The sequence below is a fragment of the Thunnus maccoyii genome, chromosome 23 (assembly GCF_910596095.1).
Source record: "Thunnus maccoyii chromosome 23, fThuMac1.1, whole genome shotgun sequence".
In the NCBI taxonomy this organism is placed as follows: domain Eukaryota; kingdom Metazoa; phylum Chordata; class Actinopteri; order Scombriformes; family Scombridae; genus Thunnus; species Thunnus maccoyii.
The window spans coordinates 19766906-19838487 of NC_056555.1; the positions used below are offsets into that span (position 1 = coordinate 19766906).

Genomic DNA, 71582 nt, shown 5'->3' on the forward strand with positions numbered 1-71582 from the left:
ATGAAGGCCTGAAGGAAGCCTTGATGTTATTGTCACAAATGCATCTTGAAATAAATGTCAGCTGCTGTTGATTGATCACCAACTGATTCCCAGAAGTGTTTAATTCACACTGACGGGCGTGTCAGGAATTTATATTGCAGACAGAGCAAGTAGTGAGTCCCTGTTCCAGCTGTTTGGTGGGTCATTAATCTTTTATTCCGAGTTGCAGGCTTCAGATTCATTATTCAGACTGTGTTTTGTTACTTTACTCTCCTCCTGCTCTTTGCCCTTCACGCTGCTGTGCTCAGAAAGGCTGGTCGGGTTCAAACATCTGCTAGAGTCCAGTTAATTGACCTAAAAAGCACATATACATATATAATATACTAAACTGTATGTTTGCATGGAACAGAGTAAAACTGAGAGGAGACGGCCCCCTAGCTGTCAACAAGCAGCAGTGCATCCGAACTGCGTCCAATATCTCCCACAAATGTTTGATAAATACTTCAGTGTTTTTAAAAGGTTATTTATAGATGTTGTGCATATAACTCATGTATTGCTTACAGCTCTTCTATTCCTTATTAACGACACACAACTATTTTATTTATGTTTGCACTGTAAACATGAACAAATCCAGGAAAAATCTGCATCGTCATATATTGCTTAATGGTTTGATGAACTACATGTAACTCATACTATTATTCTTATATCAAACATGCATCAATATATAAATAAGTGAGTTTGACAGTTTTCCCTTCAGTAAAAGAATCAAGATTACATTTATTACCACCAAATATATTTTATTTATTTGGTAAAACAATTAACATAACAATAAGTGGAACAACATTTTAAAATAAAGAAATAAACATGATATATGATCTTGTGATGCAAATAAAAAAGTAAAGAGGAAAAAAAGGAACAGGAGCAAAGAAAAAAAATACATTAAACAGAACTAACAACAAGTAGGGCGGAAACGATAAATTGATTATTCGATCATGAGAAAATTAATCAGCAACTATTTTGATCATTGAATAATTATTTCATTTTTACAGCAAGAGTGCAAAACGTTTCACCGTCAGATGTCACTGTTTTATAATTATGTTTGTCATATATGAAAATAAACTGGATATTTTGGGGGGTTTTCACATTCTCAGGTGTGAATGTGACATTTTTTGAACATTTTATAGACAAAAAAGATTAATAGATTTAGCTGAGAAAATAATTGTTAGTTTCAGCCCTAAACAAAAAAGCAGTACCGATAAATAAATAAACAAAACAAATTTTAACCTATCAAAATATTGTCTTGTTTTTCTGAAAGAACTCAACTAAATTAAGCAGAAATTAAAATAATAACAATAAATTAATACTTATTTTTAGACCTCTCGCAGTGTTTAATTTATAAAATATCTTATTAATTTATATGAATAAGTCAATGAGTCAATGAAAATAAAAGCCGGCAGTGCGTCATCCACATCACGTGGTGGCGGTAGTGAGACGTCACTGTTGTTTTGGCGCTAAACAGGAAGTCGTCATAACCGTCCACCTTAAAAAAGTTTAATGTAAATTTAACCTCGTTGCGGAGGCTGGAAGTGCCGCTTAAATATCAACATTATCGATAAGACGTGTCATTAGGGATTTTTAAAATAATTATTTAACATTAACTTAACGAATTAGCATTTTTAATTAGCAGCATTTAAGTAGCAAAGCGCCAAGAAGTCACTCGGGAATGTTGCTATCCTGTTAGCTAGTGCTAGCTAATGGACGTTACTTTCATGAATTTGATTAATTAAATTCATGTTAGAAGTATTTTTTTGTTTCTGGATTAACTGTTGAACCTTAGATGGATGAGCACAAGGAGAACATTCATGGCAAGGACGTCAATGTGAAGATGTCTAACACAAGAGAGGATGAAAAGGTTGGTTTGGGCAGCTAACTTAGCCTCTTGTTTTGCTCTGAAACGCTGCTGATTCGTATTAGATACACCTTAAAAGCAGTTTAACATCTATAAACGTATATGTAAAGATCCAGTAATATAATACAAGTTACTGTGAACTAGTAGTCTGTTTAAAAACATGTTATATGTAAAGCTTGACTTAGCAAACAGCAGGTAGATCAACAAAGACGTGGCAGGAGGAACCAGCTATAAAAGCTAAAATGTTGCCTTTGCCGTTTGATATAATAACTTATATAGTACTTTATGTTATATAAGTTTCCTTTTGGTCAGTCAGTATCTATTGATTTTGTTAAGCAATCAAACAGTCAGTCAACAAAACAAATATACGCACTTTGACCTGCAACCCTTAACATTAACTTACTCTCCTTTTGTCTTAAAACAACAGTCAGTCATTCCTCCTGTTCATACTGGCTATTAAAAGATCCTCTTCAAATGTGCTTTCAATGGAAGTAATGAAGTCCAAAATCCTCAGTATGTCATTTAAAAGTTGATGTGAAGCTGAAATGAGGCTTCAACAGTCTGAGTTAATCATATCAAGTAAATATCTGCCACATTTACAGACTTTGGCATTAAAAAGACTGTAACGTTGAAAGATATCCACTTGATTTTGCTCAATTGGACGACTGAAGCGTCATATTAGCTTCAAATAAGCTTTTAAATATATTTTTGCACAGAAGAACGACTGTGGATTTTGTCCTCCATCATTACATTGTAAGTGCATTATGAAGAGATCTTCTAATTGTCAGTATGAACAGTAGGAATGACTACAGCAAGAAAAATATGTTTCAATGTTTATTTGTGAACTCGTCCTTAAAGGGCAAACCAACTGTTATGTTATAATGAGAAAGGTTTGTTTTAATGAGACATTAATTTTGTGAAATGACTAGAAACTTTGGGATTTAACAAGATAAATATGTTAGTTGTAAGTATGGTACAAGAAAAGTTCCAAGTTATATCATGCAAAGTATCTCATTAAAATGAGAAGAGTATCTCGTCATGTCCAGTAATAATTTTACTTTGGTCATTCAATATGTATTGATTTTGTTAAGAAACCAGCCGTCAGCAAAAAAAAACAAGATGCACACAATGGCTTTTAATCAGACCTGGCAGGTTTTGGGAGTTTAGTCCAGTCAGCAAGCACTTTGTTAATGTAATCCAATACAGCAGCTCTGCCATAAATTCTACTTTTACAAAGTTCATACATTTTAAGTTTTTGTTTACATTGTCAGAAAGGTGATAATTCTCCTTTATGTTTATTATTGAGGTTGTTGTGGGTGGTGGTGGTGTACTGGAGTGCATTATAGTGAAAATATTTTGCCCCCCTCATGTATGTTAATGATGTGGACAAAATATTAGGAACATTTTTCCATATAACCACCATCACCCACTATGACCTCAAGTAAAAGTAGAGTTTATGTAGAGCTGTTTATTCGGTTGCAGTAGATTTCACAGGTGTTCCTAATAAAGTGCTTGTTGAGTGTATTTGAGCTGCAGCTTGTCTGTTTCACGGTTTGTTATCATCTTTTGCTAAATGTGTAGCATCGCATCATTCTGTGACACATACTGACCAGGATTATTTCTCTTCAGGCGAAGCCTTGCAGCAGGATATGTCCTGCCGGAGAACCTGCTCCTCAGGTGTCCCCGTCTCAGGCCAACAGCGACTTCAGTCATCCGGTGTACAAAGAGATCGCTGTGGCCAACGGACACATCAACCGCATGTCCAAGGAGGAGCTTCGGATCAAGTTGGCAGAGCTGAAGCTCGACACAAGGTAACTCAAAGCGATTCAGTAAACTTTCTTATTTTTTCATTGTTTGGTGTAAAGAACATGGAATATTTTTATGATCTTCCACAAGGAAAAGACTTAAATAGTTTCCTAAACACCTTCTGTCTTTGTGTGTAAAGAGGTGTGAAGGATGTGATGAAGAAGAGGTTGAAGAGTCACTATAAGAAGCAGAAGCTGATGCAGTCTGCCGCTGAAGGAGGACCCACGGACACCTACTACGACTACATCTGCGTGGTGGACTTTGAAGCTACGTGTGAAGAGGATAACCCGTCAGACTTCCTTCATGAAATCATTGAGTTCCCCATGGTTCTCATCAGCACACACACCTTAGAAATTGTGAGTAGAGTGTGTGATGAAGGGAGGATTTACCACTTTTTAATCTGCAGAAAAGAGTTTTGTTGAGTATAAATGTTTTCTCCCATTTGTTTTGCAGGTGGACACTTTTCAGGAATATGTAAAACCAGAACTGAACCCGCAGCTTTCAGACTTCTGTGTGAAGTTAACAGGAATAACGCAGGTCGGTTTAAGCTTTCCACAGCATCAGTGTCATATTAATATGTTGAGAAATTTTTCTATGTTCTAATAAAGTGATGTTTTGTTGAGTAGAAAATGGTGGATGAAGCCGACCCGTTCCCAGACGTCCTGCAGCGAGTTGTAGCTTGGCTCCAGGAGAGGGAGCTCGGGACGAAGTATAAATACGCCATCCTGACCGACGGGTACGACGTTTCACTTCAGCAGAGAATTCGTGTCCTGTTCTTAAACCGCTCGGTGACATTTTAACCGACCCGCTTTTTCTTTTCATGTCTTCTGCAGAGCGTGGGACATGAGCAAGTTCCTCAACATCCAGTGTCGCGTCAGCCGGATCAGATATCCTCAGTTTGCAAAGAAATGGATAAACATTCGGAAATCTTACGGGAACTTCTACAAGGTTTCTCTTTTAAATAGTTTTAAGTTACTGAATGTAAACGACATTTGCCACTTCTGCAGATAGAGAATCTTTTTAATCAAGCTAAAAATCACAAATGTTAAATGCAGAAGTTCAGTATTATTTGAGCAATATTTATTGTATTCTTTAAAGGTGCCTTGTGCAGCTTTTGACCACTAGTAGTGCTATCAAGCAATATTTTCACAAGTGTGGTCCCCAATTTTGTATCTCATGCCAACAATGTCACTTTTTGACATTTGGTGGCTGTAACAAGCCAAGAGAGGTAACAAAGCACCAGCAAAAAGCAAAGGAGAAGAAGACTTGGCTGTTTGCAAATGTTTTAAGAGGAGTTTTAAGAGGGGACATAACATGCTTTTAGGGATTTTAAGTCATTTATATACTGTTATAATGTCAGATGACGATGTTAAACATGGTCAAAGTTCCCAAAAATATCTCCCTGCAGACCCAGGTTTCAGCCTGGTATGAACACTCTGTATGCTTGTCCTGCATGTCCATAAATGGCGGCCCTTTTCTCTAATCTTTGATGCCGATGCTGCACTGTTTACTCTCATATTTCAGGTCGGATTTGGGCTTGAACATATATGGATGTGTTTGAGAAGCTGAGGCTGACCTGAGGGGCTGCATAAAGAGACAGTATAAGATAAATAAGGAGGTTTTTTGAGCTGTAAATCATGCAAAGATGTTCCAGTAGAGCCCAAAAATAAAAAATATGGACCTGGAAATGTGCATTTTAGTGACAAACATAACTTCTGTTAGTGAATATTCTGTTGTCCTAATTGAACCAATATTCTTGCAGCTTATTTTAGGAATTACAGTAAAACAGCAGCTGGTTTCTTTTCGTCCTGCAGGTCCCTCGTACACAGACGAAGCTGAGCACCATGTTGGAGAAGCTTGGTCTGAAGTATGAAGGTCGTCCTCACTCCGGCTTGGACGACTCACGCAACATCGCCAGGATAGCTCTGCGCATGCTGCAGGACGGGTGCCAGCTGCGCGTCAACGAGCGCATGCACGCCGGCCAGCTGCTCTCGGTTCCCAGCTCCGCTCCCGTGGAAGGAGCCCCACCTCCTCATAACCCCCGCAGCAGGGACTAGAAACATAAACTGAGTGCTTGTGCAAACAGGAACCCCCGAATCTGTCTCGACTCTTTACCTTCATGAGTTAAAAGGAAGAAAAAAAAAATATCCAAAGCACTTTTACGGTCTTACTGTAAGGTTGTTTATGTTTTGGAGCTGAAACACTGTAGTCGGTGAAGAGTATTTGAGTTAATAAACAGGGACAATATTTTGATTTAAGATTGTGCCGGTGTTTGACCTCATGTGTGGGTTTCCTCCCAATTCCATGACGACTCCATATGTTGTTATCTTTACGCCAGATGTCTTGACCAGAAAGATCATTCCAGTGTGTTAAACTTCAAGCTTCAGTGGTGTTAAACCTGCCTCACTCTGCCTTATCGAGCTGCTAACATTCATGAAGAAATGTCAATCAAATGTCTTCGAGTGTCATCGTCCCCCTTTGAGGGATTTTGAGTGATTTTTTTCTGATTCCAGCTTCTCAAATGTGAATATTTTCTGGTTTCTTGAGTCTTCTATGATAGTAAACTGAATATATTTGGGTTGTGGACTGTTGATCAGGAAAAAGGAAGGGATTTGATTGACATTTCTCACCGTTTTCAGACATTTTTTAAACTTGTTTAATGTATGAAATTAAAGACAGAATAAATATAATCGTTAGTTGCAGCTTTCATCACGTTTTCCTCCTGAAAATACACAGTATTATCTTTTCTTGAGACATCAAAATGAAATATATCCATCATCTGCAGCTTCAGATTAACAATGTCAGTGTTGGCCTTCAAACCCTGTAAATGTCTAATTGTGATAGTAGTATAAAAACACAAAGAGACGACACAAACGATGCTGCTATTGCTCTGCTGTATAATAACAGAGCCGTAACATCACACTGTTTGCCACTTTTACAGCGTGTGTGTTAAAAGTTTGGAAACAGTCCTGTGGACTTTGATTGTCTGTATTTTTTCAGACTGAGATTCATTAAGCACCATAAGTAAAAAAAAATAAAATAAAATAAAAAAACACTTCATCAGTATATAAAATAACAGTACAGGTGTTCATGTATTTGTCAAACCTCTTAACGAACACTGTAAGACATTCAAACGTGTCTGTTGTTGAGTACTGTGATGATTTAATTCTGTGTTGTGGGATTCTGTGATATTTTTTATGGGATTTTTATTTCATGGAGCTTGATCTATTTTAACAGGAATAAATATTCTTCAGAACGCAAATAAACTGTGTTTCTCCTCGTCTTGTATACAGGGTTCAAACTAAACGTTTATAATAATAAAGTCTGAGTAGCTCACAGCTTAGCAGGGCTCATCGAGCTTGTTTAAAACACCTGCTGCTCGTCCCGTTCAGCTGCTTGTAGAGTGTGATTAATGTGCTGTGCTGCCTGGTGCTTTCAGTGAGTTTAGGATTGTTTTTAACTTGTGTAAATCTTCTTGAGTAGCTTGAGAAGGGATCTGTAAATAAAAACATTATCTTCTAAACTGGTGGTCAGCACAAGGAAAAAGCTCTCTGCTGGTTTCAAATCCTCTAAACATGTCTGAAAAAGACTTTTTCTACACACATAAAAGGCTTATTTCTCTCAAATTTTGCTCACAAATTTATTTAAATCGGTGTCAGTGAGCACTTCTCCTTTGCCAAGATAATGGATCCACCTAACAGGTGTTTCATGCCAAGACGCTGATTAAACAGCATGATTATTGCACAGCTGTGACTCGGGCAACTCTAAAATGTGCAGTTTTATCTTGAAAAAAGACATTTATTAGGCACTGAACTATTGATTCCACATGACTAGGGCTACAGTTGTGTTTATATTTTTGTTCAGTATACTTAAAAGTGTATAAAGCCTGATATATCTTATTTCTCTGTGACCTCCATACACCTCCATTATTGTCCAAAAACTACTAAAAACCCATCAGTGAGCCACACTGCTGCACTGGGTGAAATGTTCCTTCATTATGAAGAGTTTTCAGCACAATAGTTTGTTTAAGAAACAACTCCAAAGACTAAAACAGTAACAGTGAATTAAGTTTTCAGTCTCTGGAGAGTAGTTCTGTGTTTTTCACCAGCTTGTTGTGCTACATATCACAACCTCCTGACTTAAACAAAACATTAACATCCAGAATAACAGAGAAGAGGCACAATTTCACTCCATAAAAGCCAAATATTTAATCAGACTACATCTCATAGACTGGAAACCACTAGCCTAAAGAATATTTAAGCTAGTGGTTTCCAGTCCGTGGGATGCATCCTGGCTACAGACTGTTGAATCTGCTGCCAACATATCTCAGGATTGTTTCTGTGATTCAGATTCAGGCGATGCAGGATGATTAACAGGAAAAGACAGCTGGGAAAAAAAAAAGTTTCTCCACACAGACTGAATCATGTTTATTTATTTTTTTGGCCTGTGCTCAAATGTCACAATAAATAATTCTAAGGAGGAAATATTACTCTGTGTACAACTTGTAGACGGCCGCAAACAAACATTTTGAGCCAAAAAGTTTGGACACCTGTGGTTTATAGTCCGTCATCTACCACCAACTAAATGACTAAATGACTAAATGACTAAATGAGATGCGTCTGCTAAACATTTTCTTGCGGGGAAACCTTGAACCTTTAAAATTGTGTAACTGCTCCTGAATCGTATTTAAGCTAGGAGCAGTAAAAGAGGCCTCAAATGTTTTATATTCAGTGCTGCATTTATTGATTTTTAGGGGGCAGAAAACCTTCAAGAACAAGTTGACAGGCAGCTAAAAGCCACCTGGGAGAGAACTGTGAACACTTTAAATCACTGTATTTAGCATTTATAAGCAGTATAAGCAGATAATGAATGACAGTATTGTAAAAATGTCCTTATATCAACTTGTAGCTACATGATAGTGTGTTATAAACAATATTTTAAGTGTTTATATGCTGCTTATAAATGCTAAATAGGAGGTTTTATGAAAATCTGTGTCGAAATGTTTGATTTTGTCATTATTATCGACACTTTTCACATTCATTTGATTCATTAATAACATCAAAAGTATTGATTAAGCAGCTTTAACTTCATGAACTCCTTGTCAAATATTACATACAGCTTTGGAAAAATGAGTCACTCAAAAGAGAAATAAAAAAGTCCAACTGAGATGTTTGTGTATTTTTTTTTTTTGTAATCAAACTTTATTTCTTTGTAGTCGCAGCACCATTAAACTTAACACTTTTTTGGTCCAGACAGTCTGTCATACAGTATCTTTGGGCTTATGAAATACATATAAAACTTTCATATCTGTATCTAATATGTTCAGTCATAGAGTTAAATATGGCAGTAGCTTATACAGCTAAATCGTTTTATATTTCCTACATATTCTTGGTTTTCTAGCACTGAGGTCACGTTGGCTTTTAGTGGTTTCCTTTGGGACTCGTTACTTCAGCTTTAATACTCTCTTATGAAATTGTTTCCATTTGTTAAAAACTCCTTCTTGGCACAGCTGTCCGGTACACTTGGGTGTAAAACAGCTGGCTCGCACACCGTCAAAACATTTGGCTCTGAGTCAGTGATATATATAATGTGTTTGACACTGTCAGAGCCTCTAAAAGTGTCAAACATATTACGATGTTTGGCTCTATTAGCTGTAAAACACTCGGGGGGTGGGGAGGTGGGGATCATCTGGGAGCAGTATTTTGGCACTATTAAGGTCCCAGCCAGTACACTCGAGGGCAGCGAGGAGGTGCAGTGACGTGTGTCGGAGCATCACAGACAGGTGCTGTACAGCGTCACTTTGTAGCTGATCTCTGCCAGGATCTGGCGGACCGTTTGCTCCAGCTCTGCCAGCTCCGCGGCTTTGGCCTCCAGAATGCGCTGGTGTTCCTCGTAGGAGCTCTCCAACTCTGAGAACACAAGACAGACAGAAATAAGAGATAAGTGTGTGTGCTGGCTTAAGAATGAAAAATAATTACTAATAATGGCTTTTAAATTATATGTCTGTGTGGTGTTTAATGGGATTATTGCCTTAAATTCCATTTTATCTTTTAATCATCTGTTTGTGTTTTTAAGTTCTCCGTAAAGTACTTTTATTGTTTCTAATGTAACTTGAATTGAGATTATTTGACTGGTTAAACTGAAACAATTAGCTGATTAATTGATTATTTATTTATTTCTATAGCATGGTTGTCTCTGGTAAAGAATAGAAAAAGAGAAGGTGTTGCTGAACGCAGGAATATTATCATCTATACAGAGAGACTTTGTTATTTATAATTTAAATACTTTAAATACTGAGATGCATGAATGAAACAACTAGAATTATCAGTGTGAGCTCAAAACAAAATGTTGTGAAAATAAGGAACATCTGGTTACCTCCGAGTCTCTGCAGCTTGCTGCTGCCCTGGGCCAGCAGCTCTCTGGCCTCCCGCTGCAGTTCGTCCGCTCTCCTCCTCGCCTGCAGCACCGACTCCCCTTTATCCCCCACCAGGTCCTCCATCTCCTCGAATTTATCTTTCACCTCCGCGTCAAACTCCTTCACACACAGGAAGGAGAGCAACGGCAGATGAAATATCTTGTTAGGCTTGTGGAAAATTATTACCCAGAATTCAAATGAGGGCTAATTAATAAAGGAAAGACTGTGTATGACGTGTGTGTGTGTGTGTGTGTGTGTGTGTGTGTGTGTGTGTGTGTGTGTGTGTGTGAGACCTGCTGCGCCTCCTCCGCGTTCTGTCTGGCCTGGTCTGTGATCCAATCGGCCGCGTCCGCCATACGGTTCACTTCCAGGTCGTTCTGCCTCAGCAGGCCGACGTCCCTCTCCAGCTGAAGCAGACGACCTGTGGTGTTACTCAGCTTCAGCTCCGACTCGGCCGTCTCCGACTCCACCTGACACACACACACACACAAACACACACACACACGTAAATTACAATAAACTACACTGGTGTATCATTTATCAGCCGATCATACTGGGAAAAGTGAGCAGACGCTACAGTATAGAATTAAAAATGAATAAAGAAGAGATAAGAGACGTAAACACTGTGTCCAGATGTTACATAAAAATGAGAATGGTAGTTTTTTAGTAAAATTAAAGATATTGAAAGTCGCTAACTTTTATTGGCTGAGTCCACAATGTTGGGACCTTGATGCCTCTGTTAGAAAATGTGTTTTTTGTAGTTTTAAAGGTGAGAAAAATCCCTTTTTAATGATCTTGATAGCTCATTAAAGCAAATTATTTATTTGAAAATACCAATCATGTCCTTGTTGAAGCTTCTCAGATGTTTCTCACAGACTAAGAAAGTAATTTTCAGACATCAGAGGTATAAACTGTGATGGGAATCAAGTTTTCTGACATTTTACAGACAAAAAACCATCATGTGGTTAAAACAATATAATGATATTCAACATTTCAGAGGCTGAAACAGATCCGATCTTTAATTTAAAAAACCCAAATTGACAAACAGCCACTTTCTGTACTGTAACCTCAGAGGTCAGAGGTCAAACTCACAGAGTTCAGCAGTTCCTTCGTGCCCATAGTGTTGTTCTCGGCCTGTTGGATGGCGTCCATGGCGATGGCCTGAGCGCGCTCAGTCTCCTTCAGGGCCGCCATCACAACGTCTGCTGTCTCCTTCATGTTGGTCGCCTGCTCACTGACCGACAGACGATAAATGTGGAAAATGTCAGACGTTCGACTCTGTGACTCTCAGGAGCGTCAACTTGAAAAAGCAGCCAATGATTTATTAAAGGGACACAGTGAGATCTGTAGATTATCTGAATTATTTTCACAACTCTCAGACGTGGATATCTCAAAATATTGGCACATAAAACCAATTATCTGAATTTACGATCACAAGTAAATGGGGAAATATGTTTTTTTGTGATTTGGATGAACTTTTAAGATTTGCAGGCTCATTTTTTGAATATCAAGACATCTTTTCTCCTTTTTTTGGTAATACACACGACTCTAACTGTGTGTATTATACCTGGCAGCCTTCGCCTGCTTCAGCAGCGTCTCTGCGGCGTGGATGTCATCAGCGCTCTGACTGAGGATGGTCTCCACGCTGGTCAGAGTGCCGACCTTCTCCTTGATCTCCTTCGTCAGCTCCTGCAGCTTCTCTGACGAGGTCGGCATCTCCAGAGCCAACACTTCGTTGGCCACCGCCTCGATCACGGACACGTTGGCTTTGTCATCTGTACGATCAGAGACACATCGTAAATGATCCACTTGTTTCAACAACTGTGAGAGTACGGTAACAGAGCTTTAAAAGGAAGGAAAAGTTTGTTTATGGCTTCAAGTCAGTGAAGAACATCAGCACATTAATCCTTTTTTCTCCTGACTTTAAGTTTTCAAATAAAACAGTAATTATGTTGAACGTTGTGAGCGTTAATCAGAGCTTAAGACCTTTTTATTTAAGACCCATTTATACATTTTACATTTGTAGCAGTCTGCATTGGATGCCAGATTATTAATTTAACTACAACTTGCATATGTATCTATTAAAATTTCACATCTGAATGTGTGCGTCTGTCTCTTTTTTCTCCATAATTTTATCCTAAAAATGACATATTGGGTAAACGTCACTCTTCATGTTGCACCAAGAGTCGAATTCTCCTCCATTAATAAATCTTTCAAGCATAAAAATGTTTAAAAAAATAGTAGTTATTGCTCAGATAGTCTCAGATTTGCAGGAGAGTTTTGCCTGATGAAGACCCTGCAGGTTGAAACTATATTTTATGTATAATAGAAATTGGGAGTTTGAAATTTCTTCTCCTTTTTTCATGTTTTTCTGAGCTACCATGAAACTAGAATTGACTCTGAAAAGTAAAGATATGTCCCTGTGGTGGTGTGTGAACAGATCCAGTGTGTGTGGGTTTGTGATGTACTCACTGGTGAGCAGGTCTCGTATCTCTTTGATGAGGTTGCGGAGCTGCTCGTTGCTCTGCTCCACTCTCTCTTTGCTCCGGTTGGATTTGATCAGCACCTCCTGGGCGTTCGCCTTGGCCTCGTTTGCGCGGGTAGTGGCTTCCCACACCTGAAAACGAGATCGCACACACACACACACATCGTTCCTGACTCATCCTACGCTGCAAATTAAAACAAAAAAAAAAAAAAAAAATTCACTCTCACTCACCATCCTGGAGAGCTTATCCACCTCCTGCATTGCCGCAAGGATCTCCTGGTCCAGATCTTTGGCTGATTTTAAAGCAGTTTGGGAGGTTGTGACGAGGCCTCCGCATCCTTCTCCTCCGCAGTGATGCTCTCCGTCCTCGCCGACGCAGCCCAACCCGCCGCAGGGGGAGCCGGAGCAGCCGTCACCTTCAGCTGCAGCGCCGCATGTCTGGAGGGAACGAATAAACACAAAGATTTAACCAATTTAAGGCTGGATTTTTGTCTTTATAATTTAACTTTTGTGCTGTAGTTTGATAAAAAAAACATCTCTCACCTTCTCGCTAAGAGGCGACAGGTCAAACTTATCCAGCTCATTGCCCAGTTTGTCCAGCTTCTGCGAGTTTCTTTGGTGCTTGCGGTCAAACTCCTTCTGACTGCTGCTCAGTTTGTCCTCCGTGGCTTTCCGTACCGCGGCCGACTGCTCCACCGTGTTGTCGGGATCACTGGTGGAGGCGTTGGCGCTGCGCTCTGCCATCCTGGACTGTGTGTGCGCCGCTGCGATGGTGTCCATGGCACCTGAATAGGGTGATACGGAATATCAGCACCATTACACCATTTACAAACTGGTGACTTAATAGGAATACAGTAGCATGTATTTTCTAATTTCCTGCACGTTTCAACTGCCTTAAATAGTGATTTTTTTCAGTGCAGATTGTTCAGCTCTTCTATAAGGTGAAAAACAACAATGAGAACATTTTTAACCCACCTATAATTCATCAAAAAACCTACAGATCTTCTTTTATCAAGTTAAGTTAATCCCAAACTAAACTTAACACCCAATCACGGCTGCACGGTTCTCTTTATTTGTTATTTCAATGACAGAAAATGTTTAATCTGCATCTAAATGAGGATCTGCAACATATCCTGACATGCGCTGGACACATTTGTCAGATTTTTATGATTGAAATAAGTGCATTTGGCCATGAAAAATTGCAAAAATATTCCTGGATCTGCACCAATCAGTTGTTCCTTCGCCCACGTCCTAACTTCTACCCGAGCTTCACTGAAATCTAAAATCTAAGAGACATCTGCCAGGCATGACGAAGTCTAACAGTAGGAATGTGAAAGCGTTGGGTAAAAAACGCTCAGTCTCTGCCCAACAGTCTAGTTTCTCACCCTGGATGTTGGCGTTCTTGGCGTCAAACACCTGCTGTCTCAGCTCCTTAACGTTCTGATCCAGCTGGTTCGCCTCGTCCGTCAGTTCGTCCAAGTTGGCGTCTGTGGCGTTTGCCTTGCTGTGGAGAAGGTTCAGGTTCTCCTCCGTCGTGTTCAGCTTTCCATTCAGGTATGACATCACACCCCTGAGGACACAAGGAGACTCAAATTAAAACAGCGTCTACTGCTTTTCTATATTTATCTCTTTTTTGTTTGTGTACGTACGTGATCTGATGCATCAGCTCCTGCGTCTGCTCCAGCTTCACCGCCACTGGGTTGCTCTCTACTATTTCTCTCAGAGCTTTGGCGTTTCTCTCCAGGCTGCTGACTAGATCTCTATACGGCGCCGTCACCCCGCTGGTCTGGAGCTCTTTCACTTGGGCCTCCAGACGCTTCGTTTGATTGGTCAGTTCGCCGACCACAGTGTCCCAGATGGCGAAGCACTCGTGGCAAGGTTCACAGGCGGGGAACTCCCCGTGGTAGCCTCGGGCGCACTTGTCGCAGCGCGGGCCGGACGCGCCCTCCACACAGGTACACTGTCCTGTGGCGCGATGGCACTGCTCGCTGGAGATTCCCCGAGGATCGCAGTCACAAGCTGGGAATATGCAGAGAGGAAGGTCAGGGAGGAAAACAGGAAAGTCAAGGAATCCAAATAAATCCTGCAATACGCATCCGCCATATAGAATTACTATCCCCAGGACCGCGGCCAGGATGTTAGAAATAATGATCCACTGCCAGGAAAGTTTGAGTAGAACTGAAAATACTGTAAAATGTTCCACTAATCTGAATCATTTTTCATGTTTAACTGATTTAACAATAAACTGAAAGATGCTAAAATGCTCCGTAGAGCTGAAGGGAGTCTGGTTATAAATCTCTGGATTTGTCGCTACAAACAATCTGACATTACACCCTGTCATTTGTTAAATTGTTAATATAAAAACATTGATTATAGCAGCTTAAATGTTTTTAGACCTAATAATTACCAAATCTCCAGACACTACATACAAACAATAATGTTACGTGCCTTAAAATAAACCCACAATGTGTAACTTTGAATTATAAAATGTAAATTTCACCCAAGTCTACATATTCACAGAAGAAATACAGTGTTCTCAAAGGTTGTTACAGCCTAATTTAAATAAAACCCAACAAAGAAATAAGGTGAACTTAAGTACAACGTATGAAACAATGTATGTGCAAGATATTTTGCTTTATTTCTTTTGTTCTTATGAAGATATTAAGAGGACATTTTGAACTAATATTACATTTAAGGTGACAGTCTGATGAGATAGAAATAATTCTGTGTTGTCAGCCATCACTGATGTCTAGTATAGTGTTTGTCTTTACCCTGATTGACCTGATGTTCTATGACTTGAGAGGTATAATAATTAAAAAAAAAAGGAAAATATGGCTTCTGTTTCCTTGATAAAGGTTGTGTGAAGCCTGTTTGGACTCCATAATCAACATGTGATTTTACAGCTGTTGAGTCTCTTCGGGGGGAAAGAAGCCATTTGAAAACAAAGTTTATTCAACCTCCGTTACATCCAGTAAATAAACACAGTCATGAACATGACCTTGAAGGTCATGCTGACCCCCCCCGAGTGTCGGGACACTCCGCAGGGCCGACCTCCCTCCTTTCCTCGGTGTGAGTCACACAGAAGGAATGCAGCGTTTGGTAGGTTTTCTGTATTTATTTGCACGATTTATAGAGCAAGAGGTGAAGGTTGAGTTTGAAGTTTAGTTTTTGTCACAGTGAAATATTACACCTGTGTTTAACAGCATAGCGTACATGGTGATTATGAGACATTTATGGAGCCACACGACAGCCCGGTTTGGTCCCCTTAAATCACAGCGCGCATACAAAGACGCCGACAAGACAAACATTTTAACCTCTGACATCTAAATCTGTCCATTAGATCGGCGGCGGCATCTTTAGGAGGCTCAGTTATCGACACTCCCACACATATTTCCTCTGTAAGGTGGCCCGAGCGTTCAGATTGCCCGTGAACTGGCGCATTTGTGCATCATCTGTGCGGATCGGAAGAGACGTCCAGCTGTTTTAACAGCTTGAGAGACCGTTCGGGGAATACAGCGGGAATAATTTAGGATTCCTGGGTCCTCTGGGTGTTGGTGCATGACGAAAACCGGGATGCCTGGGAGTTCTGGGGGAACATCTGGTTCTCATGAGCGAGAGGAACAAGAGGTCGTTCCCAGCTCCTCCGCTGCTTCTCCTCCCCTCTCCTCGCCCCTTTTTATCCTCCCTACCTCGCTCTCTCTTCCTCTGAGGGTGAGCCAGCTACTGTGAGTGCAGAGGCGCAGATTTCTTGGATTGCATCGTCTCTCCGGCAGTTTGTTCAGCAGACAATATAAATGTTTCGGGATCAGACAGTGCTGCTCAGCGCCAACTCGCTAAATTCGGTGTGGCTGATATGTCTGACAAAACCGCCAAAAAGAGACGAAAACCACGGAAAAACCATTTAAAGGTCAAGTCCTCCAAAATGAGAGTTTCACCCACGCAGGGAGAAAAAAAAAGGATCAAATATGTTTAAGAGGAGATATAAACATGAGAAGACAGTCAGGAAGTTTTAGGATAGTAATGGTTTTTATTGCTTGGGCTCTCTGCTCCAACACATTGGACTTGAAAGGAAACAATGACATTGAGGTTTAAGGATGCTTGAAAGTGTTCACATCCGTTTTGATCATACAACAAGACAACTGGGGAGTTTTTGGAGCATATTAGTGTGTAGCTAAGTCTAAATCTTAATGATAATATGTTTCACCCACTGAAAACCAGGCTGAAGGAAAAAAAAAGCTCCCAAATAACCATAAAGTGAAGATGGCTGCGGTAAAGTTCAAGTCAAGTTTAAGGTTTACTGTAGGACGAAATTTTATTTCTCTCAAAAAATCTACAAATAGACATTCGGATTAAGAAAAAACACGACACATCGATATAACAAGTCATAGCAAAAGCACACAGTGGTTGTAGGAGACTTTCCGATCACCCTAAGGCTTGCGATTCCAGACAATCAGAAATCTCAGAGGATTTCTAAATGCTCGGTAGTTGCTGGAACGGCCGCTAACAAACCTACGCCCCTCACATTTTGTCAAGGACACGCCTTACTGGCTATGATGCTCCCTCTCATTCTCCTCCGTAGTGAACTGCATGTCAACATTGAAGGGCCGCCCTAAAGACTTGGATTTCCACCCAGTTTTAACAAAACTTCAGTCTCTATGAGTGAAGCGTTTAGAGTCTAGATAACACGTATCACAACAGAAATAACTATAACATAAACCAAAGTCGATCTTGCTCCAGAGAGGCTGCTGCGTCCTACAGCGCCACCATTTGATAGATGTTGATGTGCTGATGAAGATAAATAACTGACTGCAAAAATCATTTGTAACCAAATATTTAAACCTGATATTTTTTTGCCACTTGGGGGCGTTGGAAGCGGTTTGAGTTTATATGGCGAACTTGTTAGCTAGTTGCTTATTTACACATCTAGCAGTTACAGAGTTGTGTTTGTGTCCACCTGGTGAATGTAAGTCCAATATTCACTCTCCTTTAAGGTCTGTTTTTGCTCTCTATCAACTTCTAAAGGAAATATCCGGCTCTTTGGCTGCTAAATGCTTCATCATGTTCACCAGCTAGTCGCTAACTTTGCCTTCATCTTTCTGTCATTTGGTGATAAGCAGGTAACATTCAGTAGTTTTATCAGGTTTTATCAGAGGTTGTTTTTTTGCTGAAAACAACATATGTGAGAGTAAAGTAGCAACAGTAATGTTGCAGGCCAGAAAACCAAAACAATGAGCTATAAAATATCGATTACAGCAACTTTAATATCACTTTAACTTTATTAATAACTTGTCCAATAATTTTTTGTCCCTTAAAATTGGGGGCTACACTGTTCATCTGATGTGAGTGTTATCAGCATGGATTGCTCTCTGCCACAGTGACTTTTGTGATAAAAACCACTTGGTGGCACCAAAGTAAGGAAACTATCAAATTAACCAAATACAGTGTTGACCTTTCTATCATCACTTCATTTCAAATCTAATGTTGTGGAACACAAAGGTAAAAAAACCCTAATATGAGTCACTCTCTTACTACATTTCAATACTTTAATTCCCTTTATAAGTAACATAACTGTTAAATTATGGACTCTGATCTTTCTATGTTTTGTTTGTTTGATTGTTTATTGTTTATGACGTGATGAGTGATGATGACCTACCGTGACATTTGACCTCTGGATCCCCCCAGAAGAGCTCTTTACACTCCCGACACGTCCTGCCACCAAAACCAGGTTTGCAGGTACACTGTCCTGTGACCTACACAAACAGAAAAAACACAAATATAAAGTCAACAAAATATAAATAAATAATAATAAGTAAGATATCACACACTACATGATTGAGGGAGGAAGAAAATGAAAGGAGACTGTGGCTTTTGTGGGTAAAAACATACAATATGCTTTTAAACTTTTCTTTCCCATGAAGAGACAATGGAGCTTTGTAGTTTAATGACTCGTTTCTCTTACGAAATGTGTATTCAGTTATTCCTCAGTGTATTCTCAGACTTCCTTCCTCTGATGGAGCGCAGCCAGTAAACACAGAAACCCTGATGTTTGTGTGAGCGTGCAAAAATGCTTGCGGCTGAGTTTGAGTGGGTGCGCGCTTTTTCTGTTCTTTCTGTGAATGCGTCTGTGTTTATGAATGCAGGTGTGTGTGTGTGTGTCTGGGTAGAAACAGAGAGAGCTGCAGAGAAACTAGAGAGAGAGAGAGAGGCAACTCCTAAACAGCTGGAGTCCATAAATTAAAAAAAAAAAAAGAAATAAGACAAACACAGGCGTTGGTGATTAGATGGGTTGGTCACAGTTGGCCCCCGCGGCTGCTGCTTGGCTCTCAATGAGAATTGTTTGGAAAATTCCAGTTTTGTTTCCTCGCCAGTCGCCGTAATGTATGAGGAAAAGTTGATTGAGACACAAGATTTTGCGGTGCAGCGCAGCTATACATCACACTCAGCGAGAGTAAACCGGAGCAGCTGCTGCAGACAGATGTTGGCTTCGCTGAGCGGTTGTGACTCATCGCCGCTGCTGTTTGTCGACTCACCAAATCGCAGGAAGGTCCGAAGGAATGGAGGGGGTCGCAGTCGCAGCGCTGGCAGCCCGTCCCGCTGGCGATGTTCCACGTGTCCGGGGCGCATCGGTCACAGTTCTGACCGATCACGTTGGGCTGGCAGGAGCACTGGCCGCTGTACCGGTCGCACTGACAGTCGTCTGGGGAGGAGCAGGCCTGAGGCGCCGTGCCCATCGAGTAACACATGCACTCTGCAGGGAGGGAGGAAGACGTTAACGCTGTGGTAGGTAGTGTTAGTGTTTGAGGGTTTGAGGATACCTACAAGCTGTTAGTGGTTTGTGTTAATACTCACTTTAGCTCAAAGAACAGCTTGCATTTTGGGAAATATGCTTGTTTGCCGTCAAACCCACAGTTACGTCAAACGTCTGTGTGTCCAGTGTTGCTATTTTTCATCCAAATATTGCTCCGTTTATTTAATCTCAAGGCAACCCTCCTTAGAAAATAAACTATTCTCTTTCAGTATTCTGGCCAAAATATGTTCTAATAAGAAGTTGTAGACTAGAAATATGAGACTGAAAACAGCAAAAGAGAAAAAAAAAGGATAATAAAACTGCCATGAAGGAGATATAAAAGATCACACCCTTGAATCAACCTAAAGTGATCAACGTTTGCTATTTTAAATCTAATTGCAGAAGGTTATATATATTTAAAAGCTATTTCATCAAGTTCAGGGTAAAGTTTGGAAACTGTAAATAAAAATGAGTCCAGGGAAGCATCTTTAAATGCAACCTGAATACTTTTACCTCATAGCACTCAGATTTTTACGAAGAAATAAGCTTTAAACACTGGCTAGTATTTTGTTTTAGCTGGGTCACACAGTTTCCAAGGCACACCGCAAACAGGTGTAATGCTATCATCAATAAAAATATCAATAATATATATCATATTATATAATCAGTGAGCATTTTCTAGTTACTCTTTCTGTCCTTTAAGGTCACATATTACTCACATACTCCCTGCAACATTTACTTCTAGTACAGCGATGCAAAATCGTACAACATTAGTATAAAGGCCAGTTAAAGAGATTTCAGTTACACAATATTGTGTTTATTTTTACTGAATTTACCTTCCTATACTGGATACTTTACCCTCTTCAGGCCTTTAAAAACCCTTTAAAGAAGCTATTAGTTGAACAGCTGACAACTCATGACCTGTGACCCCTGATAACAGGTCATAAATAGACGTTGCTTCGTTTTAGTGGTTCACAAACCAAAAATGGCAGAAACCACCAGTATAGGATATATTTTACACTATTTATGCATAGAAAGGACAAACTCTCAAAGACAATTTATGCATACTTGTATACACTCTGTACATTAAACGCAGAATCGTATTGTTTTCTTTGTAGACATTAACTGCTGTACTCACTCCTGCAGCTCTGTGTGGCAGCGTTGCCGTAGTAACCCAGTTTGCAGTGCTGGCACGCGTAGCCCTCCGTGTGGTACAGGCATGTGAGACACGCACCCGTCCGAGCGTCGCAGGAATGCGGGTCGTGCATGTCGATGTTGTTGTTACACTGGCAGGGCAGGCAGCGCCCGCCGGGTACCAGAGGGTTCCCGAAGTAACCCGGAGCGCACTCGTCACACCTGGCGCCTGGAAACGGAAGAGAAAACAGGAAACAGGAAACAGGAAATACAAGATTGTTTTTAGTTGTAGCCAGAAGACGTTTAAAAGTTAATTAGAGGGGAGCTGAAGTTTTGTTTCGTAACATGTGACGTGTGTGTGAGGTGAAGTGTTGACAAAAAGTGCAACATGTGACGCTCTGAGCACTTGAGAACTGCTTACATAAAAACAAATCTGTTATCACTAATGATTATGAGACCATGTGTGTGTGTGTGTGTGTGTGTGTTCATACCTTTGTAACCAGGGCTGCACACACACACCAGCTGGTTAGTGTTCTCCAGAAGGTAACAGCTGTCAGAAAACTGGCGTCCACTGCGCGGCCCGTCGGGGCACATACAGGGGCGACAGTGGCCACCTGAACCCAACTCTGCGTTTCCGTGGTAACCATCCAGACACCTGGAAGTAAAAGGAAAAGGTAAAACAGAGAGACTCTCAGATACATCGACTCAAATCCTTTCAGTTTAGAAAAGTCACTGATTTCCCAGTGACACGTAAACGCCGACGTTCGGGTGTGTTCAAGTTTCTACTTTTTACTGGACAAATTCCTGTGTGGACCAATAGAAAGCCTGGAAAACATTTTTATGAGCCGCTAAAAATGAACAACACAAAACCTGAAACTTTAAACTCTACATCCAAGAATACAAAATAGTTGGAGAACAAACATCATACTGTTTTCAGAGCCTTTGTACTAGGGTCAGAATTTTAATTTGTGTTAAGGACAGTGGTGGCATGTGTCAACATCAAAAATTATACCAGAATAGTAGACCTGAATCTGACATGAGACACAAAATGAGGATTAATCCCAGAATAATAAAAATAAATAAGTGTTAAGCAGACCTTAAATGTCAAATTTCCTTCAACAAATTCCTTGAATTATCATCATCTCTTCTGCTATGAAGGAACTTATCTTCAACTTTGTAAAAGACACCTTGAACCTGCCCTCAAGTAGCCTTCTTAAGACTTGACTTAAGACTTGATTTAAGTTGGAAGCGTGTATATGTGTGTGTGGCATTCTGATTATTGATAATTTTGTGTACAAGTGGAAGTTTCGGCCTGATAATGACACTTGATAAAAGTTCAGACAGTTTACAAAATCATAAGGAATCATCTTTTAGGAAAAATGAAGCAAATTTAATGGTATTCTGGCCAGTAATGGTGTTGGACCAGTAACTGCCACTGTGTGAATGAAGCTTCTCAGTCATCCTGATCAAATGATATCTAGAAGTACAAAGTTAAAGGCTTTTAAACCTAGAAACAATCTTCATAATGTATTAGTAACAGACAACTTCGTATTTCTAAAGAATTTTCTGCTTTTATCTAAAACTCAGCTGAAACTGCAACAATACAACATGCTTCCAGTATAAATGAGCCTCCTCTGCACTAAAAACAAATAAAAAATGTGTTTCTTTTTACTGATCTCTGTCTCCTCCACCATCATCATCATCACGTCGTACCTCTCACAGTGGTGTCCGGTGGTGAAGTCTCGGCAGCCCTGACACTCTCCGGTCTGAGGGTGACAGTACTCGCTGTGGCCGTTGCAGTGACACGGTCGGCACTGAGGGAAGCCCCAGAAGCCCGGCAGGCAGTGGGCACACTGGCGCCCTGTGGCCCCGGGGACGCAGTCACACTGGCCGGTCGCCTCGTGGCAGAAGGCGGTGACAGATCCCCGAGGATCACAGTCGCAAGCTGGGAGGTTGAAATTTGAAATCATTACTTCCTTTAAATGAGATAAATAAACACCAAACACACTGAAGTTTGTGTCCAACACTCACGTCTGCAGCCGGCGGGGCTGAACAGGAAGGTGGCCGGGGCGCAGTGATCGCAGTTCCTGCCGACCACGTTGGGTCGACACTGACACTGACCTCCGCTGGACTCACACACGGTGCTGAGCGAACCCTGAGGGTCGCACTGACACGCTGGGATAAGAAGAGAACGATGAGCATGAGGAAACAAACTGTTCATGCTGTCTTCAGTTTGTACTGATTGAGACGTTTATTAGGGTCTCTTGAGGAAATCGTCCATTTTTTCGCTGCACATTTTAGCGCATAAAAAAAAACAACATCTAGATCACCTTCATTCTTATATTACATTTCTAAACTGAAATATTTATTTAAAAAATGCCCATATTAATCACATATAACCTGCTAAATATGCAGTTATGTCGCTGCCATGAGTAGCGACATGGCAGCTCACATTTGCCGGTTGTCATAGTTACGCAACACGCTTTCCAACACGTGTTTCAATCAGAAATAGTGACAAAAGATCGTCAGACTGAGAATATTATTTGACTTGATGTTAGTTTATATAAAGTATGTCACAATCAAGCATTGGTGTTTTATTCACTTGTTAAAATAAATTCTGACATCAGACATCCTTGGTGTCTTTTTAAAAACATGAAATCACCCATAGAAGGATGAAACAGATACAAAAAGTCTTCCCTGAAGAAAGATTCGCTCCTCCTTCAGGTAAATTAATAACAAATACGTCTCTGTGATTTGACCTGTGATTGTGTTTTTTTTAGTTTGACCTATAAAAGTGTTATTTTGAAACAAGTTGGTGGTGAGATTTATATTCTCCCTAAACGTCAATGATATCTAATTGGTGGCGTCGGCTTTCCTTTTTTATTTTATTACAATTAATAATTATGTAACTATAATTTCATCAACTATTATCCAACCATTAATGCTTGTGTATCAGCGCACATCATCATCTTTGATTCTGTCAATAAAGACACTGGAAGAGAAGAAAACTAAACATGTACTTTTATTTATTTCTATTTAATGAAATTGTGCTCATAGCCTAATATGTCATTACCACCACACGCATATAAAAACGTACCCATGGCTCCTTTGTGCAGCAGAGCGGAGACGCTGAAGATGTAGTCGTTACAGATGTCGGTCATGGGGCTCTTAACGACGCTCTGGCTGGTCTCCAGACATCGGTAGCGCTGGAACGTATCCCACGCTCCTTCACCTTCTATCCCATGGAACATGTCCAGCTCCCTGACCCGGGGCATCAGCACCAACTACACAGAGAGAAGAAGAAGAAGAAGAAGAAGAAGAAGAAGAAGAGGAAGAGGGGTGAGGGGGAATGGAAGCCATAATAAAAACATAAGCTTGAAGGACAAGACTTTGTACATAAAAAGCTTTAAGCCCTGAGGAGCCTTGTGGTCTGTGAAGCTAATTTTGGGCTGAAACTAAAGATTTTGCTTTGTGTTCTGGGCCACTTCGACAAAACTTTGTTTCTCAGCAACAAAGTTGGAACCTATAATAAAACCATATATCGGTGGTTTCCAGCTTTTTGCCATGTGAAAGCAAATCAATGTCTACTTGGGAGTCGTTATCAAAGGCTCCACTTGTTTATGAGTTGCTAGTAGGGCTCAATCTGCTGATTATTTTCTCAATAAATTGATTAATTATTTAGTCTATAAAATGCCAGAAATCGTTAATGTATATCACAGTTTCCCAGAGTCCAAGGTGATTACTTCTAATGTTGTTTTATCAGCGCTTTAATGTAATTAGCAGTTTAAGAATGATGTATTTAATGTGATTTAAACTCACAGAGTCGATGAGCGTGTACGGGCTCTGGACGTCGCTGACTGACGAGTAGAGCGGCAGGCTGAGACGGACCGTGTAGTTCAGTCCTTTGTCGAAACACACCGGCCTCAACAGCAGCACGTGTCTGAAACACAGCAGGAAGTCAGAGTGTGTGTGTAGTGAATGTGTTGCTGTGGAGCGATACGGTGAAGTGAACTCGTGTGTGTGTGTTACCTGGATCCAGGTGGCAGAGAGACGGACTGCTCGTCTCCGCTCTGGATGGAGTTGCTGCAGTGACCGGAGTAGTTTGGATCGTTCAAGACGGGACGCTGCACTCGGACGTTCACCTGCTCCCACTGCTCTGGAAGCTGCCAACACACACAGAAACATATATGACTTCTTCTTCTTCTCTTTTTAGAGTCCAATTAGCAAAGTTATTATATATACTTTAACTGTTTGTTTTAATTGTTTTTATTTGTGTACTTTCTTACTTTCTTTTGTATTTATTTGATGTTTTTATATGTAAATGTTCATGTGCTTTGTGTTTTTATCCTGCGTTACACTGCTGCACAACCAATTTCCCCTTAGAGACAAATAAAGTAATTTATTGATTGCTTGATTGATTGGTTTTTCACACTTAAAACTTTAAATAAGTGATGTCAATATTATTCAAGTTAAACTAGATCCACAAACATTTCTATGATGATCTGTCCATGAGAGAGCTGCTGTACAGTAGCAGATACTCATTGAACTTAGAATAATTGATTGATTGATTGAGTTTAATTGTGAATTATTGAGGATGTCTTATCTATTTATCTTCTTTATTTATCGACAGATATTTGAACATGGAGGTTAATTGCTAAGTTCACATCCACAAGTAAGTGTTTCTACACCAGCCAAATTAGATTTTAAGACACAATTTCTCTTTATTTCTTGTTTTTCTTTTTCTTTTAATGAATATTTTAGGGTTTCCAGTTTTTCCAAAGTCAAAATAAGCAAAAACCAGACAGCAATCTGCTCTAATTTCTGCTCCTTCACACTGAGTTTCCACCACTGCATATGTGGGAGAAGTTACATAAAGCCTTTTGTGGCGCCAGAAGCTTCTTTAGCTATCATAACACACCCGAAATCTGCACAGTTGAGTGAATTAAGTCAAGTTGCATTATGGGTAAGTTTTGATAATAAAGAAGAATGTGTGGAATAAAAAAGACAAAAAAGAAAAGAGTGTCTCTGGTTCTTCTGTATTGATTTTTATACTTGTTTTTTAAAAAAAACGTCTCTCTTTTAAATTCAAATCACTCAACCATTTAAATCTCCAGTTCATCACCTCATCCTTGACCCTCCTTTCATCCCTCCACCGCTGACCTTACTGTATGTTCACAGCTATATCTCAAAGGAAAACATTTCAAACACAGCCTGGTCTTTGTTAGAATGATTAATTGGTAAATGACTGTTTGTAGCATTGATCTATGATGTGAACTCACTTCTACTGTTGCACTACTTTTAGGATTTTCTGGATAAAAACGTTGGCTAAAAGCATAAAATACATATTTATTATTTATGTGTATGTTCGTGGGTTACCTGCGGCTCGTAACGAATAAGCAGGTCATAGTCCATGGACTCTGGGATGTTGTTGATGGTGAACTCTAAGTAGGCTCCTTCTGGCACATTAACAAAGCCCATACCGGTCCACGTCGGACTACGATCCAGAGGATAAGGCCTCGGTACCACCGTCACACCCTGACGTAAACATTGAGAGAGCTGTGATGTAGTTGACATATCTGAGAACGGGGTAAAAGCACCAATAAGAGACACACTCACAGGTCCGTGCGTGGCGTCCTCAGCCTCGTAGGTGTAGTGGTCCAGAGTGATGAAGTAGAAGCCGGACTCGACCTTGTTGCAGCGTCGTCCGAACATGTGCTCCCTGCACACACACTGTCCTGAATGAGGGTCACAGCTGTGGACACAGAGAGATGCTGTTTAATAGAAATTATACTGTATGTGTCTCAGTACTTATATTTATCATGTATTTTTATTTTTTTTCTCTTTATAAATGTCCATGTGCTATCATAAGATCTTTAATGTAATTAATAACATTAACGATCACTCTTTTCTATTAAAATGTGTTAGTGAGCGAGCGTATGCACAATACTGGCACCTTTAAACTGATAAACCTACTGTAGATTGAATGAAGCCCTTAATTAATGTTATTAATTACACCTGTGTTTTTTCTGCTATGACATGTCTAAATGTTTTGTTGCGAAAAACGTCTATTATCTCATTATTTTAAAGATAATTATCTCTTTCCCTTGAGACAATAACTTCTTTTTTAAGATGATTAACCTGTTATCATGAGAAATAACAACTTTGCTATTCCAATATAACGAGATAATTAACTTCAGATCTTCAGATAACGAGATTTTCTAAAAACTAATTGCGACCAAAGCTGCTCTCAGCTTCTGTAGCTACACTTTTCGGCTCAGGTACAGTATATTTATTTGTCTTTGTATATTTTTTCTTAGAATAATAATAATAATCATAACAAATAAACAACTTTATGTGTATGGCAGTTTTCTTAAGAAGGTTACAAAGTGCTTTACAAGGTTAAGTAAAAACATACGTTTTATAGCACTGTTTCTCATTACTAGTTTGATGTTGCAATAACTCCTTTCACCCTAAGTTAAATGGTTAAATGGTTAAATGAGCCATAAAAGGATTGCAACAGTGCAACTCTCACCCACTTCTGTCTTTAAGGAATTCCAAATATGCAGAATTTGCCTGTTTGATGTCTGCCGGGTTGTAAGTGAGTCATATTAATCTGATGCTGATATAGCAGAGCCCACGTTCTTATTTAGCTGTTCATGTTATCAAAAAGCATCAATGACTCATAATTAATGAAGATGAGCTGATATGTGTTGTAGTGAAACATGCACTATGGGCTTAAAGCTTCCTATGATTAATATAAAACTACTGTACATCACATACATTAATCTCTATACATACTTATTGTTGACAGCCCCGCCCTGGTCGCAGTCACATGGTCTGCAGCCATCCATGTCATTGGACAGACCCCAGTGCTGCGGCTGCAGGGAAAACAATGAAATAACAGAGTAACATAGAGAGTTACGTACGTTATAAGTCACTCAGAAATAGATGCTGACATACTGAAGGAGAAGTATACATACTGAGTTGTGTTTGGATCCGTACCTGACACTGATCGCAGTTATGTCCGTCGACGAGGCGTTTGCAGAAGCACCTTCCTGTGTTTGAATCACAAGGGTTTCCTCCAGGCAGCGTGCCCAGCGGGTTACAGGTACAAGCTGCCAAAACACACAAGAATAAGATGAAGCAACAGATTGAACTGTGTCAGCGTGACTGTAGTGTTTGTTTGTATAACTATACTATGTATGTTCATGTCTGTATTCTATGAAGTTTTTTATTTGATCTTCTCCAGTATAACCATTGAAATTAACCAGTTTTAGTCATTGACCTTTCAGAGATGTATAGACATGGAAGAAAAGGTGACTTGTTTGGTTTTCTTTTGTAACACAGGCCTTAAGTGTAGTCTTATTAATTGTGACCTACGCAGGCAGCCATGCGGTCCCTGTCCCAGTCCATAGTGTCCCTGTCTGCAGTGGTCGCAGCGCTCTCCCTCCACGTTGCCTTTGCACCGACACTGGCCTGAGATCAGCCCGGCTGCCACGTCCGTCCTCGCGTCACATATTCCCCCCTGCAGAGACCCGGATGGGTCACAGTTACACGCTGTGGAGACATGAAAATTGTATTAGATACGATTATTTTGTTACTTAAATAAGAGAATCTGCTCAGTGATATCTACAAAACTACCAATGTACCGATGATTTTGATACAAGAATGCAAGAAAAAAAAAACATGAGATCATCAAAATGTATTTGGCTCATATTCTAGGGCTGTTCCCAAGACAGATTAGAGAGAAGAAGAAAAACATTTTTATTAGACAAAATGTTTTTTTGGTTTTTTTACTGTCTGACTTTTGCTTTTTACTGTGAAATACTGGGAATTTTTCCCTTTTTAGACTCTAGAAACTATTAAAATAAAACATTCTGAGAAGGTGATATCACTCTTTTGTTGGCTGTGACAAGGCGTCAAAAGTAGAGTCACAAGAGTTGGATATTCTCTGCTCTGAAATCTATCACTTAGCTTATGAAATATATTGTGAGCTGTGGCCTGAGAATGGCACTGGAGGAAAAATTCAAAAAGTGTAAAAAACAGAAGAACATGCTCGCAAAATTTCATGCAAATCTACCAAGTAGATTCATATATTTGATGTGTAAAAGAAGGCAAAAAAAAATGGCCTGATGGTGAAGCTAGAAAAAAGGTCAGGGGGGGTCACCAGAAAACATCCATCCACTAGGGATCATGAATATACAGAGTCAATACGGTCAGGAAATATCAAAATATCTCGCTCTGGAACAAAATGATGGACAAGGGGAACAGAAAGATAACAAATGGTGGAAACATGTTGAAAGATATCACCAGATAGTCCTGTAATCAGTTCACTTTCAGTCCAGAAAAATCAGCATCTGCCTCCACAATTTCCATCTAAACTGGAGATACTTATTTTCTAACATGGTTAAAATGCATTAGCTTATCTTAAAATACCATTACAGGTCCATGAAGTTATCTGTGAGTGAGAAAGGACAAGATAATGAAGAGCAAAGAGCTGCAAAAGAAGTGTGTAATTTAAAAGACAAGTCCTGTAAAGAGGAAGAAAGAGGGGGAGGGTGTATTTCATTTTAAAGCACTATTTCCACTTCTACCTAGTACTTAGTGGGTAATTACACTCTGTAACAACGGCTACTTTCTGCTTTTCACTTCAAAAGCTTCAACACAACTGGTGAGTGCAGCTCCAGATGGTGCTGGTCTAAAGCAGAAACATGTCCTGGAGGAGGACACCGGTACGTAACGTGCATCTCAGGGGTCAGAGGTGACACAAGGGTGACGTACGTTCGCATACGTTGGGGTCCCTCAGGTCTCTATTGGGGTGCTGGTAGAAGAAGGGTGCGCACTGCTCGCACTGTCGGCCGATCGTGTTGTGCTGGCAGTCGTCGCACACGCCACCGCTCACGTTCCCGGTCGTCATGTACATGGCGAGGTCGAAGTGACACGAGGTGGAGTGATGGTTACACTCGCACTCTGGAAAGAAGAGGACAAAATATATACATATATACATATGATTTACTCTTGTTAACTATATATTAATCATGTATTTTACATGTTTTTGTAAGTATTTGTTTATATCTGTAAATTAAAAAAAGAGTTATTACAGGAAGAGTTTATAGAAATTTTAATAAATGCACTTATTCACTTATTCACTTATTCACTCATCTAAGTCTCGTGCTGAGACTTAGATGAGAAGATCGATACCACTCTCATGTTTGTAAGCTAAATATGAAGCTAGAGCCAGTAAATGATTAGCTTAGCTTAGCATAAAGACTGGAAACAAAGGGAAACAGCTAGCATGTCTCTATCCAAAGGTAACTCGTTTGTTTAACTGCAAATCATTTTTACACTTCGATTTTTGTACACACAGGATATAATGTGTTAATTACTGAGCTGTAAAGATGTTAGTAGATAAATTCTATTTTATTTTTTTACTTTGGACAGAACCAGGCTAGCAGTTTCCCCCTGTTTCCACTCTTTATGCTAAGCTAAGCTAATCACCTGCAGGTTGCAGTTTCATATTTGGCATACAGACATGAGAGTGCAATCTTCTCATCAAACTCTCAGCAAGAAAGCAAATTCCCAGAACATGAAACTATTCCTTTTAAGGGTGAACTGGTGAGCCTTAAAAGATAAGAACAAGATCTGCATTTATGAGTGAGTGTGTGTGATCTCACTCTTGCAGGCGTGGGTGTTTCGTCCCTCTGCAGGTCTCCAAGGCAAATCGTGGTAGAAGTCTTGACAGTGTTCACAGTTCAGTCCCTTGGTGTTGTGATTACACACACAGCGGCCATGGACCTACACACACACACACAAACACACACACACATACACACACAGAAATAAATTAATACTGACTCAAGTACCATATAGCATAAATGAGGTTGGCAACAATAGCTGGTTCTAATTTGGATTTAGTTCCAAATATGCATATTTTTGTATAGGAAATACACTTATTTGCTTTCTTGCCAAGGGAGAGATGGCAAAATCCAAATTAAAGTCATTATGAAATGGAAAATGCCTTTTTCACATCCCCAGTCATACTGTGCACCTATTTAACAATGCAAAAAAATTGCCAAAATATACAAAAAAATCAATTTCTTTGTATCAAAATCCAATTGTGTTTTCTTCCTGTAAAACAAAATATGACGTGTGCTTACGTAGGCTTGAACCAACCGATTTCAACCAATAATATCATGACATCCACCTATCAATCAATCTTCAACTTTTAGCAGCACAGAGCTGAGATTCATTATGACACGCCCGCTTTTTAACGTTCAAATCAAATTCCTTCCAACACTATGTCCCACCTGTCTATCCTGTTTCACTCAGAAATACATCACGATACGGATGTTAGATACTCTCGAAATGCCGTTTCATCTGTATTAATCTCATGTCTATGTGTTCACAATGGCGCTGGAGGCAGGAGGTGATTACCTTAGCTTAGCAAAAACACTGGAAGCAGGGGAAAACAGCTAGCATGGCTCTGTCTTAAAGCTCAAAAATCTGCCTACTAACACCAAAACGTTTAGTAATCCCACGATATATCATGTTTGTTTGAGCTATAAAAACAGAATGTTGTGGTTTTGGCCAGGATAACAGTTTCCCCTTGTTTCCAGGCTTTATGCTAAGCTAAGCTAATTGACTCACTAACTAACTTCATGCTTAACATATCAACCTGTGCGTCTAACTCCTTGGTGCCATGCCACTGGTCCAACAGCCCAATTTTCTGAAACCTCAATAGTTTGAAAATATCTATATCTTGTTTTTTGTTACTGGTTAAAATAAATTAAATCAGTATCAAATCATATTTGACAATTAGCAAATTTAAAATGACAGAAGAATTTAAATCTCTCATCTCTTTCATCTCTGTATATAAATGAATGTGAACGTGCGTTGGATGTACCATTCCCTCGGCTCCTATAGGGGCTCCATCCATCGGGGCGCACTCGGAGGCATGGCCGTAGCAGAAGCAGTTGCCGCGGACGACCATGTCGAAGAGGGCGTAGTAGTACTTCTCCGTCACCTCGTCGCGGGAGTCGAGCAGATTGTCGCCCAACGTGTGGAGCTTTACGAAGTTGACTCGGAGGTTTGTGATCTTCAGCATGTCTGCACGCACACACACACACACACGCACACAGGCGATTAGAGAGTTCAGATCAGATTTATCACACACACACCTTTTTACAACTTTAATTATCATCTGAGCAACCCATTATCAAAGGGCTATAAAGCTAAACAAGATCCAGCAGATTATTGTCTCTTTTTCAAGTTTCTCGCCCGAGCTTCAGTCCTCGAGGAGGTGGCGGCCGTCCTTCACAGACGCTCACACACCCACAGCATTCACCATTTACTTCAAATGACGCCTCGACATGTGTGTGTGAGTGAAGAAGTGAGAGCCTGGACGTATATGAGTGTACAAAGGCCGAGTAGCTTCCACATGTGAAATTCCATCCAGTCCAGCGCTCTTTCTGTCTGACCTTTGACCCCTGCGGCTCTGCTACAGGCCGCTGTTAGCTCAACTATAGATGAATAAAAGTTAAAGAAAATCATCTCAATGCGGTGAGGTGTTCATGACAACACAATTTCTCCCACACTCCAGGGAGGTCAAAGGTCACGTTCAGGTAAAATGAAACACTAAAATGTATTGCAGTGTTGCTTTTTCATCTTTTAGGCTTTTTGTCTACAACTGTCTGTTCTATTACATGTTTGTAATTTACAGTAAGTTTACTTAACTGCGTAATTTGGTACTAATTGTGAGGAAAATGGAGATCAATTTATTTTAATTCATCACTACAGAGTCTTTATTCAGTGCACAACATGCAGAAATGTAAAATATGTCTACAGGTAAGCATACGCTTAAACATACATCATTTTCCCAATAATTAGCACCAAATTACACTGTTTGATCCGGGTAATTTCTTGAAAATTATTGGGAAATTACAGACCCATAAAATAAAGCATTACTATTATTTTCAATGCTTTTCTCCCCTCCAAAAAAGTTGTTATTCTGTAAATATTATTCTATTAATTTTGGATTAATTATTGGATGTTAAACTATATTCTGCACTACACCACCATGCATGACGGTTGTGTTTATCTCTCTTTAAAATGTGCCAGATTTAGTTTTTATTGCCTCATGATTTTCTTAGCCGCTGTACGCTTTCTTTTAAATCATTAACGATTTAGCACAAACGTTGCTCTTATTAAATGCAAGCTTTTCTGTTGTTGTATTAAATCTGTGATAGCTTTGTTAGTTCCCAACCGCCCGCTCCTGTGAATTACTGGAAGATTTTACATGTTCAAATCTATAAAAACTATTAAAAAAAACTGATGTGAGGGAGAAAAATGACTCTTTTCTCCAACTTGTTCACAGCTTTTACACTGTAGATAGTGAAAGCTGTGATGAGGGAGCTCCAAAATGGCTGAGACTGTTTCATCTATACATAATGTTATAATCAGCCAGTTTAGACAACCAAACAATACAAGTTTTAAAGCTGCTAAAAAAAAAAGCTTACTCTGTATCCTCAGGCTGTACGGGTCCTCAATCTCAAAGGCGGGGTCCAGCACCCGAAATATCACCTGAGAGAGACACAAGGTGAAAAACATGTTTCTTCACAAAAAATCTAAAAATGTATATTTACATCTTAAATTATAGTCCAGACTCTCTTATCAGTCAAATAAGCTTCCACACCTCTCCCTCTGTGGATGGTTCGATGTCCGAGTAACGTGAGTCGCACATGATGTCGTCCACTTTGACTATCGGTCCCGACGACACGCCGGGGAAGGAGGCCTCGCAGTCGTAGGCGAAGTAACGGTAAACCTGCCACGTCTTCCCAAAGTCCATGGACCGCTCGATCGCCATGGCAGCCGGTCGAAACGTCTGTCAGCAAAGACAAACACAATAAATTAAAATTCAACGACTTGTTAGATGTTTATTGAAGGAATCTGATATGTTATCAGTAATGTTATCGCTTCTTCATTCATTACACTAAATATATTGATTTCATGCTGTAAAACCTCTCTTACTTCCAAAATATGTGTTAATGATTATGCAAAAACAAATTCCAGTGGTATCAGATTGAGTTGTGGTAACTTTTTCTGCATCTTCTCTTAAATGACCCTCAGATGTCAATTTATTTTTTCTTTGATTGAACCTGAAAACCAAATATTATTGATGCCTTTTCATGTCATCTGCATCTATTGTATTTTCACTACTTATGCGTTTCTGTGTAAATAATCAGGGGAACTTTTGATTATCCATCATTAAAGGGAAACTAATCTGCATATCTTCCTCCTCAAATGTCAGGATAACAAGCTCCTTTTTCCTGTGATTGATCCTGAAAACCAAATTTATTTGATGTTTTTTCGCTTCATTTTTCACTCAATTTCTTTCAAGTAATCACTTATTTCTTAGCATATTCACCAACATGGCCCTTTTCTGTGTGTATGATCAAAAAAACCACATTACAGTGGTATCAAATTCAGCAATTTTGATAAAATAAAAGTTGTATAAACACTTAATTGTGGACTATGAATATAGGATCGCTAATCTGCATCTTCTCTTACCATCAGATGTCCATTTATATAATTTTACATGCAAATTTCTGTGTAAATGATCAGAAAAACAAAGCTACAGAGGTATCAAATACTCAAGTTTCAATAAAAATCTAAGTTATTAGAACTTCCTGCAGTTTTTCATCTAGATTTGGGTAAGTTAATAATAAACATAACTTGAATATAAAGCAATAAAAGGGTGGAGGCTGTAAGAGGTGTTGATCTTTTCTGCCGTCTAGTCTCAAAAACAGGATGACACAGGATGTGAGGTGTGTCTTTGAATGTGTGTGTTGACTATGATGTAATTACAAATGTCAATGATAGGCACAAACCAGCTGTCCATTATCACAGCTGACCATATGACAGTGATGAGAAGCAAACAGCGTTTTTTTACTGCATCCTCTCCCTCCTTCTTCTCTTCCCACCACTCTCCTGAGACCAGAACAATTTCCCACATTCCTCCGCTACAGCTGTCCGAAGCTGTGTTTGTCTCCGGGCTGAGGGTATGGGAGGATTTGTATGATATGTGTGTGTGTGTGTGTGTGAGAGAGAGAGAGAACAGGCACCTTGAAGGTCATGATAAGGTGTGTGAAATGAAACTCAGCCTCCAGGTCCAGCTGGATGGTCACATTCTCCACACCTGCGGGGTGAAAAGGAAACACGGTCACACATGAAATTTACTGATTTCCATTCATAAAAAAAAAAAAAAATCACTATTAAAACTGCCAACACAGCCACAGCAAGCAGACTTTCACACACACTTAAACATGCTTTCTTTCAAATATTTACAGACTCTTTCTGCACATGTTTATGCAGCTGAGTCAGCTGGCTTTCCTAGTCATGCCTACATATGAATCTAATCAATCTAAGCTCCGGCTCTGGATTGGGTTGCACCAACTATGCGTAAATCCCTCACTACATTTGTCTGTAAAGTCCAAGCTAATAGCTTTTAAATGAGTTACTTACTAAATCGGGTTACGTCATTAAAAATCCAGTGGTGGAAGAAGTACTCAGATCCTTTACTTAAGTAAAAGTAGCAATACCACAATATAAAACTACTTCATTACTAGTACAATTCCTGCATTTAAGATCCTACTTAAGTAAACGTATAGAAGTATTATCAGCTAATTTTACTTAAAGTATTAAAATTAAAAGTACTCATTTTGCAGAAAATCAGCCCTGTAACAAATATATTAAATCAGATGGTTACAGGAAATAAGAAAAAACAAAGTTCTGCTACACAAAGTTTGTTAATTTTTAGGACTTATCTCTAAACTTTTTGTGAAATATTGGAAGGTTTTGGGCCTCAAACAATTATTTATTTGGTGGAACAACTCAAACATTTCAACCCGTCATCGGGTCACCAGATAAATCTGAGGGGTCGTGAGATGATTAACGGGGGAGGAAAGAAGAAAAAACAAAGTTGCTGAAATATTGGATATTTTGAACATTTATTGAAATGAAAGCATGTGAGAAGTTTAGAGGGAAAAATCACTATTTGGTGGAGCTGTTAACAACTCAGACATGTGAAATGTGACCCCGACTACACACTGCTTTTTGTAAGACGTCAAAAGCCAAAAAAGGTTGGAAACCACTGGTTTCATCTTTAACAATGTGTTGTATTTTAAAAGCTTGTTATATTATCCATTGTGTCAAATCTTCATCTGAAAAGTAACTAAAGCTGTCAAATAAATGTAGTGGAGTAGAAAGTACAATATTTCCCTCTGAAATGTAGTGAAGTGGAAGTATAAAGTAGCATCAAATGGAAATACTCAAGTGAAGTACAAGTACCTCAAAACTGTACTTAAGTAAATCTACTTCCCACCGCTGCACTTATGTTATATCTTAATCTGCTGATGCAGCCGGCTCAGAAGCCAAGATGAACTGCAGGACTACTGCGAGGGAATTAGGAAATCCCAAGCAAAGCCATTGTGTCGCTTCCTGCTGTTTCAAAGCCATCTGCCACTGCTGGCTGCTGCTCCCTCTATGACTCACACCTCTGACAGATTCCCACCGCTGTGAAGGAACAGTGTGTGCGGCACGAATGTGGGAAGGATTCAGTATAAGAACCAGCTGTAATGTGATTTCTTTCAGGGGCTCAAATTAAGGATGTTGTGATGGAGATTCTTAGTTTGCATGTCTTGGAGCGCCAAATACACTAAGTTGGGTAAGTACACCTACTCCACAAACATACACATGCTGTACATTCAAATGTCAGTGGTAGACTAATTCTAGCATCCATCATGGCAAAACAAGAATCTTCAACTGAGTTCAACTGAGCGCTGGAACAAGCAAACTCACATCTGGGCCTTTTTTGCTTTTTGCACACAGGCTCTGGGACAGTTTGCCAGAAAAACATCAGATTGACTGAAACTGTTGATATTTATACGATGCTATGTTGTTTTGTTTTGAGGCTGATTTTTGCAGATCTATTTCATCTGTTTGCCACAATTAATTTGCAGTTTCCTTACATCTGAATCTAGCCTACTTTGTTGGGAAAACTAACTTATTTTATCTGCTCTAACTTTATATTCATGTGTGAGGTGTATCAGGATACATTTAAGGCACATGTGTGATTGATGTGCTGTCCCTTTAAACCCTTAACAAGCCGATGAGTCAGTCATTACAAACTGGTGTGCAACCAAACATTGTTCAAAACCATGTACCAGAGTTTCCAAAGATAAAAAAAATATGTCTGTCAAATAAGGCTGAATTCTGGGAAATTATGTATAAAATGATGCACCAAGACATATAGAATATTTACATTTGATGAAACAGTGCAGCTGATACTTCATATACATACATAGATACATCAGACAGTGTGAAATAAGGTGATTTTAACAACCTCAAAGCTACTTCAGGGAAAAAAGGGGGGAAATAGTATGTTAAGGCGTTAATAATGCACTTTTACACAAGCCTGTTTTCTTTATAAAGCGCTATATTATTTAAATTAATTTTGAACTTGATGTAGCACCTTCTACACGGTTATTGTCTTGGTGTAAAGGCGCCATGGTGCCATGGACGTATTAAGGAAAATTAGTGTGTTTTCTCCCAGGCCAGTTTATTCTGTGTCATTTCATGTCATATCCTGTTTGGTTGGTTTGTAGTCGTGTGTCTCACAGTGTCTTCTTGGAGCACCGTTTTGAATTGACGACCAAAGATTTCCCCACCTTTCTCTCACGGTCTTTTCGTCTCAGGCCCCAAAATCACACGAGTGTAAAGGGGCCTTAAAAAGTGTAAAAGCACCAGTGAATGAAAAGAGGAATCGAAGGAGAACATCCAAATTCAATAGAAGAGTGAGTCTCAAATGGGCCGCTGCGACTACGAACTCAGATTTATAAGTAAAAAACAAGAAGACAGACATAGAATAGAATAAGACATTTCACAGGAAGTTTGTTTCAGTGACTCTCATATAGGAAGAGTTCTGTGCTTATACTGTACACCTGGATTCAAGATGAATTTCCACTAACAGTACTGAGAATAAAACCTGTGATTACAAACTCTTAAAGATTCTCAAACTGGAATATTTTTTAAATTACAATCATTTCAAACTGTTTCTCATTCTCCTCTGAACTCCTGCTGCCTCATTACAAACTTCCTTTCTCCCCCACTTTAAAGGTCTCATGTGTGTTCAAGTGATGACACACATCTGTTTCTTATCCGCACACCTGTTCTACTCAGCACACCTGTAAGCCCCGCCCCCTAGCTTTGCTGTGATTGGCTGCAGTGAGTGCCTCTGTGATCTCCTGTCTAGTCATTACTGAGCCCAGTTCCCATGAGAACACTCTCAATGAGCGCTCACACGCTACGCCGCTCTCTCCTTCTGCCCTTCTGTATTCAAGAACAAACGCACTCTTCTAGGCTATTCTTTCGTCACGTGTGTTCTGTCTCTCACCGCTCTCCGACTGCCACCAGGTCTTGAGGCGGTTGGGGCCGAAGGTGGTGACCACGTTCTCGATGGTGTGGCTGACGGTGTTGCTGTCCTCGTCGTACATCCGCCTGGAGTCGCACACGAAACATTTCTTCTCTTCCTGATGGACAGAGAGCACAGAGAGAGTTAAAGGGGTCAGTTCACCCACACACACAAAAAAAAAAACGACAGGAAAACATAAAACAGTCTCTGTTATTATTCTGGTTAATCTATGAAACAGGATATCAACTGTTTTCAATTGGATTATTTTGTCAGTAGAAAGTAGATCCAAAGTAAACTTTAAACAGGGCTAGGAATATTTCATGGATCACGCTTCACTGTCTGGCAGTCTGATGGAGGAGAATGAAAGTTGCTTTATTGCAGCTAATGATTATTTCTATTATTTAATCATCTGCACATTATTTTCTTGAGCAACTAATTAATCATTTTGTTTAGAACATCAGAAAATGATACATTATGATAAAAGGAGTTAATATATGAAACAAAACTGCAAATAAAACTGTTTTATACAATCACAAAGTTTAAAAAAATGTATAAAAACATTCATTGTTGATAATTACAAAGAAATAATGTGAAACAGAAATACTATTTAAATCGTGTGTTATGATTATGATCACTGTGTTCTGTTCTTCATACACTACATGTACCTTTCCAGTATTTAGAGAGTTTCTTGACTTAATTATTATAAGAAATTACGCATTGAACGTTTTCTTCTATGTATGTTAAACATAACGCTTTATATATGTATAAATGGTGTAAATATGATTTGGTATATATGTTTTTTGTTAAAGTAATGTCTTGAAGGTTGTTTATTTTGTCCAAAAAACAGCCCAAATCCCAAAGATATTCAATTTACTATAATAGAAGACAGAGAAAAGCAGCAAATATTCACATTGGAGAAGATTGCTTGAATAATTAATTAACTGATTATCAGAATAGTAGCCAATTAACTTTCTGTTGATCTACAAATTGATTGACTAATTAACTCAACTCCAGTGCCAACTGTAAAGTTTTATGAGGCCTTTTAGTTCCAGTTAAGGGAAATCTTAATGCTTCAGCACAGAATTATAAGTTAGTTAAGAACTTTATTGTCCATGTTGTGGACAATAATCTTTGGTTTCACCACACAGCATTAAAAAACAATTCAATACAGGACAATGATGATGAGTGAAAGGGACGCCGCGTCAAGAACCAACAACAACAACAACAACATAATAATCTAGACAGTAGTCTGCTTCCAGTTTTGTGACAGTTTGGAGAAAATCTTTTCCTGTTTCAAAATGACAAAGCCAGGTCCGTAAAAGGTTTGCTCTGGTGGAAAGCCTTCAAGGAAGAGTGGAGGCTGTTAAAACAGCAGATTAATGCTCGTGGTTTTTGAATGACATGTTCAATAATGAACTGGCCCTTGAGGAAAAACAAAGAATGATCCAGGAGAAGTGAATTCACATTGATGATGTACAGTATATATCATGTTTCCAGTGTGTCTGTCTGTACTGTGTCTGTTTAATAATGTATTCACTGCTTTTGTCAACAGCAGGGGCCTCGCCTGCATACCAGATGGTTTGGCATGTATACAAGCCATACTCTGGTTCACACACTCTCTTAAATCTCACAATATTGCAGCCTGCGAATAAACAAGACGAGTTTCTCAATTTCACCGAGGCCCTGCCAACTATGTCCGTGTTGAAATGTGAGCGGAGTCTGGCTAAGTGGCTCCACTTAGCAGCGTTTGGTTAAAAAAAAAAAAAAAACGTCTATTGCTACTTGAGGCTCACTTCCCGCCCCTCCACCTCCTCATCTGCAGCTCATACTTGAGGACTGTGCTCATCCTCGGGGTCAGAAAGGCCCCACACTACGTCCGTGATTTCATAAGGACGCCATTCACACAGCTGAAGTCGCCAAAGGGTGTTTGATAAAAAGGAGAATATCCCCTACCTCGCCCCCAAGTTCACATGCACACAGGGAGGGGATTGTGAGGCACACAGCGCTTTCATTGTGGACGGGAAATGTCTGCACTCCCACTCGACAAGACAGCAAGCAGATACTGTATATGTTCCCACATACACAGACACACTGTCATCTGGTCCGTCTCTGATTTTATCGCTACGATAGTTGCAGAAACAACTGAACTCAAGCTGGTTTAAAAGGTTTAATTAATTATTTTAAAATCATATTTATAATCCGTTTTCATCACAATCATGGTCTCACCCTTCAACACTGACATTAACTGGCCCTTTTCTCTTGCAAGAATCCATATGCAATAAGTCACAGTGATAAAAACGCCATCTTCAAGGCCGAGAGTGAGCTGGTACATTTTATATCACTTTAATGAATTTTCACCAACTTTCTGTTATCTGCAGAGGCCAGGAAATTCCTCAACAATTTACAGGAAAGACAACAAATCACGAATTATTACCTAATTTTTTTAATCAAAACTAATGTCTAGCATGATTTATTTATTCTAAATAAAGTTGCAGTGATGATCATATTCTACTGCGTTTCTACTGCTGGTGCTGCTGGGCTGCCAACACATCTATCTAGCTCTTGTTTTTGTACAATGGGCTGCTGCTCAAGCTGCCCACAAGGTGCTCAAGCTGTCCACATGGTGCTCAAGCCGCCCACATGGTGCTCAAGCTGCCCACAAGGTGCTCAAGCCGCCCACACGGTGCTCAAGTGGCCCACATGGTGCTCAAGCGGCCCACGTAGTGCTCAAGCGGCCCACATGGTGCTCAAGTGGCCCACGTAGTGCTCAAGCGGCCCACATAGTGACCAACCCACCAGGATTTCTCACAGCGCTCCTGATGGCCAGTCCGACTCTGGTACACTGTGATACATTTTAAGCTGGTTTCACTTGCTTCTTCCTTAAAAACTTGAGTCAACTGAACTTCAGATAAAGTTCAAAGTCGTCTCATGAGTTGTGAAAATGTGAAACTCACCGAGTCAAGTTAACTCAACTACAGATAACAAGTTCAATTAACTTAAAGTATTAAGTTGAATCAATAACTGTTCAGTGAAGGTGACAAACGTCAGTCAGATGTGCTTTCCGTTTCCATTATTTAAGTTTTAAGAGTCAAAATCTTTATTTATCGCCAAGATGTTACAACTGTGGCTGCTCCTGCTGCTGAAGTTTGTATCCAAGTCAGGACAAAGACGTCACGTGACAACTTTCTCAGTGACCTTGTTAAATTATGAATGTACAGGGGCAAGGACAGAATTTGATACTAATCTTCAGCATGGTTTGCATTGTTTTCATAACTATGACTTCTCTTAACATGTATTAAAGACACACAGCAAGTTTATATCATGTGTATTTTCTTCACACTACAAAAAACATATGATGGGAACTTGCTATGTGTCTTTAGTACATGTACAGATAAGTCATGGATGTTTCTTATAATTACTTAAAATGGTTGTTTTACACTTTCACAACTCATTAAACAACTTTGAACAACTTAAATTCACATTTTTAAGGCAGCAGGGAAACTTATCTTTATAAACTGAACCAGATTTAAGTGTTTTACTGTGTCCGCACAAGGAATTTGACTCCAGTACTCAGTAATATCTCTTTACAGTCCACTTGGGAAATGCAGACAATAATACATGCAATACTTTGTTCTCTTTGCCTTTTTCTTTATTTAAAACTTTCATTTTAGGGGTTATTTATTTATTCCTTGTTCTACACATTATCATCTCTGTTTCGTCTATCTCAATCTGTCCATTTTCTCCTTCCTGTAAAGTACTTTGTAACTTTTCAGCCACAAAAGAGACAGAAGCAAAAACTGAAGAACATCCAGAGGAAAAATCTCCTTACTCTATTCAACAGTAGCCACTGTATCGAACAAGATTATCCTTCCAAGTTCATGGACAATAGCGCTCATTCAGCTCCTTGCAGCACATCAAAAAACGCACATTAAGTGTCTTAAAATAACCTATTTATACTTCTTCATCAGAGTTCAAGATCAGCATTTCCTCACCAGAACTAAGTCATTCATTGACTGAGTTTCAAGCTTTATCGTGACTTTTAAATAAAGGTTTGAGATACATATTTAAAAAGATAGGAAGCTGTTTTCTTTAACTTTATTTCCCAAACACCATTGACAAAAAAATCCTGATATATCTGCTGTATTTTGGTTGAAATTTTCCTGGAAAAATAGCTGACATACCTCACCCATGAAGCCCTTTTTATTATTAGATTATTATAAGAGTTATTTTACCGGTCACAAGCTCAGAGAGTTTATTTCCTGCTTGGTTCTGCAGGTTTACAGCAGCAGCAGCTCTTTTCTTACCTCCAGATGTCCGACGATGCAGAAACGCTCCGGCTTCTCCAGGCCGCAGGTGGAGGAGGCGACGAGTTTATGCGCCCGGCCGATCAGCAGGTCACCTGTGGCGGGATAGCAGCTGCCTTCCGTGCAAACATCCCCGAACTCCGGCAGCTGCGCCCTGACGGGACACAACAGTGCTGCAGGGAGGAAAAATGCTGTCAGTGAGATGATAGCAAACTCAGGGGAAGTGCAAAAAAAAAAAAAAAACAGTTTAAACGGGGGAACGCTCTCATAAAACAGCACAGTGTCTTTCTTTTGCTTTCAGTCATAACACCCAGAAGCAGAGCAGACTTGTGGTCTGTTCATTTTAAATCAAAATCACATGGATTCACTCTACAGATACAAAGATTGAGGTTGTGTGCAGCTCGTGGAAAACTAAGAGTAGAGAGGTTTTTATTTAGCTCTCAAACTTTCCTCGTCTCACCTTCTGAAACAGTGTAATTTCTGGGAAAACAGTAAGAAACAGTGAATAATGGTTTGCATATGGCTTTCATTAGTTAGACGTGAGAGCGAACATTTTGGCAGCAACAGAGGATGAAAATCCACCCAGAGAGCTTACAGCACCTCAGCAGTTTTTTTCTAACATAAACAAATGTGTAAAGAAGAAACTTCAACTCACCCAACGTTGTTAAAATGTGGATTATGAGCGACATCTCCAAGTCCGGAACATTGACAGCTTGTTGATTGTGTTGATGGGTCCTGCAGCTGAGAGAGAGAGAGCGTGTGTGTGTGTGTATGAAGTGTAAAATCCGAAGCAGGGGGACTTTTCTTGTACAAGTCCGCATCCCATCACCAACCAACTCCACCCAGCTGTCAGCAGCGCGCCTTGGTGCGCTTCAGGAAACGAGCGCACCCTCTGCTGGTTGGTTAGATAGATAGATAGATAGATAGATAGATAGATAGATAGATAGATAGATAGATAGATAGATAGATAGATAGATAGATAGATAGATAGATAAAATGGAAATAAAAAGTCCAGGTGAGCAGCCTGTCTTTACTGTCAGAGGAAGTGCAGTGTAGCAGTGAAGTCAATTGATTTAACTAATTTATTTAATTAAGAATATGCAACACACCATATATGTATAACAGAGTAGAATAAGCCTGGTTAAATTATATAAAATAGTGCAACACTGCCATCTAGTGGCGTAGCGGGTGGCGTGGGAACAACACAGATTGATGAGGATTTCACTGTCTTAAAGTGTGTCCCTCTGCACGGTCTGGGATAATTAATAATTTTATGTTTCAAATGTTCATACTTTATATTTTCATCATATGATATGTCATATGAAATGATATTTTAGAGACTTGCTAAACTACATTTTCGGTGCCAAACTATCTTAATTGTTTGCACCTGTTTCATGTGTTATTCAGACTGTTAATCTTGAGACCAATCTATCTGTGTGAGCCGCCTTTTTACCAGTTCATTTAAATAGCTCACGTTAGTTTGGCTAGCTCGTAGTTTGCTGGCATCTATGGCAAGCCGTTTTAACATTTAATAGCTAGACTGGATATTTATTGCAGAATTCTTCCAAGTCAAAATGAACATTTCTGATATCCACAGCTCAGCTCATCCCCCTGCCGACTCTGCTACCAGGCTTTCAAACATAAACATCAGATTAAACATCAAGTAAGACCATCTGTACACCCATCTCAACATCGAAGGAAACGGTCTTGGCCACATGGATCGGATGGCGACCTCTTCTCCCCGCTGAGGTCGAGAGGAGGTTCCAGGTGCACCGGGCCGGTGCTGAGGGGCTTAAGAGGAGCTTCTACGCTCTGGCTACCGGGATCCTGGATGGGATTGCTACATAGGACTGTCCTCCGAGGCTGTTTATTGTACCACAGAGCATGCCTGTCAAAACCTGCGTCTAGTGCAATGCAAAGTTCATCAGCAAAAACACCTGGGCTGTGTTTCTCGGAGTGCTCTTTGGACCTCAGTTGGCACTCATTGCTGTAGCCTATTGCCTGTAAGTGACTGTCTGGCCAGAGAATTCAATATGTGGAAAACTGGACAAGTGATTGAAATTGAGATAAAGGATGGTTTATTGCCAGTTGACACTCCTCCAGTGGACCGGTCATCTGCCACCCCATTTCCAAGAATAACAGGTCTCCTCTTCAAGCTGATTCTGCTCTCCGGAGAGGTTCAGCTAAATCCTGGACTAGTGACCCCTGCAGTGCTGCAGAACTTCGATGCTGATTTGTGCCCGAGTGTGCCTGGGGCTCCTCTGGTGGTTCGATTTTTAATTCACTCCTCTTTTCACTTGACAGCTTTCTGAGGCATGGGGCCAGACTCAAAAGAAATAGCTCATCCTCATCTGGAGACTGGTTTAGCACTTTCAACACCTGGGGTAGCATGATGTTTCTGTGTCAGATGGGGTACCAGATGATGATGACTGAGTAGCCAGGGGTGCTGAGGTAACCTGGGGAGTAGAGGGTCTCTCTTGTAGGGACTGGGACATGTTGGAGGAAGTGGGCCTCTCTCTGACATGAGGGTCTAGAAAACTCATGATTGAGAAATACCTCCACATTGTCTTTTGTTCTGCCCCTGCACCACTCTTCTTTTCTCTCATTGTCTTTCTCTCCTTAATAAATGTGTCCCTGAGATTCTTCCATCTCCTTTTACACTCATCCTCTAAACAAGTAGAGAAAATGTGATAAGTTTTCTGTGACAACAAAATATTCTGTATGAAAATTATATATCATTACTTCAATTAAGAAACTTTTATAGGTATGTAACGTTAGAGCCATTGACACAGGATACCTGAAAAAACATGCTGCTCTCCTTCTGTTTCCATGGGCGCCGCGATGCACACACGCTGCTCACGTATCCTGTGATCGTTTTATAGGCAAGAGGTTGTTAACAGTTACAACCTCCCCTGGGCTGTTCATTATTAATAGCTTTATCTATGGCCTGGCTAATAAACTGTGAAGTACAGGGGAGGGGTGATACTTTAACAGTTGGACAAAGTGGACAAACATCACTATACATCAATGTATGAAGTACCTGTACCTCATCTATGTCATGGAAATCATTAGTCATTAACCAGGACATACTTCGACATAAATAGGACATGTCATGTCTATGATACAGTAATCATGTAGGCTACAGTAACTTTTTCTTCAACCAATTCAACCAACAATTCATATTAGGAATGCAGTTGAATAACTATTAAATAGTAAAAACACATAAATAAGACATAACTACATAATAAATATAACAATTAATAAATAATCTTCTAAAAAACTCTAAAAAGAGATTTATTTATTTTTTTACAGGACCAAAATCCCTTAAACTCTAACTCACACACACACATTCAGTCTTTGGCCTGAAGAGTAAAACCTCTGATTTTGTAAATAGCATAAATAATAATGATCGAATTTACACAATTCAGTACAATTTTTCAAAATCGGAAAAAACTATATTTGGCTGAAAATAAAAAGAGATCTTATCCCTACACCGAAAGATATATATCTATGTGCTGTTTACATTCCCCCATCTGAGTCCCCTTACTTCTCTGATGACATATTTCCCTGCCTTGAGTCACAGATATGTCACTACCAGGGGCAGGAAATATAATAATCTGTGATGATTTTAATGCCCAGATTGGTATACAACCTGAAGTCACTAGTAGGGGAGTCAAGGGGACAGCTTTATCACCCAGCAAGCTCCTACTATTCACTTACATCTGCCTCCTAGAAACAACTTTGACACTGTGAACAGTAATGGGAGGGAGCTGTAACAATTCTGCAGAGGCCTCAGTCTGTATATTATCACTGTTTGGGTAAGAGGGGACTCTTTGGGAAGTTTCACTTATTGTTCAACTGGTGGCTACAGCACTGTAGATAACATGTTCACAGACATGGATCCCTTCTCTTTCAGTGCATTCACAGTCAAGCCTCTAAACCCCTTTATCAGACCACAACCAAATCACCCTCTTCCTCAAACACAACAATATCACACACACATAAAACCCAGCAAGCTGTTTAACATACCCAGGACATACAGATGGGCCCCAGACAGCACTGAGCAATACCAAGAGGCAAGCAATAGTGAGGAGATTACATTATTATTAGAAGAGCTTATAGAATACCCTCCCACTACTGAAGGCATATGTGAGGCTGTCCAAAATATAAACAAACAAAAGAAAAACAACAAAAAAGAACCACTGGTTTGACAAAGAATGTAAAAGAGGCTGTGCACATAGCTGAAAAAGCTAATACCTTGAGGAGCTGTAATGCCGGGTGAAAACAAATGCCAGAGAGAAGACTTTCAACATTTTAATGACTTCAGAATTGTTAACATGTCTTAACATCAAAACACAAGTGAGTGACATCTTTGGTTGGTAATAACAGAATAGATACCTAGTAGTTAAACAATAACTGTTATTAATAAGTGTTAATTCTCTCTTAATTCCTTCCAAATTTCTGGATTATTGCTCAGTAAATTGTACATACTCTGTAATAACAGAATAAGTACCCAGCAGTTAAAGTATAAAGTACAGTATAAGTTCTTTATAAGTACGTAAATTGTTGCCCCCATATTCCATAACTTCACATCTTGTACCTACATGTATGTATTGGTACGTACTGTACTGGTACACCTTTAATACAAAAGATTACACTGTAACTACGGAGTAATTACACTGTACGTTGATGACCGTAATCTAAGCGTTACCAAAAATTGATATCAAAATTGACAAGGAATTTGCCTGAATGTTGTGGTGCATAACAGTTAACAAAACTATATTGTAAGTGAGAAGCCACGGCTTTAAATTGTAAACTAAAGAGAATTAAATGAAATGTACAAAATAATGACCTGGAATGTGTAAATGTTCATAGTGTTAACAGTAAATGCAGTGTGTAATTAATATGTTGTACTAATGTAACGAGCCACATTAGTTCAAAGCAAATAGATACTTAAAGAGCTTAAAATAGCAAATGTAATGGTTTTGAGTCCTACAGGTTTATGTCCCCCAAAATATAACTGTGTTCATCTTCTCTCATCAGGGTTAGAACGAAGTCTGAAGGCAAAGTAGAGTCCAGCACAGACAGCGAGTAGTACAGCTGCTGTCAGTCCAACGTAGAGGCCGATCCTTCCCTGACTCTCTGGTTGTGGTTTGGGCTGATCAACAGCTGCTGTAAAGGACATAAAATAATAATAATTGTATTTCTGTTTCACAAATTCTGTTATCTCAACATTCGACTCTCCTACTTGTGACATTTCACACTTGCTCGAGTCCAAAATGAAAATCTGAACCATTTGTGCTTGAACCTGGTGATGTTTGTGTTCACATACAGCATATTTTATGTTGTATTTATAAATCTTAACAATACAGCTACACTCATAAAGTTTAGCAGTCCAGTCAGTACATCACTGATAACATGCATTAAAAAAAAGGCTTCTTGAGTTCTACTGAATCATCTTACCAGTGACACTGAGTGGGCATCTCTTAGAGCTCCTCTCGTCATCTTTTCCCACTGCACAAATGTACACACCCGAGTCGTCAGTCCTGAGTCTGGACACATGAAGTTTGATTTGGATTCGTCCTTCTCTGAGGGCGTCTTTGTCACACTGAACTCGTCCTGCAAACTTTACATCCTGAGACTCTGAGACCTCAACACCATCACTTAGATTATACAGGACTGAGATCTTTAGGATTTTAACATCAGGCAACAGTTTACAGAAGATGTTGCGTGAAGTGGAGGAACTGTTGGATGTGGTTGAAAACATCCATTCCAGTGTGATGTTGTTGTTCTCCTCTGCCTGACAGGAGTGACAGGGGGTCACATCCGATACACATGTTGCTGTTGAGGAGACAGAGAGGGAAAGTGAGGACCAGACAAACTGAGAAGGCATTTTGCCAATGTTATCACTCAGATTTAAAGATGATGGTCATAAAATCTATTAGTGAGGCTGAAAATATATTTTGTTTATTATATTTATGGATATTAAAGTAAAGTTGTAAACTAACCACAGACACAGGAAGTCAGGCTGATGAACAGAAGGATCCTGCAGATCATCTTCTCCCTGTGAGAGGAGACAGAGGAGAGGAGTCATGAACACATGAGGTCTAAGTTCAGTCATCACAGGTGTGAGAAGAAAAATCTACAGCATCAATTACAGAAAACCAGAGTTTATCTCTGAGAACATTTAAAAATCTTCAGTTTCTCAGGTGCAGTCATGTATTTCTGTCACAAGATAGCGCCAAAGAGGAGGAAAGAGGAAATATTTGAGTGCTTGTCAATACTTGTGCTACTGTGCATTAAGGGGAGGGTGTAAAAGGAAAAAATGAACCGTAGGGGGCAGACACATCCCTCTCCACCTCAAGCAGGAAACAATAGTTGTCATGGATACCATGGTGAAATACATATACCTAATGGCGTTTTTATATGTAAAAAATTGGTGGGGCACCAACTACCTCAATAGATAGGCCACATACCAGGAAAACTACAATACTTGCTCTTGCTACTGATGTGTTTTTTTTAACACGTCATAGTTCCTTGCATGGCTCCACAAAACACTTTTAACAACAAAGTGGCTTCTAGCAAGGTCTTGTACACACGTACAGAGGAAGAGAGAGAGAGAGAGAGAGAGAGAGAGAGAGAGAGAGAGAGAGAGAGAGAGAGAGAGAGAGAGAGAGAGAAAGTCATAGAAAGAGAGAAATTACACAAGTTATATTCTCACTGTCACAAACCTATATTGAACTGAACTGATTAGGGGTTGTTAGGAAAACAAAACAGACCCTTTATTTAAAGACGTACTTACATTTTCTGTTGCTTCTGCAGATATTCAATAAAGTCAAAGGAAAGAATCTGACACACAACAGCTGTAAGACACAAACAGAACTTCAGTACTGATGTTTCTTTGAAATCCCCGATACATTCAGTGACACCTGAACGACATTAATGTAAAATTCAGATATTAATCTAAAAGACCTGCCTGAGTCACATTAATAGCTGTATTTTGACATTTGACATTTCAGTAGATTGTTACAGATGTGAAATACTGGAGAAGTAAAAGAAACACACCCCCTCCCACACCACACGAAGGAGTGAGCCCTGCGGCTAACCGCCACGCATTAAAAACCCGCATGACAACAGGACTAGGGCAAGACCGCAATAAGACCTTCTCAACAGCCGCAAAAACCTTGTCAGCGGCAGGAGGCTGCAGAAACATCGTTGAAAAAAAAGCTTGTGGGCTTAATTATGTAGAAAATATGACGTAAAACATCCAATGATTCAGTTAGTAGCATTAGATAGATCGTTAGACAGATAGATAGATACTTAATTGATTGATATTTTTAATCCCCAAAGGGAAATTTAAGTGTTACAATGGTGTAAATAAAAAAAGGTAAGACAAACAATGCAATAAATCATTTTTCAAACACACATAAGTTTCAGCCTCTCAAGTTTCCCACGTTACTTCTGAACTATTCCTAATACTGCACTGTTGAACAGAGGCTGAATGCTGGCATACAGGGAACATGAAACATTTAATTTAAACATCAATTGCCCAGTATAATGTCTAAAATGGACCTTCATTATATTATCCTACCTATCCTATTTTAAAAACACATTAGGCTCCAAAACAACACCAAAAACAAAATATCCTTAATCCATCTTTTAAAATGCACAAAAGCCTTTAAATTCACTCTTGAATCTGACAGTGCCAATCACTCATCCCACAGAGCACAGAAGTGTCTGACTCACCTGCAGTAATTCCTCTGCCTTCTGTGTCTAATCTGCAACAGATTTGGCAGTTTGGTCATTTGTGAAATGAACATCATCACATGAGAGCTGGGCGCACCTCCTTAGCTCTTGGCTCTGACTCTGGCTCTTGGCTCTTGGCTCTTGAATTTGCCTGATTAATGAAATCTGTGACAGTTCATTCAAAGTCTACATGAGAGTTTCCATGTTCACCACAAATCATATTTATGGAGGCTGTGCACAGAGCTGACAAAGTAAACAACTTGAGGAGCTGTAATGCCGGATGAAAACAAATGCCAGAGAGAAGACCTCCAACATTTTAATGACTTCAGAATTGTTAACATGTCTTTCCATCAAAACACAAGTGAGTCACATGTTTGGTTGGTGAATTATGTCCGCCGATGGCAGGCGGAGCCACCAGGCTGTAAACGAGTGTCAAGCAATGAAGTTTGCTGGTGAATGACAACTGAGACAGTCTTCAGAGGCCGACAGCATCCGTGACAACAGACCTTCCCCTGGACCTTTGTTCCGAGGTAAACACACAGATGTACCCCGTAGTTATTTTAAGTACCCCAAAATGAAAAAGGAGCAATGTAGTTTGCCTGTTTGTTGGTAATAAGGTCATTCTGAAATAAAATCAAGTCACAGTGATTAAGTGCTGCAGAAGTCAACACTCCATCTTCTCTGAAACATCCAGATTTTTGCTCAGTTCTATGATCATACTGTACCCTGTAATAACAGAATAGGTACCTAGTAGTTAAACAATAACTAGAATGTTAATTCTCTCTTAATTCTTTCCAAATTTCCAGATTATTGCTCAGTAAGTTGTACATACTCTGTAATAATAGAATAAGTACCCGGCAGTTAAAGTATAAAGTACAGTATAAGTTCTTTATAAGTACGTAAATTGTTGCCCACTTATTCCATAACTTCACATCTTGTACCTACATGTATGTATTGGTATGTACTGTACTGGTACACCGTTAATACAAAAGATTACACTGTAACTACGGAGTAATTACACTGTACGTTGATGACCATAAATCTAAGCGTTACCAACAATTGATATCAAAATTGACAAGGAATTTGCCTGAATGTTGTGGTGCATAACAGTTCACAAAACTATATTGTAAGTGAGAAGCCACAGCTTTAAACTGTAAACTAAAGAGAATTAAATGAAATGTACAAAATAATGACCTGGAATGTGTAAATGTTCATAGTGTTAACAGTAAATGCAGTGTGTAATTAATAAGTTATACTAATGTAACGAGCCACATTAGTTCAAAGCAAATAGATACTTAAAGAGCTTAAAATAGCAAATGTAATGGTTTTGAGTCCTACAGGTTTATGTCCCCCAAAATATAACTGTGTTCATCTTCTCTCATCAGGGTTAGAATGAAGTGTGAAGGCAAAGTAGAGTCCAGCACAGACAGCGAGTAGTACAGGTGCTGTCAGTCCAACGTAGAGGCCGATCCTTCCACGACTCTCTGGTTGTGGTTTGGACTGTTCAACAGCTGCTGTAAAGGACATAAAATAATAATAATTGTACTTCTGTTTCACAAATTCTGTTATCTCAACATTCAATTCTCCTACTTGTGACATTTCACACTTGCTCGAGTCCAAAATGAAAATCTGAACTGCTTGTGCTTGAACCTGGTGATGTTTGTGTTCACATACAGCATTTATGTTGTATTTATAAATCTTTACAATACAGCTACACTCATAAAGTTTAGCAGTCCAGTCACTACATCACTGATAACTTGCATTAAAAAAGGCTTCTTGAGTTCTACTGAATCATTTTACCAGTGACACTGAGTCGGCATCTGCCAGAGCTCTTCTCGTCATCTGTTCCCACTGTACACTGGTACAGACCTGAGTCATCAGTCCTGAGTCTGGACACATGAAATCTGATTCGTCCTTCTCTGAGGGCGTGTTTGTCACACTGAACTCGTCCTGCAAACTTTCCATCCTGAGAATCTGAGACCTCAACACCATCACGTAGCTGATACAGGACTGGGATTTTTGGGATTTTAACATCAGTGAACAGTTTACAGAGGATGTTAAGTGAGGTAGAGGAACTGTTGGGTTTGGTTGTTAACATCCATTCCAGTGTGATGTTGTTGTTCTCCGCTGCCTAATAGGAGGTCTTTGTCACATCCAATACACATGTTGCTGTTTAGGAGACAGAGAGGGAAAGTGAGGACCAGACAAACTGAGAAGGCATTTTGCCAATTTTATCACTCACAGATTTAAAGATGAAGGTCATAAAATCTGTTAATTATTATTTTATGTCCTTTACAGCAGCTGTTGAACAGTCCAAACCAACCAGAGAGTCAGGGAAGGATCGGCCTCTACGTTGGACTGACAGCAGCTGTGCTACTCGCTGTCTGTGCTGGACTCTACTTTGCCTTCAGACTTCGTTCTAACCCTGATGAGAGAAGATGAACACAGTTATATTTTGGGGGACATAAACCTGTAGGACTCAAAACCATTACATTTGCTATTTTAAGCTATTTAAGTATCTATTTGCTTTGAACTAATGTGGCTTGTTACATTAGTACAACTTATTAATTACACACTGCATTTACTGTTAACACTATGTACATTTACACATTCCAGGTCATTATTTTGCACATTTCATTTAATTCTCTTTAGTTTACAGTCTAAAGCCGTGGCTTCTCACTTACAATATAGTTTTGTGAACTGTTATGCACCACAACATTCAGGCAAATTCCTTGTCAATTTTGATATCAATTTTTGGTAACGATTAGATTGCGGTCATCAACGTACAGTGTAATTACTCTGTAGTTACAGTGTAATCTTTTGTATTAAAGGTGTACCAGTACAGTACGTACCAATACATACATGTAGGTACAAGATGTGAAGTTATGGAATAAGTGGGCAACAATTTACATACTTGTAAAGAACTTGTACTGTACTTTATACTTTAACTGATAGGTACTTATGTAGTGTATGTATGTACAATTATGTACAATTAGTAGTATGTACAATTTACTGAGCAATAATCTGGAAATTTGGAAAGAATTAAGAGAGAATTAACACTCTAGTTATTGTTTAACTACTAGGTACCTATTCTGTTATTACCAACCAAAGATGTCACTCACTTGTGTTTTGATGTAAAGACATGTTAACAATTCTGAAGTCATTAAAATGTTGAAAGTCTTCTCTCTGGCATTTCTTTTCATCCGGCATTACGGCTCCTCAAGGTATTAGCTTTTTCAGCTCTGTGCACAGCCTCCTTTCATCCCAGGAAATAAATATGTAGCTAAAGCTAATATAAATATAGCTAAAGATAAAACATGAGGTATGAACGAACCAGGACGCATATATATGGTTCATATGCTCTCCTGATTGAAAACGGTGTAGTTAATTTAGTTTTGAGGCAAGTAAAATTGAAACAAACTGTTCTGACATTGTCCTCTGTAGTTACAGAGTAAGTTATGTTGGTTGTTCCCACCTTGTTACATGTGTTTACAGAGTAACTTCAGGGTATTTGGGCTGTAATCTAAAGCACTGTGAGTCCCCCTCTTGTTACAGTCATTACATTTCTCTCTCTCTTATTTACCTGCTTTCTTCCTTATCTATGTTTCCTCCATTCATGCTTGTCATCGCTATTTCTGTTTTCTCCACACTTTTCCTCCTCCTCCTCCTCCTCCTCCTCCTCCTCTTCCCTCTCTCGTTTCTTGAAGTGCACCAAGGTGTGCTGCTGACAGCTGGGTGCCACTTGAGGTGGGGGATTATTTAGGGCACAAGAGTGAAGATATCACCAAGTTTATTGAAGGTCATTTTTTGTTAAATACCCAATGTTTAATTAACCTGCCACTACAGAAACTGTTGTGTCAATCGTAGGTACAATGTACATACAGTAAATAAATTTAATACTCTTCTTAATTGTAATTGTTGGTCCCACCACAGCAGTCGTTATACCCAATGGTTTGGTATTTTAGGCCTCGCACAAAAGAGTTAATTCCTGACCTTGGCATGAGTGATAATAATTTTAATTCCATTGCACACTTAGTAGCTTCATCAAGTCAATCAAATCACAAGCACTTACAAAAAAAAAACATTAAATACCTTGTAATATCTGTTGGTGTTAACACTGAGCAAAATATTTAAAGAAAGCTTGGAAAGACAATTTAATATTGGCAAAACATGTGCAAAATAAGATTTAACATGTGCAAAATAAGATTTAACATGTGCAAAATAAGGCAGGAATAAGCAATTAAGTCTATATCACAAATTAACCTTAAAATCGACAAAGATTTATATCAAGAAACTATTTACAACCAAACTAATTGTCAAAGCAAGAAAAATAACAAAACTTAAAGTCCCAAAGTAATTAAAGTTAACTGGATCCCTAAAGGCAGACTCCCCTCTGGCACGCCCAGTTGGCCTCTTTCACTTCCTGCCTGACACAGTATAAGAGGCCATCTTTACTGACGCTGTCTTTTGGCCAGGGGGAGGACTCGCCGAATCCATGAAAAAAACAAAGGTAAAGCAGCCACCAGCACCACAGAGTCCTACAGGTTTATGTCCCCCAAAATATAACTCATTCATCTTCCCTCATCAGGGTTAGAAAGAAGTCTGAAGGCAAAGTAGAGTCCAGCACAGACAGCGAGTAGTACAGCTGCTGTTTACAGAGGATGTTAAGTGAGGTGGAGGAACTGTTGGGTTTGGTTGAAAACATCCATTCCAGTGTGATGTTGTTGTTCTCCTCTGCCTGATAGGAGGTCTTTGTCACATCCACTATACATGTTGCTGTTGAGGAGACAGAGAGGGAAAGTGAGGACCAGACAAACTGAGAAGGCATTTTGCCAATGTTATCACTCACAGATTTAAAGATGAAGGTCATAAAATGTCAGTGAGGCTGAAAATGTATTTTTTTTATTTATATTTATGGATATTAAAGTAAAGTTGTAAACTAACCACAGACACAGGAGGTCAGGCTGATGAACAGAAGGATCCTGCAGATCATCTTCTCCCTGTGAGAGGAGACAGAGGAGAGGAGTCATGAATACATGAGGTCAAAGTTCAGTCATCACAGATGTGAGAAGGAAAATCTACAGCATCATTTACAGGAAACCAGAGTTTATCTCTGAATACATTTAAAGAGAGAGAGAGAGAGAGAGAGAGAGAGAGAGAGAGAGAGAGAGAGAGAGAGAGAGAGAGAGAGAGAAAGTCATAGAAAGAGAGAAATTACACAAGTTATATTCCCACTGTCACAAACCTATATTGAACTGAACTGATTAGGGGTTGTTAGGAAAACAAAACAGACCCTTTATTAGACGTACTTACATTTTCTGTTGCTTCTGCAGATATTCAATAAAGTCAAAGGAAAGAATCTGACACACAACAGCTGTAAGACTCAAACAGAACTTCAGTACTGATGTTTCTTTGAAATCCCCGATACATTCAGTGACACCTGAACGACATTAATGTAAAATTCAGACATTAATCTAAAAGACCTGCCTGAGTCACATTAATAGACAATAGTTACAGAGAATAGTTACAGATGTGAAATACTGGAGAAGTAAAAGAAACACACCCCCTCCCACACCACACGAAGGAGTGAGTCTTGCGGCTAACCGCCATGCATTAAAAACCAGCATGACAACAGGACTAGAGCAAGACCGCAATAAGACCTTCTCAACAGCTGCAAAAACATCCTCAGCGGCAGGAGGCTGCAGAAACATCGTTGAAAAAAAAGCGTGTGGGCGTAATTATGTGGAAAATAAGACATAAAACATCCAATGATTCAGTTAGCAGCATTAGATAGATAGTTAGACAGATAGATAGATACTTAATGGATTGATATTTTTAATCCCCAAAGGGAAATTTAAGTGTTACAATGGGGTAAATAAATAAAGCACAAACACACATAAGTTTCAGCCTCTCAAGTTTCCCACGTTACTTCTGAACTATTCCTCATACTGTACTGTTGAAATATCCTTAATCCATCTTTTAAAATGCACAAAAGCCTTTAAATTCACTCTTGAATCTGACAGTGCCAATCACTCATCCCACAGAGCACAGAAGCGTCTTACTCACCAGCAATAATTCCTCTGCCTTCTGTGTCTAATCTGCAACAGATATGGCAGTTTGGTCATTTGTGAAATGAACATCACCACATCAGAGCCAGACGCGGCTCCTTGGCTCTGACTCTGACTCTGGCCCTTGGCTCTTGGCTCTTGAATCTGCCTCGTTACTGGACTCTGTGAAAGTTCATTTAAAGCTTACGTGACAGTTTCCACGTTCACCACAAATATACAAATACAGTATGATCATACTGTACCCTGTAATAACAGAATAGGTACCTAGTAGTTAAACAATAACTAGAATGTTAATTCTCTCTTAATTCTTTCCAAATTTCCAGATTATTGCTCAGTAAATTGTACATACTCTGTAATAATAGAATAAGTACCCGTCAGTTAAAGTATAAAGTACAGTATAAGTTCTTTATAAGTACATAAATTGTTGCCCCCTTATTCCATAACTTCATATCTTGTACCTACATGTATGTATTGGTAAATAGATACTTAAATAGCTTAAAATAGCAAATGTAATGGTTTTGAGTCCTACAGGTTTATGTCCCCCAAAACATAACTGTGTTCATCTTCTCTCATCAGGTTTAGAAAGAAGTCTGAAGGCAAAGTAGAGTCCAGCACAGACAGCGAGTAGTACAGCTGTTGTCAGTCCAACGTAGAGGCCGATCCTTCTCCGACTCTCTGGTTGTGGTCTCTCAATAGGTTTCTGAGGTTTGGGCTGATCAACAGCTGCTGTAAAGGACATAAAATAATAATAATTGTACTTCTGTTTCACAAATTCTGTTATCTCAACATTCAACTCTCCTACTTGTGACATCTAACACTTGAAAATCTGAACCGTTTGTGCTTGAACCTGGTGATGTTTGTGTTCACATACAGCATATTTTATGATGTATTTATAAATCTTAACAATACAGCTACACTCATAAAGTTTAGCAGTCCAGTCAGTACATCACTGATAACTTGCATTAAAAAAAGGCTTCCTGAGTTCTACTGAATCATCTTACTAGTGACACTGAGTCGGCATCTGCCAGAGCTCTTCTCGTAATCTGTTCTCACTGTACACTGGTACAGACCCGAGTCATCAGTCCAGAGTCTGGAAACATGAAGTCTGATTCGTCCTTCTCTCAGGGCGTCTTTGTCACACTGAACTCGTCCTGAAAGCTTTCCATCCTGAGACTCTGAGACCTCAACACCATCACTTAGATGATACAGGACTCTGATTTTAACATCACTTATCAGTTTACAGAGGATGTTAAGTGAGGTAGAGGAACTGTTGGGTTTGGTTGAAAACATCCATTCCAGTGTGATGTTGTTGTTCTCCTCTGTCTGATAGGAGGTCTTTGTCACATCCACTACACATGTTTCTATTGAGGAGACAGAGAGGGAAAGTGAGGACCAGACAAACTGAGAAGGCATTTTGCTAATGTTATCACTCAGATTTAAAGATGAAGGTCATAAAATCTGTTAGTGAGGCTGAAAATGTATTTTGTTTATTTATATTTATGGATATTAAAGTAAAGTTGTAAACTAACCACAGACACAGGAGGTCAGGCTGATGAACAGAAGGATCCTGCAGATCATCTTCTCCCTGTGAGAGGAGTCAGAGGAGAGGAGTCATGAACACATGAGGTCAAAGTTCAGTCATCACAGGTGTGAGAAGGAAAATCTACAGCATCAATTACAGAAAACCAGAGTTTTTCTCTGAATACATTTAAAAAATCTTCTCTTTCACAGCTGTAGTCATGTATTTCTGTCACAAGATGGCCCCAAAGAAGAAGACAGAGGAAATATTTGAGTGCTTGTCAATACTTGTGCTACTGGAGTATTACTGTGCACATCTCTCCACTTTAAACAGGAATTATATGTCTCCATGGATACCATGGTGACATATGTATACCATTCATTTCATTTCAGACACAGGAGGTCAGGCTGATGAGCAGAAGGATCCTGTAGATCATCTTCTCCCTGTGAGAGGAGACAGAGGAGAGGAGCCATGAACACATGAGGTGTGTGTGGCTGCAGACTTTCAATATAGGAGTATTTGAATGTGCGTCCAGTTTCCTATTGGTTTAAAGTGTGTTTGTGTGTGTAACGTGTTTATGAGCCCAGCCTGCAGGGGGGAGGGAGCGCAGGGAAAGCGCCGCTGCCTGAACAGTGAGGGAGGGAGCAAGAACCAGGAAGCAGTCCCCTCTGCCTACTTGTCCTGTGGCTGAGCGAACCATCAACCACTCAGGTCTCTACACCAGCAACACTTCAGATTCAGGACACATGCACTCAGAAAGTGAGACCAAATCAAATGATGATGAAAGAAAAAGAAAAATACAGATTACTGGACAGAATTGACAAAATCCCAGAACAAAATGGATACATACGTAAGATTCACAGCCTCCGATTGGAATTTCCCAGTCCACCTTAAAATTGGCATAACGCCTGTAGATGGCGTTGTTCGGTCATTTTCGAGCTAATTCATGGAGTGAATAAGAAACAAATAGTGGGGAAATGAAATTAGGATGATTAGTAGACTGAAATTGTCCTAAATTTTGATCATTTTGACTGTAGCATATTTTTCTTTTTGTCCTTACTCATGGTAAACTGCTTTTCAGTCTTATTGCTATCTCTGCCTATTTGCTGTGGGCTTATCTGCTCAGTATTAAAAAGTCTAAACAAACTAATACTCCAGTATGACAGAAGATGTCAAAGGGTATCATAATCCTGAGTTTTATTCATTTTTACTGTAGTATTTTCTCTTAATGATCTCAAACCCTTTACTCTATTTGTGAAAATGCAAAAAAAGGGCGATTTCACTGATTTTCTCTCATCCAGACCACATTAGACCAGTTCCACATCAAAAACCACTATACTTAGACCTGTCAAATCTTGACTAGATTATCATGGAGAGGCTAACGTGCCTATAACACGGTTTCTGATTTGTGAAACCTTTTCTTAAACTGTGTTTTATTGATTCTCTGGAGTCTCAATATTGCCGTAAAAAGTGTAATTACTACGAAAATCACGCGAGCCGCCACGCATTTTCCTACTGCGCGTACACTTCCATTATTACGGTAATAAGTATTTTCTGTTTAAAAGACACGGATGGTCCTCGACTAAATGTGATTTGACATCGTTTTCATTTCCTGTACAGTCGACCGATAATATTACAGTTTGATTGAAACAGTGAATTGAAAAAATGCACTATTTATTTCACTTGTTCACCAAGAAGGTTATGACTCGGGAGAATTCACTGTGGAATTAGAATCTACAGAGTCTTGACTTCACTTATACAGATTAACAATGTCTCATATTCAGCATATTATGAAAAGGAAACTGTTTCCAATCAGTGATTCCACTTCTCTATATCCTACAGGACCACAGCTAGCTGCACAACAACTTACAGAACATTTCACTGGCGAACTAAACAATAAGGGCCCATTGAAAATATTGTAATAAACCTTGCTGTAGGTATGAATATTTAATACTGGACTGGCTGAAAAGTTACTGCTGCCACCACCTTTTTTCCCGGTATGGTCCGGTGTCAGAGATCTAAGAAAGTTACACACTGACAACAATATGCAAAAAATATAGAGACTTTATTTTACAGCAATGAGTTCAGACAACAGCATTTTCATGGACCGAGGATGGTACTGGCCAAGCTATAACATACCCCCCTCAGACAGTCTGTCCCCCAGCTAACCAGCCACCCTGAGTGTCACTGCACACAAAACCACCCTACACAAGTAACACACCAACAGCTGACAGATGGGTACACACACACCCACACGTCCTGTTGCAAGAAGCATTTAAACAAACACATTAGACTTAACGCAGTGAAAACCACACGATTCCACCCTAAATTGGCACACTTGATCTCACACTACTATGCGGCGTGCAGACTAAACTAGCCAAGACAGTCATGTATCCCCCCATACCTATCAGCTATCTTTCCCCCAGTTTGCCCTGGTTGCCACCAATGTACTGCTGCTGCTGCTTTTAAGATCTATAAAAAGTCACAAATAACCATAGAATAAACCAGGACAGTAACAGACAAACTAAACACAAAAACACTTAAAATGTCCATATTTAAAATGACCACTAAACTGTCCAGTCAAACGAGACCCTCCCCCAGGGTCTAGGCTTGTGGCACTGGTCCAACACGGCCCATATGCAGCAAGAGCCCATGGGGGAATTGTCGGTCCAGCACCGGAACAGCGGTAACCAAAATATATTTTAAAAAATCAGTAAAAAAACTCTCTGTTTCCAATCAATGATTCCACTTCTCACACATCCTACAGGACCCCTAGCTGCACAACAACTTCCAGAACATTTCTCTGTGGAATTAAACAATAAAGACCCATTGAAAATATTATACACAAAAATATATTCAAATTTAAAAAAAAAAAAAAAAAAAAGAAACTTCCTGTTTGCAATCAGTGATTCCACTTCTCACACATCCTATGGCACATGAGATAAAAAAATCTGGCTCTTCAAATACTGAAGGCATCACGTACATTATATTATGCATACAATGCATATGCATAATATGTAGATTTTATAGCACCTTTTACAGTATGTGTTTTAAATGTGGTATTTTCCTTTCCAGTGTTTGAAGCAGAAAATAACTGCGCCTAAATGTGCCAGAATTTTTTGAATTATTAAATTATACACCAAAATATGTGTATAATGTTTTGAAAATACCTTTATTGTGAAATTTGCCAGTGAAATGCTCTGGAAGTTTGTGTGCAGTGAACTGGGGTCCTGTGGGATATGTGAGAAGTGGAATCATTGATTGGAAACAGAGAGTTTTTTAGGGCCTGAGCCCCAAAGGGGTGAAGACCCTATTGTATTTCCTGTGTTTGTTTCTTTCTTCTTCTTCTTCTTATTAGGGCCTGAGCCCAAAGGGCGAAGACCATATCGTATTTCATGTGTGTGTTTCTTTCTTATTAGGGCCTGAGCGCAAAGGGCTAAGACCCTATTGTATTTCGTGTGTTTGTTTCTTTCTTATTAGGGCCTGAGCCCAAAGCGGCGAAGACCCTATTGTATTTCGTGTGTTTGTTTCTTTCTTTTTATTATTTAGGGCCTGAGTCCCAAAGGGGCGAAGACCCTATTGTATTTCGTGTGTTTGTTTGTTTCTTTTTATTATTTAGGGCCTGAGTCCCAAAGGGGCGAAGACCCTGTTGTATTTCGTGTGTTTGTTTCGTTCTTCTTCTTCTTCTGTTATTATTCTCTCTTTATTATTACGCCACTTAAACTCACCACATTTGGCACACACATCAGGTCTGGTGAAAAATTTATAAAATGTAGAAATTATACCCCAAAGTGCCAAAATGTGCTCTATAGCACCATCTATGTCACTAAGATGGCCGTCACAGCTCTACACACCTGACAGTACACATTTCAATCAAACTTTGACCAGGTCATGTGGGTTAAAAGTCTTTACTTTTCTAAAAATAAACTTGATAAAAATTAGGAAATTAATTTGTATTACACACAAACTCATCAAGAGTTTTGTTTACTAATTGAAATTCAAGTGAATGGGCCCAAAACTTGCATAATTTTGATGCCACAGGTGTGAGCAAGACAGACCTGTCTCACCCTGCAGAAAATTCTCATCCTCGCACCATTGAGATTTAATGCTTCGCCATGACAGAGAAAGTTGCTATAACTTTATTAGGGCCTGAGCCTCAAAGGCGCAAAGACCCTATTGTATTTCGTGTGTTTGTTTCTTTCTTCTTCTTCTTATTAGGGCCTGAGACTAAAGGGCAAAGACCCTATTGCATTTCGTGTGTTTGTTTCTTTCTTATTAGGGCCTGAGCCCCAAAGTGGCGAAGACCCTATTGTATTTTGTGTGTTGGTTTCTTTCTTCTTATTATTTAGGGCCTGAGCCCCAAAGGGGCGAAGACCTTGTTATATTTCATGTGTTTGTTTCTTTCTTATTATTATTTAGGGCCTGAGCCCCAAAGCGGCGAAGACCCTATTGTATTTCGTGTGTTTGTTTCTTTCCTCTTCTTCTTCTTCCTCTTCTTGTTTCTTTATTATTACACCACTTAAACTCACCAAATTTGGCACACACATCAGGTCTGATGAAAAATATTTCGTGTGTTTGTTTCTTTCTTATTAGGGCCTGAGCCCCAAAGCGGCGAAGACCCTATTGTATTTCGTGTGTTTGTTTCTTTCTTATTAGGGCCTGAGCCCCAAAGCGGCGAAGACCCTATTGTATTTCGTGTATTTGTTTCTTTCTTCTTATTATTTAGGGCCTGAGCCCCAAAGCGGCGAAAACCCTATTGTATTTCGTGTGTTTGTTTCTTTCCTCTTCTTCTTCTTCCTCTTCTTCTTTCTTTATTATTACACCACTTAAACTCACCAAATTTGGCACACACATCAGGTCTCATGAAAAATATTTCGTGTGTTTGTTTCTTTCTTATTAGGGCCTGAGCCCCAAAGCGGCGAAGACCCTATTGTATTTCATGTGTTTGTTTCTTTCTTATTAGGGCCTGAGCCCCAAAGCGGCGAAGACCCTATTGTATTTCGTGTATTTGTTTCTTTCTTCTTATTATTTAGGGCCTGAGCCCCAAAGGGGCGAAGACCTTGTTGTATTTCATGTGTTTGTTTCTTTCTTATTATTATTTAGGGCCTGAGCCCCAAAGGGGCGAAGACCTTGTTGTATTTCATGTGTTTGTTTCTTTCTTATTATTATTTAGGGCCTGAGCCCCAAAGGGGCGAAGACCCTATTGCATTTCGTGTGTTTGTTTCTTTCTTTCTTCTTCTTCTTCTTATGATTAGGGCCTGAGCCCAAAGGGCGAAGACCCTATTGCATTTTGTGTGTTTGTTTCTTTCTTATTAGGGCCTGAGCCCCAAAGTGGTGAAGACCCTATTGTATTTCGTGTGTTTGTTTCTTTCTTCTTCTTCTTTCTTTATTATTACGCCATTTAAACTCACCAAATTTGGCACACACATCAGGTCTCGTGAAAAATATTTCGTGTGTTTGTTTCTTTCTTATTAGGGCCTGAGCCCAAAGGGTGAAGACCCTATTGTATTTCGTGTGTTTGTTTCTTTCTTCTTTTTCCTCTTCTTATTAGGGCCTGAGCCCAAAGGGTGAAGACCCTATTGCATTTCGTGTATTTGTTTCTTTCTTATTAGGGCCTGAGCCCCAAAGTGGCGAAGACCCTATTGTATTTCGTGTGTTGGTTTCTTTCTTCTTATTATTTAGGGCCTGAGCCACAAGGGTGCGAAGACCGTGTTGTATTTCGTGTGTTTGTTTCTTTCTTATTAGGGCCTGAGCCCCAAAGCGGCGAAGACCCTATTGTATTTCGTGTGTTTGTTTCTTTCTTATTAGGGCCTGAGCCCCAAAGCGGCGAAGACCCTATTGTATTTTGTGTATTTGTTTCTTTCTTCTTATTATTTAGGGCCTGAGCCCCAAAGGGGCGAAGACCTTGTTGTATTTCATGTGTTTGTTTCTTTCTTATTATTATTTAGGGCCTGAGCCCCAAAGGGGCGAAGACCCTATTGTATTTCGTGTGTTTGTTTCTTTCTTTCTTCTTCTTCTTATTATTATTAGGGCCTGAGTCCAAAGGGCGAAGACCCTATTGCATTTTGTGTGTTTGTTTCTTTCATATTAGGGCCTGAGCCCAAAGGGCAAAGACCCTATTGCATTTTGTGTGTTTGTTTCTTTCTTATTAGGGCCTGAGCCCCAAAGTGGCAAAGACCCTATTGTATTTCGTGTGTTTGTTTCTTTCTTATTAGGGCCTGAGCCCCAAAGCGGCGAAGACCCTATTGTATTTCGTGTATTTGTTTCTTTCCTCTTCTTCTTCCTCTTCTTCTTTCTTTATTATTATGCCATTTAAACTCACCAAATTTGGCACACACATCAGGTCTTGTGAAAAATATTTCGTGTGTTTGTTTCTTTCTTATTAGGGCCTGAGCCCAAAGGGTGAAGACCCTATTGTATTTCGTGTATTTGTTTCTTTCCTCTTCTTCTTCTTCCACTTCTTCTTTCTTTATTATTACGCCATTTAAACTCACCAAATTTGGCACACACATCAGGTCTCGTGAAAAATATTTCGTGTGTTTGTTTCTTTCTTATTAGGGCCTGAGCCCAAAGGGCGAAGACCCTATTGCATTTCGTGTGTTTGTTTCTTTCTTATTAGGGCCTGAGCCCCAAAGTGGCGAATACCCTATTGTATTTCGTGTGTTGGTTTCTTTCTTCTTATTATTTAGGGCCTGAGCCACAAAGGTGCGAAGACCGTGTTGTATTTCGTGTGTTTGTTTCTTTCATATTAGGGCTGAGCCCAAAGGGCGAAGACCCTATTGCATTTCGTGTGTTTGTTTCTTTCTTATTAGGGCCTGAGCCCCAAAGCGATGAAGACCCTATTGTATTTCGTGTGTTTGTTTCTTTCTTCTTCTTCTTTCTTTATTATTACGCCATTTAAACTCAACAAATTTGCCACACACATCGGGTCTCGTAAAATATTTGCTAAAATGTAAAAATTGTATCCCAAAGTGCCAAAATGTGCTCCATAGCGCCACCTATGTATCTAATATGGCTGCCACGGCTCGTAGGAATGTCGTAGAGAGATTGAACCAAAACTCAATTATTCGTCTCATCAAGACCGACAAATCATATGCTGACACCCCTGACCTAAATCCAACAGGAAGTCCGCAATATGCCCATCAAAGTACGACTTTGCGCCAATTTTGGACCCCCAAGAAATGCTATCTCTGCCTAGGGTGTTAATGGTATCGGCTTCAAACTTGAATACATGACTTATGACACTGTGCTAAACAAAAGTTGTTAAAAACTTTGTAATAACTTGCAAAGTTTAGATATTGTAAGCCCTGAAACTTGTAGTGCCACATCACACCTTACAATGTAAACCAATGCAGGGGGCAATCTCTAGGCATGGATTTTGTGTCAAACAAATGGTTCTGATGTCTAAACTATAAGTCTGACCACTTTGAAACCTGTATCAATGGATTCGCAACAATATTTCCTACAAAAAATGTGATTTTTAATGTAGGATTTGGCCAAAGTCATGGGATTTATGAGGATATTTCACAAGAAGAGTGACATTCTCCACTCTAACTGAGAGGGAGAGAGAGAGAATAGGAGGTGGGGGATGGGTGTGGGGGTTGAATGGAGCTCATTGAGTGAGAGTCACAGTTCAGTGATAAAGTGCTGCAGAAAAAAATAAAATCAAAACTAAAATTTGTAGCTCTGTACTGCAGTTTTTCCTTTATTAGGGCCCAAGCACCTAGCGGTTGGCTCACACTCTCCATTCAAATATATGAGTACTTTTCTGTATCCAGCTGCAGTTACTTATTTTCTCTACACACCTGACAGTACACATTTCAATCAAACTTTGACCAGGTCATGTGGGTTAAAAGTCTTTACTTTTCTAAAAATAAACTTGATAAAAATTGGGAAATTAATTTGATTTACACACAAACTCATCAAGAGGTTTGTTTACTAATTGAAATTCAAGTGAATGGGCCTAAAACTTGCATAATTTCGATGCCACAGGTGTGGCATTGAGATTTAATGCTTCGCCATGACAGAGGAAGTTGCTATAACTTTATTAGGGCCTGAGCCTCAAAGGGCCGAAGACCCTATTATATTTTGCGTGTTTGTTTCTTTCTTCTTCTTCCACTTCTTCTTTCTTTATTATTACGCCACTTCAACCCTTAAGTCGACCCCCTAAACATGCTCAAAAACTCACCAAATTTGGCACAGACATCAGGACTGGTGAAAAATTTGATAAAATGTAAAAATTATCCCCCAAAGTGCCAAAATGTGCTCTATAGTGCCACCTATGTATCTAATATGGCTGCCACGGCCTGTAGGAATGTCGTAGAGAGATCGAACCAAAACTTAATTATTCGTCGCATCAAGACCTACAAATAATATGCTGACACCCCTGACCTAAATCCAACAGGAAGTCCGCAATATGCCCATCAAAGTATGACTTTTGGACCCCCAAGAAACGCTATCTCCTCCGAGGGCGTTAATGGAATCGGCTTCAAACTTGAATACATGACTTATGACTTTTGAAAGGGCCCTTATTGTGAAATTCGACAGTGAAATGATCTGGAAATTTTTGTGTAGCTAGCTGGGGTCCTGTAGGATGTGTGAGAAGTGGAATCACTGATTGGAAACAGGGAGTTTCTTTTTTTTTTTTTTTTTTTAATTTTGAATATATTTTTGTGTATGATAATTTCAATGAGCCTTTATTGCTTAATTCCACAGTGAAATGCTCTGGAAGTTGTTGTTCAGCTAGCTGGGGTCCTGTAGGATGTGTGAGAAGTGGAATCATTGATTGGAAACAGAGATTTTTTTAAATAATTTTTTGAAAATATTTTGGTATATAATATTTTCAATTAGCCTTTATTGTGAAATTTGCCAGTGAAATGCTCTGGAAGTTGTTGTGCAGCTAGCTGAGGTCCTGTAGGATGTGTGAGAAGTGGAATCACTAATTGGAAACAGACAGTTTCCTTTTCATAATATGCTGAATATGAGAAATGGTCAGTCTATATAAATGAAGTCAAGACTCTGTAAATTCTAATTCCACAGTGAATTCTCCCGAGTCATAACCTTCTCGGTGAACAAATAAAACAGAAAACAGCATTTTTTTCAATTTACTGTTTCAATCAAACTGTAACATTATTGGTCGAATGTAAATTAAATGAAAGCGACGTCAAACCACGTTTATTTGACCGATCACTCATGTAACTCCCAGCAGAAAAGCCTCATTACCGTAATAACGGAAGCGTACGCGTACATTAGGAAAGTACGTGGCGGCTAGTTTGCCTGTAATTTCCAGAGTGGCGGCTGACTTGACCGCAGTATACAAACGATAGAGTAAAATATGAAACGATAGACATTTTTCTGTCGTCACACAATATATATAAGCTATCGTCATATCGCACAGCCCTAAGCTGTCCCTGTGTGATTAATGGTGCGGACCCTTTCACAGCGAACAGTAAGCTGAACTAAAGTGCGACAACAAAGCTCGCTCATTTAGAGAGAAGGGAGATGACTCATACCCAGTTATCTCAGATCACGGATGTGTTGTATATGAGCCATGACCATTTTTCCCTTTGTATGGGTATGTTTTCTGTCCCAAAGAGGCGTTTTCCCCTATCACAGTACATCAGGAAGTCACATCAGGTACAGACGCAGGAATGGGGCTCGGAGCCGATCAGCTTGTTTCTTTTTTCTTTGCTACAACCGCTCATCCGATTCTCTGTTTAACACTTGGAGCTGTGCGCACTGCACACCGCACTTTTTTACTAAATATTAATTTAAAAATGACTTGGAAATTTTCGATTCTATGTATTGACTAACGCCCCTTAAAGTTAATATAATTTATATTTAGGTATTTCTTTTTTGTTTTGTTTTATTTTTGTTTCATTTCTGTTAAATATGCTGTTTGGAATTATTGTTAAGTGTATTTAACAATGATGGTGCCTATTTGTTGTTTGACAACGTTTAATAAAGAAGGGGGGAAACTCACAAACGTCACATTTTACCGCTTGCACATGCGCAACACACATCACGAGACGAGGCGTTCAAGTAAAGGCAGTTTGTACCCTGCGACAGAGGTTGTTGGTCGTACAAAATCCAACCGGAAGTGTTGGTGAACGGTCTTACTGAATTGCCCTGGTGAGTCTTGGCACGCTTTTCGCGTCTTTTTAATGGTACAGTTTAACACCATTTCATTACATTTAACTGAGGCTTATCTGCTGCTCAGCTGCTAAAACATATAAACCCAAAACACGTCGAGAAAAACGATCATTTAGGTCGTTTATATAATGTATAATTTCAACAGCGGGAGGCTACAGAAGCCACATTGTGGCTATAAGCAAGGTGGTGTTTGTCCTTGTGAGTCCATGTTTGACTGACTGTAAAGACGTGTCTAATATAATCGCAACCTAACAGCAGAAATCTCACCAAACCCCCTCATAAAGTCACTTAGTTTTGTTGCTTTGTTTCCTAATTGTGAACACACACGTACCTTACTAGTGTGGGAAATAGGACATAAAACATCCAGTAGTTCAATTAGGAGTATTAAGTAGATATATAGATAGATAGATACTTGATTGATTGATACTTTATTAATTCTTAAAGGGAAAATTGAAGTGTTACAGCAGCCAAGGCTGAACAATTAATCGAGATTTAATCACAATCGCAATATGGTCTACTGAACATTTCAAATTGCAGGAGGTACAATATTTGTTAAGACATTTAAGAAACACTTAAGAAAATATCTTTCTTTGGTTCAGATCCACATAAAAATCACACTATATTCATTTGAATGTTTTTCAGTGAAAATGAGAATGATAATGAAAAAATGATCTTTCGTTAGTTCAGCCCTAACAATAACTAAATAAAACTATTTAACATCGTTTCCAATCATCCAGCTCTGTTTCCAACCTTTTTTGACTTGTAACCCCATAAAATAAAGCAAAGATTTTAGAACTCAGAAGTCAGATTTTACATTTTATATCTTGTGTGTTATAGAGGTTTTAATGACATTTTCAGATATCACACACTCCATTCACTGCTGTTTTTTTTCCTCTTTCTTTTCATCTTGTACAGATCTTTGCTCTAAAAATTCAAAGCTGCTGTCTGCTGGTCCGCTGCTTCACAGAGAAGATGTTGAGAAGTGCCTCAACACAGGTGAGGAGGAAACCAATATCAATGGGTCACATATATTGTACTGGATGTTGTTGTAAGTGTTTTGCATGCAGCTACACTTGTAGTTAAACTGATCACACCTGGCTTTGGCTGTTAGTAGAGCTTCAACAATTAGTCACTTAATCAAATAGAGCTGGGTTACAACCCACATGTAGTGACTCAAACAGGGTGTCTCTTCAGCTTCTAAAATTAGAGAAAACAAAACGTTGGTGCAATTTAAAAAAATGCTTAGGCGCAACGCCTAAGCATTTTTTCATAGCATCCAAACTAAATGACCTGTCTCCTGTGTCTTACTGAGGGAATTGCGGAAAACTGGAAAGTATGTGAATGTTTGCATCTCTGTCTCACCGAGGGAACCACGGTAAAACCTGGATCACACTTTTGACTTGTCTTTCTGTTCTGTTTGTGAAACTGGGTTGAAACAAACTGATTTGGGGTTGTGGGGGAAAACAAAACGGACTTTTTACCAAGTGGATTGAACTCTGAGACTGTGTGACGAGTTACACACACACTGACGAATGTTTATTGAATACACCTATTGAAAACTTCACTGAGTTGTATCGGTTTTTGGTGACGTATATTTCATTGCCACTTGCTATTTGCTTTATTGTTTTTGTTAGTGTAACAGAGCTATTTTCTTTCTATTTTATAATTATTATTTAAAAAAAGGTGCAATCTTGTGTTGCATCATTACATTGATATATATTAATTTAATTCAATGTATTTTAAATTTTGAATACTGTCTTATTGAATTGTTGAAATTTTATTCATCCACCACGTGACAAAATGTGCTTACAGAATTCAAGAAAATTAAAACAGAAAACAAGGAATTTGGGAAAAAATAAAACAGAATCTGGAAAAAATTCAGACAGATTTCATAGGGCCCTAATTATTTGGATTTCGGGCTATTCGGATAAAATGTCAAACATGAAGATGTCACCTTGGACTCTGGGAAACTGTGATGGACATTTTTTTGCTGTTTTCTGATACTATATGGACTAAGCGATTAATCAATTAATGAGACATAATGAGAGATATTTGAGTTTGAGTCTCTCAGACTGGAAGAGAACAACTTTACTCAAATTAAAATTCTGTGAAACACTTTTTATGTGTTTGACTTGAATTACTCACCTGTTAGCAATGCTCAAAGTTGATTTGGGGGGAGTTTTTATTAATTGCAAAGACAGCATGTCAACAAGAACTGGATGAATAATTTGAGCTATTAATGAGAAAGAAGGAATAAAACCATTCAGACCAGCTTTACATGCTTATAACTTTTAATGTTTCTGTTTATGTGCCGTCGCACCTCCAGATCTTAAGACAGATGGTGAGATACAGGAGTACAGACACCAGCCTCATCTTGGAGAGATGTAAGTAAACTTTGTTTATAAAAGAAGAAAAAAGAAGAGTTATCCATTCTTTAAAGTACACATCCAAAGTACCCATGAAGTTGGTGTAATAATGTATGTGTCTTTATTCCAGCGATAAACCGCGTGCAGCTGTTAGGACGAGTTGGTCAGGACCCCGTGATGAGACAAGTGGAGGGTCGCAACCCTGTTACCATCTTCTCAGTAGCAACCAATGAGATGTGGCGCTCTGGAGACGGAGAGATGACCTCAACAGGTACGACGTCAGAGGAAACTCACTGATAGAAAAGAAAACCACTCTCAGTAGTTCTGGATATTAATTCAAAGTACAGTTAGAAAACCATCACCTTGTTACCTGAGAAGATGTCTTTAGTCATCTTGACGTTTTGCAGTCTCTACAGAACCAGCTCTCCTGTTATCACGCTGGTTTTTCAGCATTACCATTTAATTTCAGAACAAGGAACTCCATCAGGAGTTGAAATGTCTCTAAAACAAATCTGTTGACAATCAAAATTTAGTGCACTTAAACTTTCCACCAAAACCCAGATGAATTAAATGTCTTTTAAGTCAGAGTGAGGCTGCTCTCACAGACCCAAACAGCTGCTGTTTCTCTTTTTCCTGTGTGATGACACAAGTGTCAGAAGAGGAAAACAACTCCAACCAGACCACCGTGGTGTGGGAAAGCAGGTGGGCATGTTCACATGCTGTCACACCCCGGCTCAAGGCTGGACAAAGGAGGGGAGACCACACAAGAGTTATAGCTAAAAATAAATTTATTGTACATAAATACATAAATGAAACTAAACACAACCAAAATGAACATAGTGGAAGCCAGAGGGGAGAGGGCAAATGACTGACTGACTGCCTCCAGCTTATATGGAAGCTGGGCAGTCCAGGTGAGCTGAATCCTCCTGACGACCCAACTCCGCTCACTGGGCTCCTGCAGGTAGAGGACTCAGAGTCTGTTCAGAGAGCGTCGTCACAATGCACACTCATATTCCACTGTTATTCCAAATATGGCAATATTCTCAATTTGATATGGGTCATGTAAACAGCATTCTTTGGACATGTATGGATCACATTAGGAATATATGTCTTCATTAGAATGGAATGTGAATGTGACGCACAGCCTCTTGTGTGTTTGCCATTACATCTGCACAATGTAAACGAACCAACTAGCCAACAGTTTGCAAGGCTGGGATAAACTGGAGAAGACAGGAAGACAAGCGCCCATCTTTCTTTTATAGTTTTTCTTGGCCCGCGCTGAATGCCCCAGCTGTGTCAGCAGTTTAAGAAATCCTCACGAGAGAGGGTTGACTCACATGGAGTGGCGCTGGGGTGTCTCTGTCTGACATATACATACACCGATGAGACATTTCTCCCTTTCTTTGTTAAAGAGCGCCTGAGATTGACACTAAAATGAGAATTGC

The 71582-nt window shown here is 39.4% G+C and overlaps 3 protein-coding genes and 2 long non-coding RNA genes across 11 annotated transcripts in view; 2 read left to right on the forward strand and 3 right to left on the reverse strand.

The window, feature by feature from the left end:
- The first annotated feature begins 1472 nt into the window (after window positions 1-1472).
- eri1 (exoribonuclease 1) lies at window positions 1473-5952 on the forward strand. The gene is made up of 7 exons (XM_042403326.1): window positions 1473-1891; window positions 3518-3699; window positions 3834-4050; window positions 4148-4231; window positions 4321-4430; window positions 4528-4642; window positions 5509-5952. Exons 1-7 carry the CDS (start codon window positions 1817-1819, stop codon window positions 5749-5751), a joined length of 1026 nt encoding a protein of 341 aa, XP_042259260.1. The 5' UTR covers window positions 1473-1816; the 3' UTR covers window positions 5752-5952.
- Window positions 5953-8610: 2658 nt separating this feature from the next.
- Window positions 8611-45416, reverse strand: lamb1b (laminin, beta 1b). The gene is made up of 34 exons (XM_042403253.1): window positions 45084-45416; window positions 42942-44954; window positions 42287-42459; window positions 37965-38100; window positions 34636-34709; window positions 33207-33395; window positions 33031-33094; window positions 31419-31621; window positions 30190-30310; window positions 29297-29485; window positions 27896-28072; window positions 27518-27630; window positions 27314-27393; window positions 26132-26267; window positions 25892-26050; window positions 24545-24678; window positions 24335-24455; window positions 23613-23799; window positions 22547-22690; window positions 22229-22460; window positions 21007-21170; window positions 20520-20744; window positions 19125-19342; window positions 18248-18344; window positions 14244-14613; window positions 13980-14164; window positions 13138-13379; window positions 12826-13032; window positions 12582-12726; window positions 11677-11884; window positions 11202-11343; window positions 10403-10579; window positions 10070-10229; window positions 8611-9603 (listed from the first exon to the last, which is right to left on the reverse strand). Exons 2-34 carry the CDS (start codon window positions 43105-43107, stop codon window positions 9467-9469), a joined length of 5475 nt encoding a protein of 1824 aa, XP_042259187.1. The 5' UTR covers window positions 43108-44954; window positions 45084-45416; the 3' UTR covers window positions 8611-9466.
- A 2896-nt stretch (window positions 45417-48312) lies between these two features.
- Window positions 48313-50104, reverse strand: LOC121891104. Its single transcript, XR_006094037.1, has 3 exons — window positions 50033-50104; window positions 49089-49149; window positions 48313-48350 (listed from the first exon to the last, which is right to left on the reverse strand). It is a non-coding gene; the product is annotated as an uncharacterized LOC121891104 (long non-coding RNA).
- Window positions 50105-54032: 3928 nt separating this feature from the next.
- Window positions 54033-67549, reverse strand: LOC121890839. 7 transcript variants are annotated; one of them, XR_006093946.1, is made up of 9 exons: window positions 67132-67549; window positions 58470-58558; window positions 57907-58348; window positions 57630-57685; window positions 57102-57461; window positions 56655-56826; window positions 56099-56262; window positions 54977-55472; window positions 54033-54808 (listed from the first exon to the last, which is right to left on the reverse strand). It is a non-coding gene; the product is annotated as an uncharacterized LOC121890839 (long non-coding RNA). The 7 variants fall into 7 exon arrangements; XR_006093945.1 differs by having other exon boundaries at window positions 56630-56826; XR_006093942.1 differs by having other exon boundaries at window positions 54977-55032; window positions 55346-55472; window positions 56099-56826.
- A 112-nt stretch (window positions 67550-67661) lies between these two features.
- ssbp1 (single-stranded DNA binding protein 1) overlaps window positions 67662-71582 on the forward strand; it is a 10042-nt gene continuing 6121 nt past the window's right edge. Inside the window, exons 1-4 of the mRNA XM_042403413.1 lie at window positions 67662-67750; window positions 68687-68767; window positions 70098-70155; window positions 70268-70408. Of these exons, the coding sequence (XP_042259347.1) occupies window positions 68744-68767; window positions 70098-70155; window positions 70268-70408 (223 nt within the window). The 5' untranslated portion in view covers window positions 67662-67750; window positions 68687-68743. The remainder of the gene's footprint in view (window positions 67751-68686; window positions 68768-70097; window positions 70156-70267; window positions 70409-71582) is intronic.

Coding starts and splice junctions, on each gene's coding strand:
- eri1 (XM_042403326.1), top strand. CDS start 1,817: ATGGATGAGCACAAGGAGAACATTCATGGCAAGGACGTCAATGTGAAG. Junction 4,051..4,147: donor GCACACACACCTTAGAAATT/GTGAGTAGAGTG, acceptor TTTGTTTTGCAG/GTGGACACTTTTCAGGAATA. Junction 4,431..4,527: donor TACGCCATCCTGACCGACGG/GTACGACGTTTC, acceptor TGTCTTCTGCAG/AGCGTGGGACATGAGCAAGT.
- lamb1b (XM_042403253.1), bottom strand. CDS start 43,107: ATGCGGACTTGTACAAGAAAAGTCCCCCTGCTTCGGATTTTACACTTC. Junction 27,631..27,895: donor GGGACCGCATGGCTGCCTGC/GTAGGTCACAAT, acceptor GTGTTTTGGCAG/CTTGTACCTGTAACCCGCTG. Junction 24,456..24,544: donor TCTCTGCCACCTGGATCCAG/GTAACACACACA, acceptor GCTGTGTTTCAG/ACACGTGCTGCTGTTGAGGC.